General features: G+C 36.0%; 1 long non-coding RNA gene, 1 other non-coding gene and 1 pseudogene across 3 annotated transcripts; all 3 read left to right on the forward strand.

Annotated features, from left to right (window-relative positions):
* Positions 1 to 17,762: 17,762 nt before the first annotated feature.
* Positions 17,763 to 17,870, forward strand: LOC145110153 (small nucleolar RNA R71). Its single transcript, XR_013709533.1, has one exon. It is a non-coding gene; the product is annotated as a small nucleolar RNA R71 (small nucleolar RNA).
* Positions 17,871 to 24,209: 6,339 nt separating this feature from the next.
* On the forward strand, positions 24,210 to 26,235 carry LOC145104470 (uncharacterized; annotated as a pseudogene). Its single transcript, XR_013707096.1, has 10 exons — positions 24,210 to 24,271; positions 24,375 to 24,484; positions 24,581 to 24,699; positions 24,774 to 24,871; positions 24,956 to 25,043; positions 25,145 to 25,282; positions 25,373 to 25,454; positions 25,534 to 25,685; positions 26,045 to 26,114; positions 26,222 to 26,235. The product of XR_013707096.1 is annotated as an uncharacterized LOC145104470 (transcript).
* A 174-nt stretch (positions 26,236 to 26,409) lies between these two features.
* LOC145168466 (uncharacterized) lies at positions 26,410 to 27,358 on the forward strand. The gene is made up of 4 exons (XR_013741890.1): positions 26,410 to 26,590; positions 26,719 to 26,804; positions 26,962 to 27,020; positions 27,109 to 27,358. It is a non-coding gene; the product is annotated as an uncharacterized LOC145168466 (long non-coding RNA).
* The last annotated feature ends 44,731 nt before the right edge of the window (positions 27,359 to 72,089 follow it).

Genomic DNA, 72,089 nt, shown 5'->3' on the forward strand with positions numbered 1-72,089 from the left:
ATGTACCCAGAAATCAGCTAGACTTCTAGAAATCAGTGATTTATTCACTTTCTTTCCAAAGTTCAGATTTCTGATACGAGATTCTTTGATAAGACTTTATCAAAATCATATACCTTTCCTTAGATAGCTCACATGTGTGTCTAAACAATTATGAAGATGGATGTCGTAATCATAATGTTTAGACCTTTTGCCCCTTCTCACAATTCGAATTATGAAGAGGGATGTCGTAATCATAATCGAATTTGAGAATGCAAATCCCACAATTGCTATCTCTTTAAAATCTACTTAGTGAAAGCGTTTCCTCGCCATCATTTTCATGAGTCGGAGAGAAACCTTATAACACTCAGATTTTATAGTGTATATGTTCCTATCCATATAAATTTGTCAAAGCCATAATCACAAGACAAGGTTAGTGACAAATCCAAGCTCATATGGACTGAACTTGTTCAATCTTAATTTCTTGCTACCCAACAGCACAAGGGCCTACCAATGCTTTCATGTTGTTATGCAAACACTTGAGAACTCATTGAACTCACAAGCATAGTCAACTTTAATTGGAATGGGCATAGAAATAAGAAAATGTCAACACGATAGGTTACAAACCTCAAGTCGTGTGCTAGTGATTATCGATAGGTTTACTCTTGATTAGTTCTTGAACCTTTTCAAGATCTTTAAGACTCCCACTGACCGCTTGACATAACCATTTCTTGACAGACAAATATTCAAGAGTTAGTGCGGATTCTTATCAAGACAAACACTTCACACAATTGGTCTTAGTTGGTCTTTGTTTTATCCAAAACATCACAACTTACCAATTTCAAACGTACAAGAGTAAGAAAACATTTTACTCTACATTTGACAAGTGTTATAAACCTTCTAAAGATTATGTCACTCAAGGTTACAATCTTGGAGTATGACTCTAAGACTTGTTTTTGGAACGAAGTATGATTTATCTTTTAATTTAACCATTTCAACAATTCACGATTCCGCTTCTTAGTCAAAAAATACACTAAGATGTCCTTAGAGGATCATTTGTGATATGGTTTTCCATAATCTTTAAGATGATCATAAAACATGATACAGAAGTACTCTCCCATCTTTTTAGATTGGAGAAATTTTTATCTTTCTGCCTAATTTGATTCTACTCATTCGTCCTGTCATACATTGAAACTTTTCCAATGTTTCAGAATTACACTTAAACTTGTAAGCATAACCATATTTACAAAACTTTAGTAAATCATGACGAATATCCTTATCGTTCTTTGTGGTGGACCTAATCAACGCACAACCAAGTGTACCCGATCTCTTAGTCCTTCACTTGACTCACATATACATGTGAACAAGGAATTAATCTTAATTTCCCAAAGATGAAAATTCTCATTCATCATACAATAGAAGTTGCATGATTCCAAGTTTCTATCCAACTGAAACTTGGGTGATAAGAATCTTTCCTTATTTGGTAAATTATGACACTACCACAAATGATAGAATCAAATCCATTTTCCAATATTGCTATCAATGGAATCATATAAACAACAATTTTTCACAAATGCCATTGTAAGGATACTTAAAATAAATAAAAAAACTTTTCTTTATAAAATTTGCGGAAAAACTTATCCTTACAATGTAAATACATATGAAAACTATGTTGTTATCCATTCCTAAGCAATCTATCATAACTCTTAGCAGCAGCTCAAAATTCTGATCTTCAGATCATGCGATCGAAATCCATCTCTTCATGATCGGAATTAGCTTATTCGTCCTCTAAGCTTCCTTTCTTTTCTTCGATTCTACAAAACATCAAAATGCGACCAAGTCACATCATGTAATAAGAATCTCCAAATAGGAACTTAATTGAGTTAGATAGTGGACTTTACCTGTAGCATAGTCAAATTTATTGACTTTTACCATCCTAGTGAACTTTCAGGTAAATAGGGCAGCTTCACAACCAATGCCCCTTCTTTTGGCAATAAAAACATATGGACTCTTTAGTAATGGTACACGAGACTATCTCAGACTTAGCATTTCTCTTTACCATTTGTTCAACCGGGTTGACTATGGCCGATCCCTTTCCATTGGGAAGAGAAGACTTTTCTGGACTTCCAATGTTTCCATTGTCAATGTCCATGTAAGTTTGGGAAGTAGATCTTCCAATCAAATTTGTTTTACCAGTGCTCCAAATCATTGCTGATTCAGCAGCAACAAGCAAATAGGTAAGATCGATAAGGGTCATGTCGTGGTCTGTCACATAGTAGTCCTATAAAGAACCCGCTATATGACTTAGGAAGTGATTGAAGAGCCCAGTCAACAGCCGACTTCCTTGAGACTTCGACACCCAACTCTCCCAACTTGTCAATATGTGACTTTATCTCCAAGATGTGAGCACATATAGACATTGCTTGCCAATAGGGATTGAGTGACCTTGAACTTTTCAAGAACTTGTGCGTTAGGGAGAATAATTGGAGGAGGTGGAGGAAGTGAAGTATGATTTCCAGTCCCATTAATGCACAACAAAGGGATTAATCTTTCACCTTGATCGCCATTTGGGATATCATCTTCATTAGGAAAGCTTTATTCAAAAGGATAAGGAAAACCATAGTTGTCATAACTACACATCTATGAGGGAGAAATTCAAGTTTAGTTGATTTAAGTCCTTAATATAACACTGAATATGAAATTTTAAGGCTAGGACCCAACACAATATTTTATAACTTGGAAGAGGGATGCCGTAATCCAAGCTACAAAATATTTGAAGGTAGGTAAATGACGATTTCCCAATTTCCACCATGAAAAACGAAATTTAACATTAGGTTTTAAATGAATTGAAACTCCTAGATCTTTTGAGATTCATTGAACTATTCAATGGCATGTTTAAATCTTGATTATGCCCTTCAAGTTTGTGACTGGGATGCCGAGGATCACAAACAAGGAGTGAATAACCATGCAAATTAACTTGGTACACTTAATGTTACAACCACCTAATCAATGTGCCGGTTGACCACACACGCTCCATTGATCTATGATTAACATCAAGCTACCCTTTGCCACACATTGTCAGTCCCAGATTAGTGTGCCGGTTAACCACACACGCTCCACTAACGAGTTAACAAGGTGCAAAGTGAAATTTCATGGGTTAGCACCAAATTCACATTTTCCTAAAGTAACTAAGATTGGGAATTTATCATTATACTTTTAATGAAGGGAGAATTAATGTCCTGTCCTACCCGTTCGACTAACAACCCTCCACCAGTCAAGGAAGCGGTGGGTGAGAGTGGACACCCATTAAACTGTCATTTTATAGGCAGTAACCTTATACCCCCCTTATAGACTGACTTCGTGAATGAGGCCTACTAACGGTAAGACTGACTTACTCTTATACATATATATAAATATTAAACCTATAATATTATAATAGTATTAGGATTAAATTTTAAACTTTTAAAATTCTAAGGGTTGGAATTAAAGTATACATGGGGGGTAACTTTACAAATTCCAAAACTTGAGGGCATGTTTTGAACAATTAAAAAACTTTTGGTTTCCATAACTTATGAGTTTAATATAGTTTTTTATGGAAGACTTTTCAAGTTCCATAACTTGAGGACAAGTTATGGAAGACATAAAACTATTTTATGATGACATTTAGAAATAAGACCTTTCATTTTTCATAACCTATGAACTTTAATGAATCTTTTAAAATGAAAAACTCTTCATTTTCCATAACTTGAGGACAAGTTATGAAGCTCATAAAAACCATTAAGATCAATTATTCCAATTAACACAATAATCAAATAATTTTTTTATTATCTAGATCAAACTCATGAGTAAAGATAATTTACATCAACAATTTTCAAGAAATTAGCTAATCACATAAACTAATACAAATCTTGAAACTTTGACAATTATCCTTTATTTTGATGAGGATAATCATTACCATAACATCAAAATCAAATTTTATGAACAAAAACATTTTGTGGTAATGATCCTAATCCAAAACAGGCCAAAAAAACTCGAAAATCTGCATCCAGGACAACCAACTCGTCGAGTGCATGAGCTGACCCGTCGAGTTGGTCAACTTTGTGAGTGGACTCGGCGAGTCACTCATCCAACTCGGCGAGTCCAAGGCAAAAACCATGCAACTCCTCGAGTTAAGCACTGGACTCGGCGAGTTCAGCTGTCAGAGTGCAGAAAATTCGATTTTTTTCACTTTGAAAACCAATAAAACATCAAGTATAATAGAAAACAACTCACGGCTCTGATATCACTATTGGGTTTTCTATGCTATAACATCCTATGGTGCGCATACAACCCTAAATGCCTTGGATCTATGTTTTCTCTAATTTTAAATGTAATAGTGTTTCCAAAGCATTAAGCCTATAACTAGCATGCAAATAACATATGTATAATAAAACAAGTTTTAGACATACCTCTTGATGTTGTTGATGTTGCTAGAAAGACTTTGGCCTTTAAGAATTTAGTGCCCCAAGTGTAGCACCTCAAATGGAATCACAACTCACCTAGGACAAAGGTGACTCTTGAGAGAGAATTTCCATGTACCAAAATCGTCCATCTTTCTCTAAGAAAGGAAGCAGATGAAATTGATCATGAAATAACATATTTATATGTAGGATTCTAAAAGTTATGGGTATAACCCAAATCCATACCCATGGGTATATGATCCATGGTTCATGTGGCCCAACTCTTTATGTATCCATACATAAACTTAGTCGAATATAGATCATAAGCCCAACTCATATAAATATAACCAATTACCATAATTAGTCCCCATGGATTTAATTAGTCTCTTTTTTATCACTAAATTAATTCCAAACTAATTCTTGATCAATACTAATTAAATCATATGATTTCATATTAATATATTAGAACTTATAATATATTAATAAATCATATATAACTTCTTCTCAAAAGTCCATCCTAACAAATTGTCCTGATGTTATGCAACCCAAATGGACCATGCTACTCTCGGGTCGAGTACATACCAATAATAGTTATGGGCTTAGACATCTAATCCAACAAAAATGACCATTCTACCCCTGGTCTAGTATGATCCAAAACTAAGGCCCAATCCCAAAACAAAAGCCCGACACTATAATGTCCATAAGTCCTTTAATGGCCCAATTTCCAAATTGGGCCCAAACCCAATAGTCCACAAATAAATATCAACCCCAAAACCTGATGGCCCAACAGGCCCAAAACCCCAAGTCCAAAACCATAAAATCCATAAAGGCCCATGAATGGCCCAATTTTCCAAATTGGGCCCACGCTCCTTATTGGGCCTTAACCTAAGATCCAATCCTTCAATTAGCCCAGAACACAACCACTCTGATGGTCCATTAGGGCCCAAGAATCTAGGCCCAAACAGATGGCCCTAACCCGAAGCCCAAAGTTCAAAATCTAACCTGGCTGAGTACGCAGGGCGTACTCAGCAGTACGTTGCGCGTACTCGCTAAATGGCTTGTACGCCCAGCGTACTACCCTCTAGTCTCACTTCTGCCATTAATCACTTAATGCTTTATGTCATAAATCCAAACCACAAATCTGAGTCCCATATAATGTCTAAACCCATAAAGCCATTGACTTGGTGACTCTTCATGCCCCCAACAAGACTAAATAGCATTCTACTTTTATGGAAATGGCTCAAACTCCAACATAGATGGTCTTAAACTCTGAAGGTGCCAACTTTATGGACCTTGAACCTCAGAAACACTAAGAGGGGCAACTCAAAGCTCCTGGAATGAAATCAAGGCCACTAGATCTTATACTTGGGACCAAAATGAACAAAAACTCACAAATGGTAGATCTAAGAGATGAATGACCAAGTTCAAAGATTTATACCTTCATCAAGCTGAGAATGAGTCCCAAAGGCCAGATCCATAAGCTCCTCCTTGATTCCCATCTTTGCAACAAGCTCCATCTTCTTGAAAATGGGCCAAACATCCCAAAAATGGACTCCATAAGCTCAAAATGCCACCATGGATGATATATGACGATTTCTAGGGTTTATAGGGGTGGAGGCTGAAGATATTAGGGTTAGGTTATGAGATAAGGGGCTTAAATAGGGTCCAAGACCCTAAAATAGGGTTCTGATCTGACTGGAGTACGCCCAGCGTATATATGGTACGCCCAGCGTACTCCTAGGAACCTTCGCGACCATCCTCGTCAGTACTGTGACAACCCGAAACTTCTACATAGTAAATCTAGTCAGTTAATCTAAGTTAAACTCATTTCTGTTAACTTCTAGCACGGTTTAAGGGTCCATTTAAGTGTTCTAAGCTTGGGTTCAGTCAGGGTTGAGGTTAGGAATGAGTCAGCAAGTCGTATAGCGTCGAAACCGGACCATACACCCCTCTTGGAGGAGTGTGCGGCCGCACACATGGGTGTACGACCGTACACACCCCTCATGATCACACACCCACCCTATATAAAGGGTAGACCCCTTTCCTTTCATTCCTTTAACATCCTGGCAGCACACAACACCTTTTCTCTCAAGACTCTTCAACCGCAAACCCTCCCAAGGCTTCAAAAACATGAGTAATCCATCCCTTAGCTTGTTGTACTTGAAGAACCACTTCATCTAAGCCTTGATTCATCAAGTTTCATCATGTTCTTCATCCCTCGAAGGAGTGCGGCCGCACACCTTCATAAGGTTGGCCGCACGCTCTTAAAACACCCTCCAAAGTGAGAGTTTGACTCCCATACTCGAGATAGACATGACCCTGGCCTTATTGCACCTTGAAATTTTACATTTTGGACATCTTCATGTGGGGTGTACGGCCGCACACACCCTTGTGCGGTAGCACACTCCTTGTGTGCGGCAGCACACTCCCGTGTGCGACCACACACTCATCCTAGGGCCGCAAACCCATTTCTAAAACCCTAAACTTGTACAACAACTTAGTATGAAACTAGAACACTTCATGGATGCAAGTATGGACCTTGAAAACACCTCAAAAGTACCTTCCATCATGAGTGTACGGCCGCACACCCATGGCCGTACACACCTTTAAGGTGGCCATACACCTCCCTCATGCAATCCTTTAAGGTCCTAGCACTTAGTGTGAGTTGTCCCAAGTCCTTAGAGTGGTTCTCCATCACTTTTAGTAAGGAAATACCTTCATTTGACTCCTTTATGTGTCAATACATGTTAATTAGGATCAGATTGTGTTCAAGGCTTCACTTAAACATCCCGCTTTCCGTATCGATCTTTCATTCGAATCGCCCGAGGTGAGTTCATACCCCTACGTTTTTCTGAGTTTTCATGTTTTCAGGGGGGAATACAAGCAAAAGTACAAGGAAACTTGTACTCAGAATATATTATTTTGTTTAAGATAATTATACCTTCAGTATGCTTTTAATACGGAAAAATAGTTTTAATAAACGATTTAGAAATCAACTCGTAGAAACAGTTTTCAAAACTAGAACAATGAACTTGTGAATCATGTAGTAAAATGTATTATTTTATAAAGGATTCATGCAAATCATAAACAGGATTTTCAATATTATTACTTGTATATTTGTTAGGCTAAGTTTGAGACACGTCCTTGGTAACACTCCCACAGAATCAGAGTGTACGAATAGCACTTGTGACCAGAGTCTCTTGTAGGGAGAGCGTGACTGTTGTGTATAGATCTATACGGGACTGACAATCCCGCACCTCACTGCTAGCTACAGTCGGACCGGCAGGTCTGCGGGTGACAAAGTCATTAAGGATATCGGCCGTTGCGGGCCTTATCCAGTCAGTTATGGTCATGAAACTCAAAACCTAGGTAACAGGAATTTACTTTTGTAATAATGAATCAAATGAACTAACCTCAAAGTAATAATCGATAGATTACTGGAGGGTATTAATAATACCTTCAGGACTTAGTTCACCACGGTTTTCTTTATTTAGTTTTATTTATGTAATAAGGCTAATATACCTCTCTGGGTGCAACCAGGGTTTTTAAAAGAAAACTGCTTTTCAAGTATGGTAGATACTTGCATACCTCGGTTTAGAACAGAGAATCAATCATCAACCTTTAGGGAAAATATAGGATTTTCCCGGGATAACCCAGCTATTCAAAACAGGATTTGTTCAACATGAAATCAATGGATATTCATATTCCTTCCGCGACTCCATGGATTGTACATATCTTGTATGAATCTGGAAGTCATGGAAGGAATGAGTTTTCAAACACGCTTTTCATAAGAAAATATAGGATTTTCTTGAGAAACACTTTCAACAGATATAAAAGGACCAGTACAGATAACTTTGTAAGTACTTAGTGAATACTTCAGGATTATGTACACGAGGATCCGACAACCAGTGGAATGTGTGGCCTCCGCCTCTTTTCCTGTTCCTTGTTTGGTTGTGGGCTTGGGGCAGAACCACACAATCAACTGTTTGTTCGATCTGGATTGTATATAATTTGTATACACTAAGTACTCACAGTAAGAACTTGTAAGAATCATTTTTACTTAACTACATCAGAAAATATAGGATTTTCTAGAGAAAGATAACGCATTTTCAAAAGGACAAAGAACAGTTTTTCCAAAACTAAATGCTTATGAACTCACCAGCTTTATGCTGATATTCTTTCAAAACTGCTTGTATTCTCAGGGATTTAGTAGACAGGTACTTCCAGGCTTTTGGAGAAGTTGGCGCGTTAGAGTCATGTCTTTCGATTTTACTTTTGTTATGAACAAAACTATGTACTAAGACGATGTAAACCTTTTTCATATATGTATTCAATGTTGGGTTGTGTTTACTATGCTTGCTATGATACAACTGTTGTGATACTACGCATGACGTGGACCACCCCCGAACGTTTCCGCCGTTTCGGTTTGGGGGTGTGACAAGTACGCCCAACATACTCCAAGGTACGCCTCGCGTACTGCCTTCTTCAGTAGTACGCCCCGCGTACGCTTTGTGTACGCCCCGCGTACTCGGCTAAGCCTGAAAAGCACGAAACTTCCGAAGGCCATAACTCCTTCGATATAAACCCGATTCCGACGATCCTTATATCCACGGAAAGGTGACGAGAAGCCCTACACTTATATCAACTAATACCTTCCTTAAGACCTTCCGAACAAAAGTCCATTTTCCACAAAAGCCCAAACTGCCACTTTACCGAAATACCCCTAGGCCTCAAAACACGAACCGAACACCCATATCACTTCTAATACATCACCCGCACCCGAATGGGCCTAGATCTTACCCTCTCAAAAGCCATAATCCTTATAATGATCGACCTTTGGGCCACAGCCTCAGACTAGGAGTCAATTCGGAACAAAGCGTTACAACTCTCCCCCACTTAAATTAGATTTCGTCCTCGAAATCATTCCTTGCCGTTCCTTACGCCAAATAACTTGAGCATTATGGACATAGCCCCGAGCATACCATAGCCTTTTCAAGGCAACCGAAACCAAACCTCGTAGGGTTCTAGAACCTGAAGATGAACGAATTCCTTGCAACCTGATCACATCTGCTCCATCTGAAATCTGGAGTCTTGAGATGGTTTGTCTCCCTAACAGACTGCCCACATCAAATCATCATCGAACTTATTTCCGATTAGGTCATCAAAGTGTTTTTTATAATTCATATCCGGTTAAAGAAAAAGAGAAATTGACACTGTAGCACAATCAAGTTTGGTGTTTTTTCTGATTAGGTCATCAAAGTGTTTTTTATTTTTATTTATTTTTATTTGTTTTATTATTATTATTATTATTTTTTCTGATGCAAAATATGTCATCAAACTTAACAATTCGTTGTCAATTACACCACTTTAAGAAGTATGAAGCGGTCAGTCGGTATTTGGCTGACTTGGCCTCCACATGGCTTTTCATTTAGTTATATTTTCATTAATTTTAAATTTATTGTTATCATTTATTAAATGAAGTCATCAACATCATATGACCACCATGTACATGCTTCGACCACCTCTTACCTCCAACACCATTCATCTTCTTCTAAAACCACCACCCAACACTTGACAAAATTAAGAGAAATTTGGTTTATATCTTAACCAAATTAGCAAGAATAGTATGCAATAAAGAAATTGCAGAAAAAATTCCAATCCAAAATATGTTTATTTCCTTTTAGAACTCCATTTCCATTTTCTTATTTTCACTTGTAGTTAAGTATCTGTTCATAATTAAAAAGAAGAAAACCCAAACTGGAAACAAAAACGAAAGTCTATAATATGTTTCTTCTTTTTCTTCTTTTCATTTCACGTTTGATCTTGCACCCTTAGCCAAAAAATGAAGTTCAAAAACAAAACCTAAATTGTCTCTATGATGTATTGATGTGCACAAAAGTACACACTAATTTTAATATTTATAACCTAACAAACTTAGACCAACTATGCACCTATAGGCAGTGTACCTAGTCAGATTATAGTATAGCTTCGGTAAGTCGGGTATCGATCACAGGGAACGGTGTTACTAATTAATCTACTTGCTATCAAATTAACCTAATTATTAACAAGTTTAAAAAGGGTTTTATCTTATTTTACAAAATCAGACGAACTTAGCTCAAATTCAATCAATAAGTAAAAGCACTCTTGTTTAGTTCGAATCCACTTCGTTCTTATGGCCAGCTAATAATTATGGATTATCCAGTTGGTTTTAATTATATTAGTAATTTAAGTCTAACTTTACCAATAATTAATTAATTCATGTAAAACTATGTATGGTCACACATAATTAAACACAGAACCAATTATGAATATGAATATGCTATGTAAGATTTATTATGTAAACGCAATTATAGTCACAATCTACGTTCTCTAGCACAGCTAAGTTTATTTACTTTAATTACTAACTAAGATTGGTCAATCAATGTTCACTAAATCATTAGGTAAACAAGTTCATGCAGTTAATGGTCACTAAGCTACACAGAACATGGAATCAAGCAACTAACGAAACAACCATAAGCATGCTAGGTAATTATAAACCAAACACAAGCAATTTACCAACTAAATAAATCCATATAAAATTAAGCTATTCATAAGTTAGAAGCTTCATCTAGCTAAACAAGAGTAGCTAGATTCAGCTGCTCATAATAGCAACTAACACAATAACGCAAATCAAAGTATAAGGAAACATGTTCATAAGTATCAAATAAGTGAACTAAATTATAGACCTTCACTCTTTTGGTGTTGAAAACCTTTTTCCAAGACCTTTCTTCGGCTAAAAATCGTCTCCTGGAACCTCTTTCTTCCGCCAAAAGTCCCCCCAAATCGTAAGGGAGAATGCTTTATATATATTATGGAAAGTCGCATTCCACGTCGTGGCAGGAAGCTCCACGTCGTGGATAAGGAGTTATCCGTATCAGGCAAGGCCTCCTTCTTCACGTAAACTTATCTTCTAGAATCTTCGTGCCACGTCGTGGTATACTTGGCCACGTCGTGGTTTCAGTTGAATCCGTGAATTTCTTCATCTTTTGTACTCCAAGTCTTCAATGTTCCATATATTGTCACTTCTGGTCCCTTTCTTCGAAAATGCTTTATTTTTGCTGCAAATAACATTTTATCCTTATAAGTACCATAATTCTGTGCAAATAACCAAAATACTAAATAAAATATAGACCAATATTGCCTAAAACTATGTATAAATATGGCAATATCAAAATACCCCACACTTAGGCTTTGCTTGCCCTCAAGCAAATCTACTTATTTAAACTAGCATCACATAGAACAATCCAATTCAAGCTCAGCCATTATGCCAAGACCTCAACGCATGCATTTGTGTCTAAATTTTTTCCTAAATAACCCCCCATACTTTAAATACTCACAATCTTCATAAACACTCGCCCACTTCTTTCAAACAATGCTCATTTCATGCAACCCTCCGAATCCATCCTCAGAAAGCTTTCTAACCTCAAGATATTTTTGTAAAGCTACCCAAGCATACATAAACTAGAGAATTACAACTTTTTAGAAGATACCACAACTTGGAGCTCCTGAATTCTTCTTTACTTTGATAATTGATCTTCAATTTCTTTGAATTCACCATCTTTGTGTAATTTTGATATCTTCAACTTTTGAAACTTCAGAATTTTGGATCTTTGATCTCCTTACTTTGATACTTTTATGCTCCAAAAATTCTTCAATTTTTCACTTTTTTGGTAATTTCTCTCTCTTTTTTTTTTTCTTTTTACATGTACTCACTTTTTTTTTTTAAATATCACTCAAAAACCTACATGCTTAAGTAGGGACGCTTTACTTCAACCCTTATTGGTTAAGACATATCTTTCCTGGATACATTTCAAGTTTAGGCTGCTAAACATATTGCATCCCTCAAACTAAGCAGGGTTATGTTTTTGTTCCATGATTTCACTAAAATAAGGGAGACCACAAATGCACTATAACGTGTATTGGCTCAACTAAACATTTGAGCCTTTATCAGATCATCCCAATGCAACACTAACAACTTAAGTTCAAATTATTATTATTACTAGATTCAATTATTAAAATTTTTAAATTTTCCAAATTCTGTAGATAATATAAATTTACCAAATTTTCTAGCAATTTACTTTTTCTACCCCCTACCCCACACTTATTACATACAATGCCCTCATTGTATGCATAAAATAAATTAAAATTAAGAAAAAAGGAGAAAAAGGAACAGACTCCCCTGGGATAGTGGCGTGATCATCTCCAAAGGTGTGGTTGAAATATGCATCTTGAATATTGGACCTCTTCAAAAATAAGAACTTGGACTCGAACTTGCGAAACCAGCCATCAATCAAAACTTCAATCTTCAAAAAGAGTGGTGCAAGCCTCCAAATCGTGTAGACAATGTGGGAAAGCATACGCCACATTGTATATTAGAGAAAACAGCCCATCGAATCGTCACAAAAGTGTCATAAGGAATGGTAGTAATTCCATGTAATGAAGAAGAGCGGAACGAAATCTACGTGGTGGAATTTCAAAACTCACGACGTGAATCAGTATAGGCTCACGACGTGAAGTCGTTGGGTCGCGCATTCTGCATTTCCTTGTAACTTTGCTCACGACGTGAGCAATATAGGCTCACGACGTGAAGTCTGGGTGCACCAGAATTGAAACTGCCTTCTTATATATACTCCACTCAACGTCTCAACGAATTAAGACCCTTCTAAATTCAGTGTATTTTGACGACTCTTCTAACTATAACCTCTCTCTCGACTCACCCCACACTTATTTCCAATTGTGGGTTTCGACTTTCAATTTCTAGACTTGAACGACACTCGCCTAAACGAACACGACTCTTGACTCGACCTTACTCCTTCCCCAAGACTCCTTAGCAAGCTGAAAGTTAACAACCAAAGAAGAGCAAAGTAACATAATATCTTAAAGTCTTACAATCCAAACAAAATAAAAACAAACCAAATAAGTCTAAAACAAACAAAATAAAACTAAACGATCAATCATCTTCATCCTCCTCGTTTGCTCCACTAGTGCCCGCCCCATCTCCTCCTTGTCCATGATACTCACTCATCCTAGGGCAAATTGGGTAGTGATACCCCAGGTGAGGAGGCTGCTCCACATTGAAGTGCTGAACCATATTCTCCATAGTCCCTCCAATCCAGTTTACGCTCAAGGAAAGCTGGTCAAAATACCCTGTCATATTATCCCCAATATGTGATCCTACCATGGGTGCGGGTGTATGCACCGGCTGCCCTCTCTCTCCTCTTCCTCTAACATTCCTTCTCCTCGGCCTTGGTTGTGGTACGGGTTGATCACCCTGCTGCTCACCACCATCCTCATCATCCGACCGCACAATACCCCAGTGGGTTCCATAATTTTGGACCACCCGCATGGTCTCCAAATAACCCATACTAAACTCGTGTCCATCTATACAAGTCATGGAACGAATGATATCAGGAACAAGCAACCCATATGATCGGGCCAAACGGGTAATGAACTGCCCTCCACAAATAGGGCTCCCGGGGCGAGAACTGGCAGCAGAGCCAGCCATGAAGCGTGCTAAAAAATAGGGAATGTTGCAACACACTCCCGGCTGCAAGATGCACCATAAAAGAAGAGATTCTGCTGTGTTACTTTGTCCCCATGCCTTCTGTGATTAATGGAGAAAGTGATCAGTCGGTGGATAGGAGAGCGAATGCTGCTCTCGGGAGACACTCCGGAATTGAATATCCCGGAGGCCATATTATGCCAAAAATCATAACCAGTAACACCATCAGCATACCCTCGAGCTGCCTCCCTTATAAACATGTCACACTCGGGAGTCATTGCCTCTTCGGGATTATAAATCCCAACCCTCCACGAAAACTCCACAAGGCTACATTCCCGACACTCCCCCAAGACGAAATACCAGTGCTTGCGGATAACATGGATCTTGGACATTCTCGTGGAATGTCACCGTGGAGAAAAACTCCACACACAACTCCTTATAGACCCGCTCTTGGACACGGAAAAGATTTTGCCACCCCGCGCAAGTAAAAGAAAAACCATCTCCAATAAAAATTTTAGTAAGAAACGGGTACATCCTATCCATAAGCCCGACCTCCCTCAAACGTGCCCATTCAATAGTGGGTGCAACAACAATCTCCCGGTTGTACAACCATCCTACCCGGTTGTTCCAACGCGTATATATATCCCGTGACATATTTGTTGGAAAGACGTAAAACGGGTGGAGACTAGAAACCCCGGTTGGAACTTCTCTTCTGGGACCCATTCCTGTAAAAACAAGCAGCAAACACAGGCAAAAGAAATAACCCAACAGATTAGTAGTAAAAGAAACATGAAACTGTCCAGTCCAGAATTCACGTCGTGAATTCCTAGGAATTCACGTCGTGAGTTCGTCATCGCAAATTGAATCTGTCCATTTTCTATAGAAATCGGGCCAATACAATGCTTGGGGTTTATTCCTATGCTAATTTCAACCACAAATCATCAACATTCCAAGGCTATTACGGGATTTTTAGGGAACATTTTCGACATTTCAACTAATTACAAACCCTAACCCTAAGTTTCAACTATTAGAGAAGAATTAGACATGAGAATAAAGAAGTATTACCTTAGATTGAAAGATTACGTAAGCAAAAATGAAAATGGATTGTATGTCGGCCGAAATCGGGGCAAAAATGGGGGACCAGTCTTTGTGTTCGCTTCGTGGGAATAAAGAATGAGTTGGTCAAAGGGATTCTGTATTCTTTAATCTGTGGTCCCGTGATTGCTACTGGTCACGTCGTGAATCCTTAAGGATTCACGTCGTGAGTCCTGTCTGGGCTTAATTTTAGGCCATTCATTCTTAATCAGAAATGGATTAGTCTTGGGCCATTTAGTTTAACAGAAAATGGGCTGATATGTATCAACGATCTATTGTCCGGTTCATTCAGAACTCACGTCGTGAATCATAATGATTCACGTCGTGAATACTGTATGACAATATATATATATATATATATATATATATATATATATATATATATATATATATATATATATATATATATATATATATATTATCCAGGCTTGTCTATTAACTAAATTCTGAATTATTACCACTTTATTTTTAGGGATCCTACACTCAGTGTTTAATTATGAATAAAGTGAGTTGGATGATATGATCTATGTTTCTAGGACTAAAATGCAAAAACTAAAAAGAAAAGGAAAAAAAAACGCAAACCAAACTCGGGTTGCCTCCCGAGAAGCGCTTCTTTTTGAGGAGTCTTGAGCTGGACTGCGTGCCTCCTACGTTGATTCGTCAGAAGAATCCACCACCAGGATCTTTTGCTCCTTAAGACGCCTCTTGTAAGCTTGCACTCGACGAATATACGCCTTTTTAGAATTTTCCTTTTTAACCTTGACTTCGTCTCCATCGAGCTTGCGTTTGATCCCTTGAATCTTCAATTTTCCATCATTTTTAAGCTCCATAGTATCCTTCTCTTCTTTCACCACTGGACTTGTGACTTTTGAAGTAACCTCCTCTTCATCACTCGACATCTCATCATCTTCCTTGCTTACCCAAGAAGTTGGATTCGTGTAGGCAATGACTTCAACTAAAAATGGAACAGATGCTCTCGGTTTTGTTCTTTTAACTTGTTGAATTGTTTTGATTTATTCTTCTATAAGCTTCTCTAATTCTTCAAGTTCATTCTCTTCATCTATGTTGAAAACCTCTTCTTGAGCATGACTCCCTTGGAAACCATCTTCTATTCCAAAAATTTCCTTCTCATCCCCAACTCTCAAGGTGAGCTTGGACTCGCGTATATCAACCAGAGCTCCCGCAGTGTTAAGTAACGGGCGACCAAGAATAATTGGTACATTGGGATCTTCTTTCATATCCAAAACCACAAAGTCTATTGGAAAAACGAATTTCCCAATTTTCACGAGAATATCTTCCACAATGCCCCGAGGCTGTGTCACTGAACGGTTCGCCATGTGAATAGTCATCTTTGTAGCCTTTAACTTCTGAATATTCAATTTTTGATAAAACGAATAAGGCATCAAATTTATGCTAGCCCCAGAATCGGCTAAAGCATAAACCTTCATATTATTCCCAAACTCACATGGGAGAGTGAGTGTCCGGGATCCCCCATCTTCTTAGGTATCTCTCCCAGCACAGCTTTTGAGCTTTGCTCACTTAGAATCACCTTAGAATTCTCCTTTAATTGCTGACGAGTGTCTAACAAGTCTTGTAAGAACTTAGCATATTATGGAACTTTTGCAAGCGAATCAATAAAAGGAGTATTAATAGGAATACCCTTCAATTGCTTGATAAACTCCAGAAGTTCTCTCTCCAGTGGACTGAGATTAGCTCTGGACAGGAATGGCAAAGGTGGTTTATAAGCTGGAACAGATACTGATTTTTTCTGTTCCGACCGGGCCCACGACGTGAGTATAGCGGGCTCACGACGTGAACTGGGTATTCCAGCAGATTCTTCATTTTCGAGCTTCGGCTTCTTTGGCTTTGGATCGGGCTGCTGTGGCTCCACTTCTAAGGCTTCTAGGAACTCAGAAATCGCCTCTTCTTCAGTATCTATGGCCATTACGTGAGATTGAGTCTTCTTTTCAGGATTTTTCGGGAATATCTTCTCATTAACCAAAGTGGCAAGTTGACCAAGTTGTACTTCAAGGTTATTGATGGAGGCTTGCTGATTTTTTATTAATGCCTGCTGATCTATCATCATTGTGTGATGATTCTTCATTATAACTCTTTGTTCTTCCATTGTAGTGTCAGTAGCATCATGTCTTTTTTCTGAAGCTTCCATAAATTTCATCAACATGGTCTCTAATTCTGATTTCTTCTCAACTAGTGGTTGCTCTCTTTGGTAGAAACCCCGACCAGTTTGCCTAAATTTCTCTTCTTTTTGCTTCTTGTATTCATCGTAAGGCAGCCACTCCTTCTTTGGTTTCCTCCAGTCTTCATCGTACTTGTCCCCACTTGAGTAGCAAACTTGAGCTTTCTTGTTTCCATATTCATCCAAAGTGCAATCTTTTGTCAAATGTGGGCCACTACATCTCTCGCAACCAACTCGAATTGCATGAATTGATTGGTCCATTTGGGTCAATCTCCTATCCATAATGCTAAGCATTGTCATCACAGTAGCCATCTCTTCAGTTTGTGCACCTCCACTGCCTTTTATTCCATCGCGTCCTGGGTTGTGATACTCACGAGAGTGCTTTGAAAATTCTTCAACCAGCTCCTTGGCCTGAATTGGGTTCTTCTTTGTTAGTGGTCCTTGTGAATCAAGGAGTTGTCTAGTCATGACATTCACCCCATCATAGAATATTGACATTTCTTGCTGAATGTTTAGGTCATGTTGAGGACAATTCCTTAACAACCCCTTGTAGCGCTCCCATGCCTCGTATAATGACTCCCCCGGGTTTTTGCTAAAAGTTGGCAATCGCTTTCTTGAGTTTAGAGATTTTGGAGGGTGGGCAAAACTGATCTAGAAATTTCTCACGTAATTAGGCCCATGTGGTGATTGTACCAGATGGAAGAGCCTTCAACCAGTCTTTTGCAGCTCCTTTGAAAGTGACTGGTAAAATCCTTAACAAAGCTGTCTCCCTCGGGATATTAGGAGTATTAAAATAATTCGCAATATCATTGACCTCGTCTAAATGCTTGAAAGCATCCTCATGATCCTTCCCATAGAATGGGATATCCTTGAGTGCGGTAAGGATATGCCCCTTTAATTCGAATGTGGCATTGGCAGGAATCGTATGATGTAGTAAACTCGGCCCCACATCATCTCGAATGCGCTTCTTGTAATCCCCCATGGCCATCTCATCAATGTTCGCCATTTCGTTCACCGGCTCGTTCTCAGGTTCACTCGTATAAAGTCCAAATTCTGTTTCTGATTCGTACTCGATCTCGTGTGGGTTGGGAATTTGATCGAAGACTTCAAACTTGCTCTTTGAGGCTGAACTCGATTCTCCCGTTTTCTTTCCTGACTTCCTTGAAAAGGCTGATTTCAGTTCTTGTAAAGGCGACTTCTTATTATCCTTTTTGTGCAGCGTAGACTCCAGATCTTCCAGTGGTGGCACCAAAGGTGTGTTGGATCCTCTGGTCATCAACTCCTGCAAAACAAACAAAATAAAAAACGTAAAACTGAACTAAAAGAGAAAAACAAATTAAAAACAAAGAAAAATAGGATCACAGAATTCACGTCGTGAATACTGTAATACTCACGTCGTGAGTTCTGTAATGCCAGAAAAAAAAAACTGAAACTGGAAAATAACTCTTTGCAGGTTTTACCCCACAAAAAGGATCGATTAATCTAAAGCAAATAAATAAACCATAAACTAAGCCGTTCCCCGGCAACGGCGCCAAAAACTTGATGGCACAAAAGTACCCACTAATTTTAATATTTATAACCTAACAAACTTAGACCAACTATGCACCTATAGGCAGTGTACCTAGTCAGATTATAGTATAGCTTCGGTAAGTCGGGTATCGATCACAGGGAACGGTGTTACTAATTAATCTACTTGCTATCAAATTAACCTAAATATTAACAAGTTTAAAAAGGGTTTTATCTTATTTTACAAGATCAGACGAACTTAGCTCAAATTCAATCAATAAGTAAAAGCACTCTTGTTTAGTTCGAATCCACTTCGTTCTTATGGCCAGCTAATAATTATGGATTATCCAGTTGGTTTTAATTATATTAGTAATTTAAGTCTAACTTTACCAATAATTAATTAATTCATGTAAAACTATGTATGGTCACACATAATTAAACACAGAACCAATTATGAATATGAATATGCTATGTAAGATTTATTATGTAAACGCAATTATAGTCACAATCTACGTTCTCTAGCACAGCTAAGTTTATTTACTTTAATTACTAACTAAGATTGGTCAATCCTAGCTCTAACAATTTAATGTTCACTAAATCATTAGGTAAACAAGTTCATGCAGTTAATGGTCACTAAGCTACACAGAACATGGAATCAAGCAACTAACGAAACAACCATAAGCATGCTAGGTAATTATAAACCAAACACAAGCAATTTACCAACTAAATAAATCCATATAAAATTAAGCTATTCATAAGTTAGAAGCTTCATCTAGCTAAACAAGAGTAGCTAGATTCAGCTGCTCATAATAGCAACTAACACAATAACACAAATCAAAGTATAAGGAAACATGTTCATAAGTATCAAATAAGTGAACTAAATTATAGACCTTCACTCTTTTGGTGTTAAAAACCTTTTTCCAAGACCTTTCTTCGGCTAAAAATCGACTCCTGGAACCTCTTTCTTCCGCCAAAAGTCCCCCCAAATCGTAAGGGAGAATGCTTTATATATATTATGGAAAGTCGCATTCCACGTCGTGGCAGGAAGCTCCACGTCGTGGATAAGGAGTTATCCGTATCGGGCAAGGCCTCCTTCTTCACGTAAACTTATCTTCTAGAATCTTCGTGCCACGTCGTGGTTTCAGTTGAATCCGTGAATTTCTTCATCTTTTGTACTCCAAGTCTTCAATGTTCCATATATTGTCACTTCTGGTCCCTTTCTTCGAAAATGCTTTATTTTTGCTGCAAATAACATTTTATCCTTATAAGTACCATAATTCTGTGCAAATAACCAAAATACTAAATAAAATATAGAACAATATTGCCTAAAACTATGTATAAATATGGCAATATCATGTATAAAGGGATGCCATAAACACACCGCAAAGTTATTTAGGTAGGCAATACTATTTTCTAGTTTCAAACACCATGACTCCTAGATCTTTGATATACATTGACTGTTAATAGCATGTTTAATCTCAGATTGTACTCATTTCATTTTTATGATAGGGATGTCGTGGATCATAGAATAAATGGTGAATCAACCATGCAAAAACCGTGTGATGCTCATATCAAATTACGCTTGAGATTCGCAAGTTTCACATCATTTTCAACTATAATCCTCAAATTGATGTGTCGGCTAACCTTACACACTCCATCAACAGATTATAAAGGTAATGTAGGGATGAAAGTGGGTCCAAACCCGGACCGGATGGACCCAGACCCGGAACCGGTTAACGGGATTTTGTAGAACCGGAAACCGGACTGGTATATAGGAACCGGTTCCGGTTCGGTTCTAGGTACGGTACCGGGTAAAGTGGGTCTAGAACTGGAAAATCCGGAAACATCAAAGTGGGTAGGTTGGAACCGGATAAAGTGGGTTTAGAACCGGAAAACCCAAAAAAACCGGAAGTTTTTGGTAATTACTTACTACTTAGTGGGTTGAACTTTGAAAATTCTTATATTGATATCCCGACTTTGGGGGACTGTAACTCATTGAATATGAAACCAAAATTGACAAAATTATAGTCTAAAATCATGAACAAACTCTAAACTACACTCTGGAAAAAACCGTATGTCAATCCGACTTTAAACGAATGAGATATGCATGTGTTAACATTTTCACAGAATACAAAGTACAAAAACAAATAGCTGAAAAGTTGAAAATTTTCAGTTTTGATATCTCGACTTCGGGGGACTGTAAATCATTGAATATTAAACCAAAAATAACAAAATTATAGTCTAAACTCATGTATAAACTATAAACTACAAGTTGGAAAAAACCACATGTCAATCCGATTTCAAACGAATTAGATATGCATGCTTTAAAACTTTCACTGAATACAAAAAAACTGAAAAACTAAAATCTTTTAGCTTTGATATCTCGATTTTGGGGGACTGTAAGTCAATGAATATAAAACTAAAAATGGCAAATTTATAGTCTAAAATCATGTACGAACTCTAAACTACACGTTGGAAAAAACTGCATGTCAATCGGAGTTGAAACGAATGAGATATGCATCTTTTAAACGTTTCACAAAAATCGGTTCCGGCCCTAAAAGTGGTTTCGGTTCCTAACACCGGTTCCAGTTTTTAGACCCAGTTTACCTGGACCCGATGGACCCAAACCCAGATTACCCAGAACCCGGATAAAGCTAATTTTTAAACCCGGAACCGGAACCGGTTCTATATATTCCGGTTCTAACGGTTCCGGTTCTGGTTCGGTTTTCCGGTTCTAAATCTCACCCCTAGGGTAATGTGCATTTTTCATGGGTAGCACACATCTCACATTTAATTATATAAAACAATATTTTCTTTTAATACTTTAGTTAATATTTTTTTAACTTTAAACACTTATCCTATCAAACTCTTTCGGTTACTTCACTCTCAAAATGCAAAGAGGCAGTGATGGTGGTAAACTATTGAGCTTTTAAAAATCGACATCATTAGAAATCAGAAAGACCTCCTTAAACCTGTCTTATAGCATAAGAGCGGTAACCTTAGTCCTTGTTTGACTGATAATGTTTTAACTAAACATGTGAGGGTACATGTTGTAATTATGTCATACATGTAGTAATCATATTATATAATAAATTTAAATCTTTTAAATTTATGGGTTATTAAATCCTCAAATTTAATTCTCTAATTAAATAACATTTAAAAAATAAAACTAAATATTCAAATTTAAATATAAGTTAAATAATATTTAAAATTTTAAATTAAATATTCAAATTAAAATTTTTTTAAATCTTATTTAAATTAATGGATTTATCAGTTTAGATTTATCATAAATATTCAAATTTAATTATCTATTTAAATAATATTTAATATTCGAATTTAAATATTTAGTTTAAGTAATAATATTTAGATATTACTTTAAATTAATAGTTTATCCACATCCGAAGAATCCAGCTGAAATCCGGCAGGGTGCTCCGCATCTTACAAAAATTTTATTTTATTTTTCGGACTTAATTAATAGTGCTTATAATTAAATCATATTGACTCCGATATCACTGATGAGTTTTATGACATTCTATACACACTAGGTAGTGCACACTACAAGAAAAGTGCTTATTAGTTACCATTTTTTTAGCGACGACGTAAAATTTGGTCACTAAATGCACAGTTGAGTGACCATATATTAAGTCGTCACTGAATTTTTGCTACAAATTTAGTGACGAGTACAATTATAGTCGTCACTCACCGGTCACTAAATTATAAAATTGAATTAAAATATTTTTTTAATATTATAACAAATATTAGTGTCTAAAAGTAATGGTCACTCATTTACAAACTCATTTACAAACGTAATGATTAATGGTCACTGCATTGTAACATTAATGACCAAATATTGTGGTCACTAGAAAACAAAAAATATTATATTTTATTTAAAATAATTACGTTTTGAGAGTTAAATTTGGTTGAATATTATTTTATTAGAAATGTAGCAATTTTTAACCGTTGGGTCTTTTTTATCAATAAATTCAAAGATGAGGGTGTTTTATATAACTTTTCGAAAGTTAACTTTGCGTTTCCCCTAAATCCAGAATCTACGCTAGCGTTTGATTCTTTTACTAGGACTAGGATTACGTGTAGACATTTGATCGTCGATTTGAACCAATCTTCCAACTTCATCGCAAATTTCCCTCTCGGTCGGGCCCGAATCAAGTCGGCATCGTAAAACGAACTGCAATTGGCTTCATCATTTTCAGTATTTCTCTCAGTCGGTCACGAAGAACCACTATTGGCGATCTTACTCTCGCAATCGTTGTCCATCGATAAGTTTTGGTGCCCTCCACCATCGGCAAGTCGATCGCTGCCTGAATCCATTGTGAGGAAGACCTCTGTCGGCCTCCACCGTCAAGCCGACGACCGCGATTTCAGGTAAGCTCTGTTTCCGTTTCTGATTTTATTGTAATACAATACTACTTTGTGTTATATTGATTTCCAAGCAATTATCACTGAATAAATCTATGTATGTATAATACTATTCTAAATGTGTTTGAGTTCAAGTCTAACTGCCTAAATATGTGTGTCTGATTTCAATTGTTGTTGGATGGATTCACTTTACTGGAAATTAGGCTCATGTGTTTCAAGAGGTCGGTCAATCTACCCTAAACTCTTTGATTTGCTAGCATAAGTTTATTCAGGTTCTTTCTCTCTCTACTCGCACAAAGTTTAGCATTTTATATGGTTATTTAAACAAATCATGTGTTTACTTGAACATCCAAAATGAAAAATTATTTATATTTAACAACAGATAAAACTGAGGTGTATCTGTTCATCTGTTGTTATTTAAACAAATCGTATGTCAAAGAAAGATACTCTCAAAGCACGTGAACAGTCTGCAAAGTTAGTTTGTTTTCATTCCCTATTTTTTTAATAACATTGATATTTTGCTATAACTTGTTGGAGTTAATGTATTTTTTTTTGTATAGAACTACAACAAAAGTAAGTGAAATGTTGGGGAATGTGAATACAAACAGTGCCCTTTCAGCATTTGAGAAGATGGATGAAAAAAGTTCTCTTTCTTTCTATGTTCTATCTTAAAACAAAACAAAAGACGTGAATGCCTTTCTAACTTTTTTTTTGATGTCCTGTTAGTTATGACCATGGAGTCTCAAGCAGAAGCCCTTAATCAGCTAACAACTGATGATCTTGAAGGAAAATGCAAGAAATTATAAAAAAGAAATGGGAGATGACTTTGTTTCTGTTGAACATCTTGTTTTGGCATTCCCTTTGGATAAGAGGTTTGGAAAGCAATTGTTCAGCAACTTGCAGTTAAGTGAGAAGTCATTAAAGGATGTTGTGCAAGTTGTTCGTGGAAGTCAGAAAGTAACTGATCAAAGTAAAAACATTTACCTTCTTAGTTTCACTTTCACTGGTTAATTCTTATTTCCTTCCTCAAACTTGTTATTTTGTAATGTCTGTTGTTTTTATACTGATCAAAGTCAAAATGCAGAATGATGAGGTTATATGGCAAGTTCTCAGGCATAAACACTGCAGTTATATGGCCAAGTAAGTCTTGGGCAATTTTGTCATTAATGTGTTGAAACGTTACCTAAACGTTAAAACTGTTTCATCCCACTTTTTATTTTATTTTTATTATTTATTTTATCAGAATTACTGCTGGAATTTTTTGCCGAAATGAGTACAATTTAACTGGAATTTGTAACTGAAGCTCATGTCCACTAGCCAATAGTCGTTATGCAACCATCCGTGATCATGATGGTATTTTTCTAAACCCTAAACCCTAGGGGTAAAATTGTCATTTTTGTAGTAAAATTATCAAGTTATATACTTTATGCATAACTTTCTATTTTGCAGGAGTCTTTTACTTGTATATGAAAACCATAGAGAGAGCTCATATGCCAAACAAGCTATGGGAAAGAGTGAAACTGCCTCGCAATTACGAAAAAGCCCTTGAAATCATCGATAAAAATCTGGTACAAAACTTTATTTATATCCTTTTGAGTTTCTTTAAATGAAATTAAAAATTAAAATCGAGTTAAATCAACAGATGTATTGGCCAAAGTTTCTTGTACACAAGGCAAAACAACGGTTGACTAAAATGACACAAATGCGTATACGCATGAGGAAGCTTGCCCTTAAAACAAGGCTTTTTTTTTTCTTTTTAAAAAAAGTATCTTATTTGTTCTATTTCCATAATTATAATTAACCAAAATATATAAACTTTTATAGGGAAAAGATAATGACAACTCCAAGAAAGAAAAAGAAGAGAGAAGCTAGAAGAGAGGAAAAGGCTGAAAAGGCAGCAGTATTGGACAAGGTTTAATTTTTTATTTTTAAAAACTTATAAAATATTTCAGCTTTATTTTTTTTTAATAAAATGTTTTCATAATTTTAATAATTAATATTTCTATTGTCCAGAATATCGAAAAGGAATTGTTGGAGCGTTTAAAAAATGGAACTTATGGTAGTGAGATAGTTAATGCTCATGCTGAAGCATTTAATAAGTTTATTGAACAATTTGAGGGACCAGAAATGGATGTTAATGAAGAGTATGAGGTTTGTTAGTAGAATTTATTTTTCCCAAACTACCCTTTTGTTTTTTTCTTTTATTATTTTGTATAAATGTAAATATTTTCTGGAAAACAGGTGGAAACGGAATTTATTGAAGGCGAGTATGAAGAGGAAGATGATATGGAGGATTACAATGGTCTTCCAACCGGTTCCGATGGTAAGTCGAGGGCGATTTTGTAATTTTCTTGACTTATTTTATTAATTATTAATTATTAATTAAACTATAAATGGATTAGTGGATGATGAAGATGAAGATGATGATGATGATGATGATGATGATGATGCTGAGGTGGCAGTAGATAGAAAGAGAGGAAGGAAAGATTCCAAATATGCTTTGAAGAAACAGGAGAGAGATGCTAAGAAGAAGAAGGGAAGAGTACTTGTTGAGGTAAAACTGTTGAACAACAAATTACAATGTTTATTTTTTCACCTGAAAAATATGGGAATGATTTGACCCTGAAGGGAAATATGAGGCACCTGAAAAATATGTGAATGATTTGACCCTGAAAGAAAATTGTTATTATGTAATGGTTCGACCGGTTTTCACCGGTTCACATGAACACCGGTTTTTTGGCCTTTAAGAACCGTATCAGGGACCGGTTCCCAGTCGAACCGGCCGGTCCGGTCCGGTTTTCAAAACATGGGTCATATGTGAATGTGATGTAAGAAGCTCATATCTGATTTAAGCTCTTATACATTTACATTTCTGCAATCAACTGTCATATTAATTGACGATTTGTTCAACAGGTTGCTGCAAAAGTTGCAAAAGGGGAACTAAACTCTGCATTTGCCATTGTTAGACCTCCAGGACACCATAGTAAGAGTGATCAATATTCAATGCAATGATACATACAGTTTGTCAAATCAACCATTGACTACTATCTTAGGAATTATCTAAATTAATTCTTCTTATGTATATTGCAGGAATTAGGTATTAACAAGATACTAATTGTTGATTGGGATGTTTATCATGGAAATGGTACTCAAAAGACTTTCTATAAAGACTCCCAAGTGTTGTTCTTCTCTATACACAGGTAAATGATTAGTTTCCAATATTAATAATAATCTCTTATTAAAATTTTTTTGGTTTAAAACTATAAATAATGCAGGGATGAGTATGGGACTTTTTATCCCTGTGGTGATGATGGATCATATGACATGAAGGGTGATGGAGAAGGTGAAGGATACAATATAAATGTTCCATGGGAGAATGGAATATGTGGTGATGCAGATTATATTGCAGCATGGGACCATATACTGATCCCTGTTGCAAGAGAATTTAAACGTGTTCAAGTAAGATTTTTTATCTTGTAGTATGGTTCGAACATTCCATTTTTTATAAATATCATTGTTGACTGATTTTTTTTTTTTTTTTTTGTAATTATTAATGGTCTTGATTTGGCTCTTTTTGTAAATTTCAGTCAAATATTGGTGCCAAAAAACATGCAATTGTGATGGACACATGCAACAGATATCTCTAGAAGAGAACCAATGGTTCGCATTACAGGTATCAGCATCAAAAACACTAAATTTTTAGCTTTTTTATATTGATTAATCAATTGTGAGTTTTATTTGTCTTTTAAGTTCTATATTAAGTCAAAACTTTCTTGATAAGGAATGAAGTATGTAATGGGGTTAGTTCTAATTATGAATATGAAATTCAGTATGGAGTAACAGATAGTGGCTTTTCTGGAGTAAGAGCTCTAACCAAGCTTTGACTGCTGTACGTTTGTAAGTTTCTTTGATTGATGGATTTTTGTCAAGTAAAAAAAGTAAATCGTGTTAACTGAAATCACATACATGTATTGCAGATTAAGATAACATCTTTGTTTGGGCATCATTTGAAAGAGTAATAGATTAATGTATTGCAATACTATTTCACCTACGTTGCTGAGAGGATCAAGAGAATGTAAAGGCATTTATTGTAAAAAAAACTGGGAAGAGTTGAATCTTTTCTTTATTTGGTTTTTTTGTGTAATTTGCTGAAAAGTTGTATGTCTGCATGATAATTTAAGACTGTACCAAATGGAAAATAATTTTCCCCAAGCTTTTAGTTTTTAGCTATTGTGGGTTTGTTTAAATTTGAGAATAATTTTTGTTTATCAATGAATAATAGTATATTTTACCATTGACTAGTTACTTAAGTGGGTCAAATGCAAAAAACAACAACAAAAATCAGTGACGACTTTTTATGGTCACTAATTGGATAAACCATTGACGACTTTGTATAGTCACTAACTGAATAACACTGGTCACTAATTGGATAAACCAATGACGACTATGTATGGTCACTAATTGATTAGCATAGTGACAACTTTTTATGGTCACTAGTGGGACAAAATAGTGACGACTTCCGTTGATTAGTGACAACATTTAGTGACGAAACGGGTCGTCATTGATTTAGTGACAAAGATGTTTTAGTCACTATTTAGTGACTACTTATATGTTTTGGTCACTAAATCGGTTTTGTGACGGACCTATAGTGACGAAAAGTGACGACCCTTTCTATTGTTAGTGACCATTTCATTTTGGTCACTAATTAGCATTTTTTTTGTAGTGTGCAACGAAACTATAAAATGAACATTATGTGTACGTGCACCCAAATGATCTAGGTTTTTACTATTATAGCAACCTACTTTAAAGCTTGTAAACTTACTAACCTCTTGATCTTGATCTTCTTGGTTCCTTGCTCGAAATCTAGTAACAACCACATTGGTTTGGATGATCAACACCCAAACCAGGAATCCTTCTAATGGAATCACATCCAAGACACCAACTAGCAAATAGGAACTTTAGGAGAGAGGAGGCTTTTTGCGAAAATCACAATAACCCTGAATGGTTATTATTTTTGTCAAAAAGGAGAGAGAGGGAGGCTTGGACTAAATCTTTAGGAGGTAAGGAGTGTCAAGGTTTGATCCCAATCATTCTATTTATAGTCTTCAGTTTAATTTAAATTTTCAAGGATATCCTTATCCTTAATTCAATTCAGCCTTATCCTTATTCCATAAGGATAAAATCGTCCATACCCTACTAGTGAGTTAGTTAATATTTAACCCATTTAATTAATCCAATATAATTTTCAATTAATTATTAATTCATAATAAATTAACAACTTATTTTCTCATAATTTATTATTGCTTAATTAGGTTATGAGGGCAACCCCAAAGGACCATGACATTATTATAAATTAGTTAATGAACTTAGACACTCAATCCCAAAGGTTTAAAGGTTGCTTAGGGTTTGTTACTTATGAAGGTTGGTTGAAGATGAAGATGAACAAAAGTACAAATTAGAAGAAATTGATGAAGATAAGGTGACATGAAAAGAAGAAGAAATTGGTGTAGAAGAGGAGTGTGAATGAATTATCTCTAGGGTTAATTAAATTTATTTTATTTTATTTTTTGAATTTCAAAAAAAAAACATTTGTAATTATCTAGGTGGAAACTGGAAAGTGACGTGGTCTCTATGTCTCCACGTCATGGTGCAAACTAAGCGGTGTTGAAAACCGGTAGGTTTTTTTTGATCGAACACTTATTTAACAGGTAAGATTCAACTTTAATGATCTATTGTGAAGAAAAAAAAAACACGATGACCAAATCAAAAAAATCACAGAACTTAATTGTGTTAAAGTGTCAATTTTCCAAAAAAAAAAGCACGTGGAAAAACAACAAAAGAAAATGACAAAATAAAATAGGTAAAGGGAGGGGCCTTTGGAATTACTTTGATGTTTAAGTTTGTTTATTTAGTAGTTTTTTTTACAGAGATCAAAGAGACAATACAGAAAAGAAAGGAAAATTAGCTATACGGATGATTAGGATATAGGAGTTGTCACGTGTTGATATTTGGTTTTTATTGTTTATGAATGGTTTTGTTTAACATTAGCATTTTGGGTGTACGTTTGGCTCTAAAATTTTTACTATCATCATTTGGTCATAACAGGTTTTAATTGGTCCCGATTTACCAAGCCGAAACATGTACAATACCATATACTTCAGTTCTCTTCAGTCTTAAAAATGGACCTCGAAAAATTTTGTTGCCTTTCAGTTCGGTCCTGATTCGGTATCTGTCCGGAATAAACCCCTAATTGACTAATTCCACGTGATAATAAAGGGAGATAGCGTGAAAGGCAAGGGCAAAGATCTAGGTGGTAGATAACGCAAATTTATCGGAGAGATTTCAGATACATGTTTTGCATATGCTTCTTTTGAAGAATAACACATTTTTAACGCACTAATGGTGCATTATATTGTTGTTTTTATATAGAGTCACATCCGAAATAAACTATATATAGATATCAAAGTCAATTTTAGTTGGTTTTTATATGTTTTCTATTAAGTTACGAAAACTTTTAATAAATTGATAATAATATATCATTTTTATACTTTTTATTTTTTTATGAATATTAGGTGTTACAGATGACACCCTTCACGATATATTTACGTACTATTGCTAATGTTCTTGAGGGTTACTTTCGTTATTTGATTTATTAATCAATATTTTTATTATATTATGTATTAAATAGAATGCCAGTTTCCTTCATGTTTTAAGTTGATATTACATTTTTTGTTGTGTGTCGTTTACTGTTATTATAATATCAACTTTGAATTTATCTCATAAATTTTATAAATTTATCTTTAAAAAAAATATGCTAAATATTTACCAAATAATCAATTATTTTTATGGATTTATATGCCAAACTGAACATTATAATTTTACAAAATAATTGAGGATCTATTCATATATCTTTTCATCAATAATCTTTAAATCCTTATATGAGTAAATTTTAATAATTTAGATAACATCTAATTCATGCACACTGATATATATTAATCATTCAAACCTTTTAACTATAAACTACTTATTTATTTATATTATCAATATCATCCAGGTTAATGAATTTAAAGTCATTCATTCACATAGTTGGCGGAAATAAGAATAAGAAATATATAAAATATGAGGTTTAGTTCAACAACACCCCATAATTCTAATGGTTCTGACGTGACATTTTATTCCTACCAATTGTTAAACTTATCTCCTGTGCATGGGGTGGTCGAGGGTGTCTGAAGTGGACGTCAGTACGGGGTCCATGTTGAGGAATGGTTCAAATTCATATTTGATTAAGTCGACTCTTTAGCAATATAATTTCATACTCCAAAGACAAAAGCCCCGAGTGTTTTTGTTTCAATTTCAAGTTCAAGTCATAATTAAAAATTACAAAAATTACAACAATATACGATTTAAAAATTAGGTTGAAAATTAAAAATTGCATTTGGACTAATAATTAATGAGCTAATGTAGACTTGCGGCAAGCAAGAGCTCACGTTTTGTACAAATTCTAAATTCAATTTGCGGCAACCGCAAAGCTCAAGCGACATTTTTTGTTTATTGGTTTTCTGACTCTGCTAGACTTCACATCTCGTTTTGATTGCACTACCGCTTTTGTTTTGATTGTCAAATGTAAATAACCAAGTATTTCAATATTCCTAATTTATTTTTTATGACAGCTTGTTTTTATATTCTAATTAATGTTGCTGATTAACGAACGAACACGCTTCTGAATGACTGAATTTCTTACTTCACATACACAATTTAATTTGTGTTTGAGTGATTTAACTAATTTCCTAATAGCTAGTTCTCTTTAGTTTCTGTAATTTAGATTATATTTTGTTGTGTCTTCTTAGTTGATCAGAACACTGTTTATAACATCATATTGTCGTTAATATTATATCGTATATAATCTTTGGTAATTATGCTCATACGCATCTATATGGTAGTGAAAAACGTAAAAAAAAATGAGATGAAGAATTAAGAAAGTCCAAAAGATGAGACTCTTGATAAGCTTATCCATAAAAATATCAAGTTTTATCTCAAAATCAAAACATTGACAATGATAGCTAGAGATGAACATAAGCGGGTACACACCTATTTTAGCTCGAACCAGAACCACTCCCGGAATCAGCAGTTATGAAATTATTGGTATTGGAACCGTAACCGCTTAAACTGGTTCCTAGAAATTTGGAACCGCTCCCTGAACTGTCAAGACCGGTTCTGGGTACCCGGTTTCTTGAATATAATTTTTTTTTTTATTTTATACATATTGAAATTAACTTTTATAAGCAATAGGAGTTTAAGACATAAAACTAAAACAATGAAAAAAAACTTGATTTCAAAACAACAAAACAGCAACAAGTGGAATTTAACAAGTAAATATGACAATTTGACAAGGTACAAACTACAAATCATTTCAATTGCCAACAATAACAAAAGTCAGCAATAAATTACAAAACAACAAAACATAAGCATCCTCATAACAACAAAACAACAACAACAACAACATCACAAAACAACAACAAGAACAATCTGCAATAGCAAAAACAACAACCAACAATAGCAAAACCATCAACAACTTCCCTTGTAAGAGACTTCCATATTGCGATTGATTTATGTAATGAAATTAAGCATAAAAAGTCAAATTAGAATAATAAATATTATACAAGAAACATAAAATAAGTTAATAAATAATTATGTAACTTACTTTCCTCGTATTTTTCCACATCTTTCGATAATTGTTCAAGGTTAGTACAAACATTTGATGCCATCAACCAATCTTGAGCACATATCAAAGCTTCCACCGTCTTCGGAAGCAAATTTCTACGAAAGTCATCCACCACACGATCGGATGTACTAAAAGTGGACTCACTAGCAACCGTAGAAACCAGAATGGCTAGAATGTCATTTGCCATTGATGCCAACACCTTATATGTTGTGCATTTGTCACTCCACCACTTCAAAATTTCAAATGTTTCATTAATCATTTTTTCAGGTGGAGCATCAAGATATTCCTCCAATTCAGATTTTTCCATAGCATCTTCAACATCATTTTCGGGTGGAATAGTGTTTGCATTGCGCCTTTACAACCTTGCCCGTCTTTGGATCTCTAACGTTTGTGTAGTTGCGCCAAGCATCTGATGTCCTTTTGTCTCCAACTACCGACATTTTCTTTTGCTCAACGACCTCACTTTCATCGTCCATGTTGTAACGCTTGGTCCAAGTATTATTCATTTCTCAATATTTTAAGGATTTGGGCTGGAACTCGACGAGTTGGGGAGCTCCAACTCGTCGTGTAGGAATCTTTTTGGCCGCGAAGTTTAAGGATCCAACTCGCCAAGTTAGGGAGCCCCAACTTGACGAGTTGATAGCCAAAGATGAAACCCTAATTTTAGGGTGTTGCACCCTATATAAAGGACTTAAACCCTTTTGGCTGGCCTCCATACCAGCCTTCCTTGTCCAGAGAAACCCTAGATTCGTATTCCATCTTGCATCTTGAGTGTGGTGAGCTTAAAAGAGTGGTTTTTGGTGATTCTTGAAAGGAGATTGAAGGTGGGAAGCATCTAGCTTGAAGGAGGGGCTTTAGATCTAGAAACTCTTCTTCAAGGGCATCATATTTGAGGTATAAAGTCGATACCTTGTCATGTATTCATCTAGATCTCCTTATTTGAAGTTTAAGCATGATTTTGGGGTTTTGGTTGAGTTGTCCAAGAAGATGTGGATTCCAGGGGTTGTTAAGCTAGATCTAACCCCTTCATGATATTTCTTGGCTTAAAGTTGCAAACTTTATTCGTCCCCTTGTCCCATTCATGCATTATGTCCATTATGAAGTCATAAATGAGCCTTTGAGGGTATTTCTAGCATGCATGGATGTAAAGTTGGAAACTTTACGTGTGCCTATCTTGAGACATCAGATCTGTGTTTTGGAACATTGGAATGAGAGTGTAACATCCTATTTTAAGCCGATTCATATTCGGGACCGTGACTCGAATATATGTTACCAGGAGGCTTCAGACCTTAGGGAAGAAAGCTTTAGACTCATTTAAGTGTGGTTAATATATCTTAGATGATTGGAGAGTTCGGTTGGTGTTTTTGGAGACCAAGGGTATATCGGTAAAGTGCCAGTTCGGGCCTTTTATGGAATTAGATTTTTGTTTGGAAATTTTTTGAGGCATGGATAACTTGATAGAAAGGTAGAGCTCTTCGAGACCTTTCCGTGGATATAAAGAACGCCAAAATCGAAGTTAGAACGAAGAAGTTATGACCGTTTGAAGTTTGGTCGGTTTTGGGTTATGCTGAGTACGCTGGGCGTACATAGGGGAGTACGTTGGGCGTACTGAAGCACCCTTGAGTACGTTGGGCGTACCAGAAGTACGTTGGGCATACGCAATCAGTGCCCAAACCCTATTTTCATGGTTTGAGCCCTATTTAAGCCCCTTAACTCCCCCAAACCCACTCCATTATCAGCATCCACCTCTTTAACACCCCTTCCATGAAGCCCTAACCCTAGTTGAGCCTTGTGTGATAAAATAAGGTGTTTTTGAGTGCTTTGGATTATGCATGGTGCACCTTGGAGAAGATGGAACTTATTGGAGAAGTGTTGATTGCATTGGAGCTTGTAGATCTGGACTTTGTTCACCTTGATCTTGTTGGATTAGTGTCTAAGTCCATAACTATATTTGGTATGTACTTGACCCGGTTGGCATGGTCCATTTGGGTTGCATGGCATCATGCATTTGGATAGACTAAAATGATAGAAATAACACTTAAGGTTTGTTAATATATTATAAGTTCTAATATATTAATAAGATTATTTAATTTGTATTGATCAAGAATTAATTTGGAATTAATTAAGTGATCAAAAGGAGACTAATTAAATATATGGGTTGATTGTGTAAATCATCCATACTTGTATAGTGGGCTAATGCTCCATGGATTATCAAGTTGGGCTAAAACCCATATGATGCTCCATGGATGCTCCATGGTGTTTTTGTACCCATGGATCATGGAAATGAAAGGCCATGACAATTAGGGTTTACATGGTGTAACCCTAATTGTGACAAACTATATAAGCATCTTATTCTTCCCAAAATCGGTGACCAAGAGAAGACTATGTGGGTATGGTGAGGGCTAGCCGATTTGATGAAGTGTATCATTTCTCTCAAGTTATTCCAAGTGTATTTTGATGTTGTGTGAACCATTTGAGGTGTCACACTTGGGGCACTCAGCTCTTAAGCATCAAGGAATCAAACTACATAAAAAGGTATGTCTTCTAACTTGTTTTTATTACCCAAGTATCAAAGATTGTATGCTAGATAGGGTAATACCTTGGAATATTCATATTTGCATGTATAATAGAGAAAACATAGATCCAAGGTATTTAGGGTTGCATGTACACTTAGGAGTGTTAGAATGCTCAAATCCCAACAGTGGTATCAGAGCCTAGACTTGTTTTCAATTATACTTGATGCAAAGTACTGAAAAATGCTGAAAAATTCGATTTTCGGGCTGTCTGGGCACTGGACCCGCCGAGTCCATCAGGAAACTCATCCTACTCGTTGAGTAGGTTCATACACTCGACGAGTAGGACCCCCTGACAACATATTTTCGACTTTTAAGGCTGGAATTGGACTAGAATCATTACCCTAAGCTGTTTTTGAACCTATAAACCTGTTTTTGATGTGGTAATGTTCATTCTAATCCAATTTCAAAGATAATTGTCAATAGATTCATGTTTTGTATTAGTTTAATGGTTAGTCTAATTACATGAAAAAGTTTGATTGAATTATCTTGTTCTTATGAGTTGCTTAGATTAATAGAAAAGTTATGTGAAATTGTTGTTTTCAATCCAAATTAACCTAAGAGTTGGTTCTAAAATGTGTTTTTGTAACTTGTCCTCAAGTTATATGAAAAGTCACTTTTAAGATTCATAAAACTCATAAATATTTCCATAGGTTATGAATAAAGAAAAGTCATATTCTTTTAATAGTTTAAAGTCTTCCATAACTTGTCCTCAAGTTATGGTACTTGAAGAGTTTTTTGAATTAAAACTACTTTAAACACATAAGTTATGGAATTGAGTAGTTTTGAATAGTTTCAAAACTTGTCCTCAAGTTTTGGAATTTGTAAAGTTTTCTCTTATGACTACTTTAATTCCAAGTTAAGCCCTTAGAATCTTAAAAGTTAAAATTCAACCCTTATACTTTATAGTATTATAAGTTAATAATATATATATATATATATATATATATATATATATATATATATATATATATATATATAAATATATATGTATAAGAGCAAGTCAGTCTTACCGTTAGTAGGCCTCATTCACGAAGCCGGTCTATAAGGGGGGTATAAGGTTACTGCCTATAAAATGGCAGTTTAATGGGTGTCCACTCTCACCCACCGCTTCCTTGACTGGTGGAGGGTCGTTAGCCGAACGGGTAGGACAAGGACTAGAATTCTCCCTTCATTAAAAGTATTAATGATAAATACTAAGTAACAAAACTTTTATAAAATCCCAATCTTAGTTACTTACGAAAATGTGAATTTTGTGCTAACCCATGAAATTACACTTTGCACTTTGCTTAAGTCGTTAGTGAAGCGCGTGTGGGTAACCGGCACACTAACCTGGATTTAACAAGGTAGGCAAAGGGTAACTTAATGTTTATCATAGTATCGATGGAGCGCGTGTGGTTAACCGGCACATCGATTGAGGGGAAAATATTAAGGGTACCAAGTATATTTGCATGGTTATTCACACCTTGTTTTGTGATCCTCGGCATCCCAGTCACAAAATTTGAGAGGGCACAATCGAGACTGAAACATGCCTTTGAACAGTTCAATGAATCTCAAAAGATCTAGGAGTTTCAAATCCAAGTAAAACCTAATTAAATTATTTCGTTTTCATGGTGGAAATTGGTGAATCGTCATTCGCCTACCTTCAAATATTTTATAGCTTGGATTACGGAATCCCTCTTCCAAGTTATAAAAGTATTGTGTTGGGTCCTAGCCTTAATATTTCATATTGGGTGTTATATTAAGGACTTTAGATCAACTATCTTGAATATCTCCCAAAAGATGTCTGGTTCAGACATCTATGATCTTCCCAAATCTCTTGGAACTTCACTTCCTCCACATCCTCCAATTATTCTCCCTAACCCACAAGTTCAAGGTCACTCAAGCCCTATTGGAAAGCAAGGTCTATGTGTGATCGCATCTTGGAGATGAAGTCACATATTGACAAGCCGGGAGAGTTGGGTGTCAAAGTCTTAAGAAAGTTGGATGTTCAATCACCTTCTAAGTCACATAGTGAGTTCCTTTGGGACTACTATGAAACAGACTATGACATGACCCTTAAATGATCTTATCTATTTGCTTGGTGCTGCTGAATCAGCAATGATTTGGAGGACTAGTAAAGCAAGTTTGATTAAGAAGATCAACTTCCCAAACCCTAAATGGACATTGACAATGGTAACATTGGATATCCAGAAAAAGCTTTCTCTTCCCAATGGAAAGGGATCAGCCATAGTCGACTCGGTTGACCAAATGGTAAAGAGAAAGACTAAGTCTGTGATAGTCTCGTGTTCCATTTCCATAGAGTCCATATGTTTATATTGCCAAAGGAAGGGGCATTGGTTACAAAACTGCCTATTTACCTGAAGGATCATAGGGTTGATCAAGTCAAGATGTTTGATTCTACTTCAGGTGAAGTCCACTATCTAACTCTGTTAAGTTTCTATTATGAGATTTTCATTACATGATGTGACTGGGTCACATGTTGTTGTTTTAAGAATCAAAGAAAAGTGAAGAAACTGAAAGGAAGTATATGCTGATTCTGATCGCGAAGATGGATTTCGATCGCATGGTTCGGTGATCAGAATTTTTGAGCTGTTGCTTAGGAGTTATGATATATTTCTTAGGAATAGATAACAACAAGTTTTTCATATGCATTTTCACTGTAAGGATAAGTTTTTTCCGCAAAGTTTTAAAATAGAATAAAAAGGTTTTAATTTTATATTTATTTTAAATATCCTTACAGTGGCATTTGTGAAAAATGGTTGTTTATATGATTCCATTGATAGCAATATTGGAAAAATGGATTTGTTTCTTTCATTTGTGGTAATGTCTAAATTTACCAAATAAGGAAAGATTCTCATCACCCAAGGTTTTAGTTGGATAGAAACTTGGAAATCATGCAAGTTGTATAGTATGATGAATGAGAATTTTCATCTTTGGAAAATTAAGATTAATTCCTTGTTCACATGTATATGTGAGTCAAGTGAAGGACTAAGGGATTGAGTACACATTCTTGTGCACTGGTCAAGTCCACCACAAAAGATCGATGAGACTATTCGTCATGATTTACTAGAGTTTAGTAAATATGGTTATACTTACAAGTTGAAGTATAATTCTGAAACATTGGTGTAACTTGAGTGATATATCTTAAAGAAAGGTTTATAACACTTGTCAAATGTAAGAGTAAAAGTCTTCTACTCTTGTACATTTGAAATTGGTAAGTTGTGATGTTTTGGATAAAACAAAGACCAACTAAGGCCAATTGTGTGAAGTGTTTGTCTTGATAAGAATCCGCACTATCTCTTGAATATTTGTTTGTCAAGGAATGGGTCTTGGCAAGAGAGTCTTATATGTCAAGAGGACAGTGGGAGTCTAAAAGATCTTGAAAGAGTCTAATCAAGAATAAAACCTGGAGTTTATCACTAGCACACGACTTGAGGTTTATAACCTATCGTGTTGACATATTCCTATTTCTGTGCCCATTCTAGTTAAATTTGGCTTTTCATATGAGTTCTAAGAGTTCTCAATTGGTTGCATAACAACTTGGAAGCAATGGCAGGCCCTTGTGCTGCCAGGTGGCAAGAAGTTAAGACTGCACAAGTTCATTCCATATGAGTTTGGATTTGTCACTAACCTTGTCTTGTGATTATGGTTTTGACAAATTCACATGGATAGGAACACATACACCATAAAATCTAAGTGTCATAAGGTTTTCTCTGATTCATGAAAATGATGGTGAGGAAACACTTTCACTAAGTAGATTTTAAGTAGATAGCAAGTGTGATATTTGCATTCTCAAAGTCGTTAGTGGAGCGTGTGTGGTTAACCAGCACACTAACATGGACTTGTGAGGAATGGCAAAGGTCTGAACAATTGAGACTATGATTACGGCATCCCTTTTCATAGTTCTGAAATTGTTTAGACACACATGTGTGCTATCTAAGGAAAGGTGTATGATCCTGATAAAGTTTTATCAAAGCATCTCGTATCAGAAATTTGAACTTTGGTAAGAAAGTCAATACAATATTGATTGCTAGAAGTCCAGCTGATTTCTGAGTACATGTCAAAGCTAGTGGGAGCATAAGTGTTATGCTAATAATCATCATGTTAGTGGGAGCATGATAATTATTATTAGTATTGCAAGATAGCAATGTTAATTATAGAAAACAAAAGGTTTCAATTGGGAAATGTTGTTTTGCTATAATTAGGGGAGAGGAAATTGTACTTCATTTCAAATCTAAAAGCTTAGATCATGAGATTTTAATCAAACTTAGTCAAGGAAATATATATGAATTTTATGTTGGAATGGCTCAACATAAGGAAATTCTATATATGGGTCCATTATTTGTGTTCTAAAATTCGAGTATGATTACGGCATCCCTTTTCATATTCTGAATTATGAGAACTTGGCAAATAGAAATATTGTAGCAAAAAGACTGGTCCAGTATCATGTCTTTATGTGAGACATCATGAATCGTATCCCATATGCTTCGGATATAGGATCGATTGCATGTGCTATAATATTCATCCGTTCTAAATTTTCCAAATGCTCATGACATTAAGAAGGGAAAATTCTAGAATTGGAAATGACTAAAATGATTAAGCAATTGTCGAGGACAATCTAAGGTTTACCAAAGATTGGTTGCTCAGAGACAGTTGGAAGTATAGTGTTAATTTTGGAAGGACCATATTGACATATTCTGAAAAGAGGCAACTCTTGTTCAGAAGTGATAGTCAAAATGGGAATATGGAAATGTTTCCACAGGTGGAAATTAGTCAATTTGTGTAAGATTAGAAAAACTTAATGCAAGAAGGATATTTCCATTGGAATATTCTGTAATGTCTGTTGACAAGTCTTTGTGACTTTGTGTATAATCATTACAAGAGGATCAATTCATATAAGTTTATAATCTAACAGATTTTGGTAAATGGCAGGATTTGGAATTCTTGCATTTGCGGTAAGGAATTGGGATTATGAAATGAGAATCATTGGAATTATGTTCAATCGATCTATTTCACAGAGCAAAGATCATAGACAAACATAGTGTGCATACTTGGTGTATGGCATGACTAGTGTTTAGAAAACATAGTGTACATGCTTGGAGCATGGGACAACTATTGTTTTAATTCAAGTATAAAGTTGATAAATTGTAACAGTATGCAATGAATAATGTGTAATCAATATGGTGATAAATAAAAGGTGTTTTATTTATATTCATAAGTTCTGAGACCATATTGGATTCGATTATAATTGTGTTTCACTTTGCATGTTTTGACTTCCAGAATAACTAGGTCGTTCTTCTGAATGACTAAGTTATTCAAACCATCCACAGTCGGTCATATGTTGGAAGTAGATATGAATCAAGATTGTCATGAGTTGGCTTGTAGATGTCTAAGATGTTGGACATAGCAAAGTATTGCTACAACACTCATGAGTATTCATAAGTTCTGAGTATTGGATTCAACCCGCGCTCATTTGAATCACTTCATGGATTTTATCACGAGTGATCATGAGACGATAATATCTTATATTCTTCAAACCTAGAGATATGAGTTGTTACTATGAGTTGGTTATACATTGATTGCGCGAAAACGCATTGGTAACTCGATGTTATAAAACGTGCCTTTGTGTATGATTCAACAAGTAGTAGAACAAGCCATATGAGTCGAAGTTTATCCATTCCTTTTACCTTCGGGATAAAAGCGATATCTGTGGGCCCCTCGATGATTTACTGATGACACATGTGAGTGCTTGGCCAAGCCATGACTGATTTGATCTGTTCAATCAGTCAGTCATCATGAATCGGAAATCAGGAAACAACAAATGGACATAGAGAATGATTTATAATCCATGTCTCAGTCTATATGATATCTAGAATGGAGGAATATATGATCCCTTATCTAATGGACAAGTCATTGACGAGATCAGATTTCAGTTACAACGTCAGAGTTCGACAACGGCTTAAAGAGCTACGATTGCCAGTCGGTTTTTGAAGTCATACTCAATAATAGTTTTAGACTTATCCAAGTGGGAGACTGTTGGATTAGTGTCTAAGTCCATAACTATATTTGGTATGTACTTGACCGGGTTGGCATGGTCCATTTGGGTTGCATGGCATCATGCATTTGGATAGACTAAAATGAGAGAAATAACACTTAAGGTTTGTTAATATACTATAAGTTCTAATATATTAATTAGATTATTTAATTAGTATTGATCACGAATTAATTTGGAATTAATTAAGTGATCAAAAGGAGACTAATTAAATATATGGATTGATTGTGTAAATCATCCATACTTGTATAGTGGGCTAATGCTCCATGGATTATCAAGTTGGGCTAAAACCCATAGGATGCTCCATGGTGTTTTTGTACCCATGGATCATGGAAATGAAAGGCCATGACAATTAGGGTTTACATGGTGTAACCCTAATTGTGACAAACTATATAAGCATCTTATTCTTCCCAAAATCGGTGACCAAGAGAAGACTATGTGGGTATGGTGAGGGCTAGCCGATTTGATGAAGTGTATCATTTCTATCAAGTTATTCCAAGTATATTTTGATGTTGTGTGAACCATTTGAGGTGTCACACTTAGGGCGCTCGGCTCTTAAGCATCAAGGAATTAAACTACATAAAAAGGTATGTCTTCTAACTTGTTTTTATTACCCAAGTATCAAAGATTATATGCTAGATAGGGTAATACCTTGGAATATTCATATTTGCATGTATAATAGAGAAAAAATAGATCCAAGGTATTTAGGGTTGCATGTACACTTAGGAGTGTTAGAATGCTCAAATCCCAACAGATCTATCTCCTAGAGGTATAAAGTTTGAATCTTGATGATGCATTTGTTAGATCTAACTAGGTTTGGGTGTTATGAGCTTTTGGGTCATTTTAGTGCATAAAGTTTAGATCTTGGAAGTTTGTGACCTTTTTATGGATGAAGTTGGAAACATTATCCATCTAAACATCATTTTGATTCTGATCTGAAAGTTGGAGACTTGTACTTAATGGATTAAGTTGAAAAAGATGATCTTTTGGGTCCCTTTGAGACTTAAAGACTAGATCTTGTTTATTGGGACCATTCTAGTGGATAAAGTTGGAAACTTTATCCATTATAAAGCTATTATGAACTATAAAAATGTGATCTTGGCCCTTCTTTCCCTTCCATGCAAGAGTTGTGATGTCTTATTGGGTTAAGAACTTAGGGTTTTGGACATTAAGCACTTTATAACCATGCAAAGTCATAAAGTTGGAAACTTTATGACTTTGAACATCATTTTAGGCTTGGATCTGAGTTTTGGATGTCAGAAATTAATGGAATAAGCACTTAATGAAGTTTGGGACTTGTTGTTGGATTAATGTCTAAGTCCATAACTATATTTGGTATGTACTTGACCCGACCCGGCATGGTCCATTTGGGTTGCACTTCACCGACACAATTTATATGGATAGTCTTTTGAGAATAGTATATTTATGATTTATATTAATATATTATAAGTTCTAATATATTAATATGGAATCATATTATTTAATTAGTATTGATCAAGAATTAATTTAGAATTAATTAAGTGATCAAAAAGAACTAATTAAATATGGACTCTTATATATATGGAATGGGCCAAGTTCATTTAGGTTGGGCTAAGCTTTTATGGATGGTCCATGGAGCTTTTAACCCATGGATCCTATGTAAATGAAAGTATAGTGCTAATTTTGGAAGGACCATATTGACATATTCTGAAAAGAGGCATCTCTTATTCAGAAGTGATAGTCAAAATGAGAATATGGAGTTGTCTCCATAGGTGGAAGTTATCTGTGTAAGATTAGAAAACTTAATGCAAGAAGCATGTCCAAAGCAATGTACTTTGAATATGAGACTTAGTTTCCATGGAGTTGATCTCCATTGGAATACCTTATAATGACTGTTGACAAGTCTTTATGACTTTGTACATATTCATTACAGGAGGGTCAGTGCATATAAGTTTAAAATCTAAATAGATTTTGATAAATGATAGGAATTTGAAATGCTCACATTTTTCGATAAGGATTTGGGAGTGTGAAATTAGACATTGAAATTATGTTCAATTGGTTTATTTCACAAAGTAAGGATCATAGACAAACATAGAGTGCATACTTGGTGTATGGCAAAGCTATTGTTTAAGAAAAACATAGTGTACATGCTTGGAGCATGGGACAACTAGTGTTTTTAATTCAAGTATAAAGTTGATAAAACCGAAACAATGAATAATGAGTAATCAGTATGGTGATAAATAAAAGAGTTTATTTATATTCATAGGGTTTGATACCATATTTGATTCATTTATTCTTGTGTTTCACTTTGCATGTTTTGACTTCCAGAATAACTAAGTCGCTCTTCCTGAATGATTAAGTTATTCAAACCATCCACAGTCGGTCATATGTTGGAAGTAGATATGAATCAAGACTGTCATGGGTTGGTTTGTAGAGGTCCAAGTTGGTGGACAAAGTGGTGCTACAACACTCATGAGTGCTCATAAGTTCTGAGTATTGGATTCAACCCGCGCTCATTTGAATCACTTCATGGATTTTATCACGAGTGATCATGAGACGATAATATCTTATATTCTTCAAACCTAGAGATATGAGTTGTTACTATGAGTTGGTTATACCTTGATTGCACGAAAACACATTCGGTAACTCGATGTTATATAACGTGCATTTGTGTATGATTCAACAAGTAGTAGAACAAGCCATATGAGTCGAAGTTTATCCATTCCTTTTACCTTCGGGATAAAAGCGATATATGTGGGCCCCTCAATGATTTAGCGATGACACATGAGAGTGCTTGGCCAAGCCAGGAATGATTTGATTTGTTCAATCAGTCAGTCATCATAAATCGAAAATCAGGAAACAACAAATGGACAGAGAGAATGATTATAATCCATGTCTCAGTCCATATGATATCTAGAATGGAGGAATATATGATCCCTTATCTAATGGATAAGTCATTGACAAGGTCAGAGTTCAACAGCGGCTTTAAGAGCTACGATTGCCAGTTAGGTTTTGAAGTCATACTCAATAATAGTTTTAGACTTATCCAAGTGGGAGACTGTTGGATTAATGTCTAAGTCCATAACTATATTTGGTATGTACTTGACCCGACCCGACATGGTCCATTTGGGTTGCACTTCACCGACACAATTTATATGGATAGTCTTTTGAGAATAGTATATTTATGATTTATATTAATATATTATAAGTTCTAATATATTAATATGGAATCATATTATTTAATTAGTATTGATCAAGAATTAATTTAGAATTAATTAAGTGATCAAAAAGAACTAATTAAATATGGACTCTTATATATATGGAATGGGCCAAGTTCATTTAGGTTGGGCTAAGCTTTTATGGATGGTCCATGGAGCTTTTAACCCATGGATCCTATGTAAATGAAAGGTCATGGGCATTAGGGTTTACATGGATGTAACCCTAATCCTCCATAATATATAAAGGGGTCCTTGGCTCACAAAATTGGCACAAGTGTGTGAAAATAAGAGTGGGCCGATTTTAGTGTGCATACATATTCTCTCAAGTTCTTCCAAGGTGTTTTGGTGATTTGTGATTCCATTTGAGGCTTCCACACTATTGGGGCTAAGCTCTTAAAGCTTGAAGACATCAAGCTACATCAAAAGGTATGTCATCTAACTAGAACTTTGTAGTATAGGTGCTTCATAATATGCTAGTTAGGATGAAACCTTGGAATAGTTAATATTTGCATGTATAATAGAGAAAACATAGATCCAAGGTTTATAGGGTTACATGTACACCATAGGAGTGTTAGAATGCTCAAAACCCAACAGTGGTATCAGAGCCATGGGTTGTTTTCTGTTATATTGATGCAAATGTTTTATTTTCAAGTTGAAAAAAAAGGAAAAAAAACATGACGTTTGTCAAATTTTAAGATAATTACTTGTTTTGTGAAAAACGAATTATTTGTAAAATTTGAATCATTTGTTATATGAGTTGAATTAGGTCAAATTTAGTAAAAGATAAAATGATATGATTATTTTATTAGTTTTAAAAGTTTGATCCAAATGTTTTAAGGAGTTACATATTTTGTCATAAAATTTTGGAGCTAAAAAGTTTTTTTAAAGTTGTGATCTTAAGGGTTTTTGAAACTTCCATAAGTTATGGATATGAAAGCTTTTTTTTTTTTTTTAAAAAAAATTTGATTCAAAGTTTTTATGGAGTTACAAAATTTGGTGTTAATGTTTTAAAGAATTCCATAACTTGTTCTTAAGTTATGGAACATGGAAAGTTTCATCATAAAACACCATTAATTCCATAAGTTATGGAATCCAAAGGTTTTCAAGAATTACAAAACTTGCCCTCAAGTTTTGGAATTTGAGAAAAGTTTTTTATGAAAAAAAGAAATGAATTCTAAAACTCTTGGGTTCATAACTTAAACAATTAATTAAATGGTTTTAATTTTGAGTTTAATAATTGGAATTAGGATGTTTTGTTGAATAGTTCAAATTAACTCTTATGGACTTTATTAATAGTTAATTAAAGCGTTTAATTAAAAGAGTATTATTAAATCCATAAATATATGGTTTGAGTTTAATTAAATTAAAAGTCTAGTTTAATTAGTAGATTAAACCACCAAGTATTTTAAATGTCTAAAATACACCCTTATACTATTATAATATTAAAAGTTTAATATATTATATGTATAAGAGCAAGTCGTCTTACCATTAGTAGGCCTCATTCACGAAGCCGGTCTATAAGGGGGGTATAAGGTTACTGCCTATAAAATGGCAGTTTAATGGGTGTCCACTCTCACTCACCGCTTCCTTGACCGGTGGAGGGTCGTTAGCCAAACAGGTGGGACAAGGACTATAATTCTCCCTTCATTATAAGTATAATGATAAATACTAAGTAACTAAACACTTATAAATTCCCAATCTTAGTTACTTAGGAAAATATGAATAAGGTGCTAATCCATGAAATTACACTTTGCACTTTGTTTAAGCTGTTAGTGGAGCGTGGGTGGTTAACCGACACACTAACCTGGACTTAACAAGGTAGGCAAAGGGTAACTTAATGTTTATCATAGTATCGTTGGAGCGTGTGTGGTTAACCGGCACATCGATTGAGGGGTAAATATTAAGGGTACCAAGTATATTTGCATGGTTACTTCACACCTTATTTTGTGATCCTCGGCATCCCAGTCACAAAACCTGAAGGGCACACTCGAGATTGAAACATGCCATTGAAAAGTTCAATGAATCTCAAAAGAATCTAGGAGTTTCAAAACCAATTAAAACCTAATAATACATTTCGTTTATCTTGGTGGAAATTGGTGAATCGTCATTCACCTACCTTCAAATATTTTATAGCTTGGATTACGACATCCCTCTTCCAAGTTATAAAATAGTTTGTTGGGTCCTAGCCTTAATATATCATATTGGGTGTTATATTAAGGACTTAAATCAACTTTACGTGAATTTCTCCCATTGTTGATGTCTGGTTTAGACAACAATGATCTTCCCAAACCAAGCTTTCCTAATGAATATGACTTCCCGAGTTTGGCTCATGGAAGTCATACTTCTCTTCCTCCACCTCCTCCAATTATTCTCCCTAACCCACAAGTTCAAGGTCACTCAAGCCCTAATGGCAAGCAAGGTCTATGTGTGATCACATCTTAGAGATGAAGTCACATATTGACAAGCCGGGAGAGTTGGGTGTCAAAGTCTCGAGAAAGTTGGATGTTCAATCACTTTCTAAGTCACATAGTGAGTTCCTTTGGGACTACTATGAAACAGACTATGACATGAACCTTAATGATCATATCTATTTGCTTGGTGCTGCTGAATCAACAATGATTTGGAACGATAGTAAAGCAAATTTGATTAGAAGATCAACGTCCCAAAAACTTTATGGACAGTGACAATGGTGACATTGGAAATCCAGAAAAAGCATTCTCTTCCCAATGGAAAGGGATTGGCCATAGTCAACCCGGTTGACCAAATGGTAAAGAGAAAGGCCAAGTCTGAGATAGTCCCATTACCAAAGGGTCCATATGTTTATTTTGCCAAAGGAAGGGGCGTTGATTGCAAAGCTGCCAAATTTACCTAAGGATGTTAAAGTCAATAAGTTTGACTCTACATTAGGTAGAGCCTATTATCTAACTCTGTTAAGTTCTATTCTGAGATCCTCATTACATGATGTGACTGGGTCACATGTTGATGTTTTAAGAATCAAAGAATAGAGAGAAATCTTAAAGGAAGTATATGCTGATTCTGATCGCGAAGGTGGATTTCGATCGCATCAGAATTTTGAGCAGTTGCTTAAGAAGTTATGATATATTGCTAAGGAATAGATAACAACAATTTTCCATGTGGATTGTAAGGATAAGTTTTTTCGCAAAGTTTTAAAATAACAGAAAATTGTTTAATTTTATTTATTTGAAGTATCCTTACAATGGCATTTGTGGAAAATTGTTGCTTATATGATTCCACTGACAGCAATATTGGAAAATGGATTTGATTCTTTCATTTGTGGTAGTGTCTAAGTTTACCAAATCAGGAAAGTTCCTCATCACCCAAGTTTCAATTGGACCGAAACTTGGAATCATGCAAGTTGAATAGTATGATGAATGAGAACTTTCAAGCATTGGAAAATCAAGACTAATTACTTGTTCACATGGATGTGTGAGTCAAGTGAAGGACTAAAGGGATCGAGTACATATTCTTGTGCACTGGTCATGTCCACCACAAAGCTCGTTAAGACTATTTGATTTACTGAAGTTTAGTAAATATGGTTATACTTACAAGTTTAAGTATAATTCTGAAACATTGGAAAAGTCTCAATGTATGGCAGAACGAATGGGAAGAATCAAATTAGGCAGAAAGATAAAAGTTTCTCAAATCTGAAAAGATGGGAGAGTACTTTAGTATCATGTTTGTGATCATCTTAATGATTTAGAAATCATATCACAATTAGTCCTCTAAAGGTCATCTTAGTGCATTCTTATGACTAAGAAGAGGAGTCATGAATTGTTGAAATGGTTAGATCAGGAAGATGAGTCATACTTCGTTCCAAAACAATTCTTAGAGTCATACTCCAAGATTGTAACTTGAGTGACATATCTTAAAGAAAGGTTTAAAACACTTGTCAAATGTAAGAGTAAAAGTGTCCTACTCTTGTACATTTGAAATTGGTAAGTTGTGATGTTTTGGATAAAACAAAGACCAACTAAGGCCAATTGTGTGAAGTGTTTGTCTTGATAAAGAATCCGCACTATCTCTTGAATATTTGGCAAGATAGTCTTATATGTCAAGAGGATAGTGGGAGTCTTAAAGATCCTAAAAAGAATTTCAAGAACTAATCAAGAATAAAACCTGAGGTTCTTCACTAGCACACGACTTGAGGTTTATAACCTACCGTGTTGACATATTATGTGCCCATTCCAGTTAAAGTTGGCTTTGCATAGGAGTTCTGAAAGTTCTCAATTGGTTGCATAACAACTTGGAAGCAATGGTAGGCCCTGTACTGCCAGGTAGCAAGAAGTTAAGATTGCATAAGTTCAGTCCATATGAGTTTGGATTTGTCATTATCCTTGTCTTGTGACTATGGTTTTGACGATTCACATGGATAAGAACACATACACCATAAAATCTAAGGGTCATAAGGTTTCTCTCCGATTCATGAAAATGATGGTGAGGAAACACTTCCACCAAGTAGATTTGAAGCAGATGGCAAAAGGTCTAAACAATTGAGACTATGATTATGGCATCCCTTTTCATAGTTCTGAAATTGTTTAGACACACATGCATGCTATCTAAGGAAAGGTGTATGATTTTGATAAAGTTTTATCAAAGCATCTCGTATCAGAAATCTGAACTTTGGTAAGAAAGTCAATAAAGTATTGATTTCTAGAAGTCCAGCTGATTTCTGAGTACATGTCAAAGCTAGTGGGAGCATAAGTGTTATGCTAATAATCATCGTGTTAGTGGGAGCATGATAATTATTGTTAGTGTTGCAAGTTAGCAATGTTAATTATAGAAAACAAAAGTTTCAATTCGTGAGGCTGCAGGGATTGAAAAGGTTGTTTTGCTATAATTAAGGGAGAGGATATACTTCATTTCAGTTCTAAAGGCTTAGATTGAGACCTTAATCATCTTTAGTCAAGAATATATATATGAATTTCATTTTGGATTGGTTCAACTTAAGGAAATTCTATATATTGCGTTATCAAAATTTGATTATGATTACGGCATCCCTCTTCATAGTCAAATTTTGAAAACATGGCAAATAAAAATATTGTAGCAAAAGACTGGTCTAGAATCATGTCTTTATGTGAGACATCATGAATCATGTACCATTTGCTTTGGGTACAGGATCGATTGCATGTGCTATAATATTTGTCATTTCTAAATTTTTCCAAATGCCCAGAGGCATTAAGAAGGGAAAAGGTCTAGAATTGGATATGACTAAAATGATTAAGCAATTGTCGAGGACAATCTGAGGTTTACCAAAGATTGGTTGCTCAGGGACAGTTGAAAGTATAGTGCTAATTTTGGAAGGACCATATTGACATATTCTGAAAAGAGGCATCTCTTATTCAGAAGTGATAGTCAAAATGAGAATATGGAGTTGTCTCCATAGGTGGAAGTTATCTGTGTAAGATTAGAAAACTTAATGCAAGAAGCATGTCCAAAGCAATGTACTTTGAATATGAGACTTAGTTTCCATGGAGTTGATCTCCATTGGAATACCTTATAATGACTGTTGACAAGTCTTTATGACTTTGTACATATTCATTACAGGAGGGTCAGTGCATATAAGTTTAAAATCTAAATAGATTTTGATAAATGATAGGAATTTGAAATGCTCACATTTTTCGATAAGGATTTGGGAGTGTGAAATTAGACATTGAAATTATGTTCAATTGGTTTATTTCACAAAGTAAGGATCATAGACAAACATAGAGTGCATACTTGGTGTATGGCAAAGCTATTGTTTAAGAAAAACATAGTGTACATGCTTGGAGCATGGGACAACTAGTGTTTTTAATTCAAGTATAAAGTTGATAAAACCGAAACAATGAATAATGAGTAATCAGTATGGTGATAAATAAAAGAGTTTATTTATATTCATAGGGTTTGATACCATATTTGATTCATTTATTCTTGTGTTTCACTTTGCATGTTTTGACTTCCAGAATAACTAAGTCGCTCTTCCTGAATGATTAAGTTATTCAAACCATCCACAGTCGGTCATATGTTGGAAGTAGATATGAATCAAGACTGTCATGGGTTGGTTTGTAGAGGTCCAAGTTGGTGGACAAAGTGGTGCTACAACACTCATGAGTGCTCATAAGTTCTGAGTATTGGATTCAACCCGCGCTCATTTGAATCACTTCATGGATTTTATCACGAGTGATCATGAGACGATAATATCTTATATTCTTCAAACCTAGAGATATGAGTTGTTACTATGAGTTGGTTATACCTTGATTGCACGAAAACACATTCGGTAACTCGATGTTATATAACGTGCATTTGTGTATGATTCAACAAGTAGTAGAACAAGCCATATGAGTCGAAGTTTATCCATTCCTTTTACCTTCGGGATAAAAGCGATATATGTGGGCCCCTCAATGATTTAGCGATGACACATGAGAGTGCTTGGCCAAGCCAGGAATGATTTGATTTGTTCAATCAGTCAGTCATCATAAATCGAAAATCAGGAAACAACAAATGGACAGAGAGAATGATTATAATCCATGTCTCAGTCCATATGATATCTAGAATGGAGGAATATATGATCCCTTATCTAATGGATAAGTCATTGACAAGGTCAGAGTTCAACAGCGGCTTTAAGAGCTACGATTGCCAGTTAGGTTTTGAAGTCATACTCAATAATAGTTTTAGACTTATCCAAGTGGGAGACTGTTGGATTAATGTCTAAGTCCATAACTATATTTGGTATGTACTTGACCCGACCCGACATGGTCCATTTGGGTTGCACTTCACCGACACAATTTATATGGATAGTCTTTTGAGAATAGTATATTTATGATTTATATTAATATATTATAAGTTCTAATATATTAATATGGAATCATATTATTTAATTAGTATTGATCAAGAATTAATTTAGAATTAATTAAGTGATCAAAAAGAACTAATTAAATATGGACTCTTATATATATGGAATGGGCCAAGTTCATTTAGGTTGGGCTAAGCTTTTATGGATGGTCCATGGAGCTTTTAACCCATGGATCCTATGTAAATGAAAGGTCATGGGCATTAGGGTTTACATGGATGTAACCCTAATCCTCCATAATATATAAAGGGGTCCTTGGCTCACAAAATTGGCACAAGTGTGTGAAAATAAGAGTGGGCCGATTTTAGTGTGCATACATATTCTCTCAAGTTCTTCCAAGGTGTTTTGGTGATTTGTGATTCCATTTGAGGCTTCCACACTATTGGGGCTAAGCTCTTAAAGCTTGAAGACATCAAGCTACATCAAAAGGTATGTCATCTAACTAGAACTTTGTAGTATAGGTGCTTCATAATATGCTAGTTAGGATGAAACCTTGGAATAGTTAATATTTGCATGTATAATAGAGAAAACATAGATCCAAGGTTTATAGGGTTACATGTACACCATAGGAGTGTTAGAATGCTCAAAACCCAACAGTGGTATCAGAGCCATGGGTTGTTTTCTGTTATATTGATGCAAATGTTTTATTTTCAAGTTGAAAAAAAAGGAAAAAAAACATGACGTTTGTCAAATTTTAAGATAATTACTTGTTTTGTGAAAAACGAATTATTTGTAAAATTTGAATCATTTGTTATATGAGTTGAATTAGGTCAAATTTAGTAAAAGATAAAATGATATGATTATTTTATTAGTTTTAAAAGTTTGATCCAAATGTTTTAAGGAGTTACATATTTTGTCATAAAATTTTGGAGCTAAAAAGTTTTTTTAAAGTTGTGATCTTAAGGGTTTTTGAAACTTCCATAAGTTATGGATATGAAAGCTTTTTTTTTTTTAAAAAAAAAAATTTGATTCAAAGTTTTTATGGAGTTACAAAATTTGGTGTTAATGTTTTAAAGAATTCCATAACTTGTTCTTAAGTTATGGAACATGGAAAGTTTCATCATAAAACACCATTAATTCCATAAGTTATGGAATCCAAAGGTTTTCAAGAATTACAAAACTTGCCCTCAAGTTTTGGAATTTGAGAAAAGTTTTTTATGAAAAAAAGAAATGAATTCTAAAACTCTTGGGTTCATAACTTAAACAATTAATTAAATGGTTTTAATTTTGAGTTTAATAATTGGAATTAGGATGTTTTGTTGAATAGTTCAAATTAACTCTTATGGACTTTATTAATAGTTAATTAAAGCGTTTAATTAAAAGAGTATTATTAAATCCATAAATATATGGTTTGAGTTTAATTAAATTAAAAGTCTAGTTTAATTAGTAGATTAAACCACCAAGTATTTTAAATGTCTAAAATACACCCTTATACTATTATAATATTAAAAGTTTAATATATTATATGTATAAGAGCAAGTCGTCTTACCATTAGTAGGCCTCATTCACGAAGCCGGTCTATAAGGGGGGTATAAGGTTACTGCCTATAAAATGGCAGTTTAATGGGTGTCCACTCTCACTCACCGCTTCCTTGACCGGTGGAGGGTCGTTAGCCAAACAGGTGGGACAAGGACTATAATTCTCCCTTCATTATAAGTATAATGATAAATACTAAGTAACTAAACACTTATAAATTCCCAATCTTAGTTACTTAGGAAAATATGAATAAGGTGCTAATCCATGAAATTACACTTTGCACTTTGTTTAAGCTGTTAGTGGAGCGTGGGTGGTTAACCGACACACTAACCTGGACTTAACAAGGTAGGCAAAGGGTAACTTAATGTTTATCATAGTATCGTTGGAGCGTGTGTGGTTAACCGGCACATCGATTGAGGGGTAAATATTAAGGGTACCAAGTATATTTGCATGGTTACTTCACACCTTATTTTGTGATCCTCGGCATCCCAGTCACAAAACCTGAAGGGCACACTCGAGATTGAAACATGCCATTGAAAAGTTCAATGAATCTCAAAAGAATCTAGGAGTTTCAAAACCAATTAAAACCTAATAATACATTTCGTTTATCTTGGTGGAAATTGGTGAATCGTCATTCACCTACCTTCAAATATTTTATAGCTTGGATTACGACATCCCTCTTCCAAGTTATAAAATAGTTTGTTGGGTCCTAGCCTTAATATATCATATTGGGTGTTATATTAAGGACTTAAATCAACTTTACGTGAATTTCTCCCATTGTTGATGTCTGGTTTAGACAACAATGATCTTCCCAAACCAAGCTTTCCTAATGAATATGACTTCCCGAGTTTGGCTCATGGAAGTCATACTTCTCTTCCTCCACCTCCTCCAATTATTCTCCCTAACCCACAAGTTCAAGGTCACTCAAGCCCTAATGGCAAGCAAGGTCTATGTGTGATCACATCTTAGAGATGAAGTCACATATTGACAAGCCGGGAGAGTTGGGTGTCAAAGTCTCGAGAAAGTTGGATGTTCAATCACTTTCTAAGTCACATAGTGAGTTCCTTTGGGACTACTATGAAACAGACTATGACATGAACCTTAATGATCATATCTATTTGCTTGGTGCTGCTGAATCAACAATGATTTGGAACGATAGTAAAGCAAATTTGATTAGAAGATCAACGTCCCAAAAACTTTATGGACAGTGACAATGGTGACATTGGAAATCCAGAAAAAGCATTCTCTTCCCAATGGAAAGGGATTGGCCATAGTCAACCCGGTTGACCAAATGGTAAAGAGAAAGGCCAAGTCTGAGATAGTCCCATTACCAAAGGGTCCATATGTTTATTTTGCCAAAGGAAGGGGCGTTGATTGCAAAGCTGCCAAATTTACCTAAGGATGTTAAAGTCAATAAGTTTGACTCTACATTAGGTAGAGCCTATTATCTAACTCTGTTAAGTTCTATTCTGAGATCCTCATTACATGATGTGACTGGGTCACATGTTGATGTTTTAAGAATCAAAGAATAGAGAGAAATCTTAAAGGAAGTATATGCTGATTCTGATCGCGAAGGTGGATTTCGATCGCATCAGAATTTTGAGCAGTTGCTTAAGAAGTTATGATATATTGCTAAGGAATAGATAACAACAATTTTCCATGTGGATTGTAAGGATAAGTTTTTTCGCAAAGTTTTAAAATAACAGAAAATTGTTTAATTTTATTTATTTGAAGTATCCTTACAATGGCATTTGTGGAAAATTGTTGCTTATATGATTCCACTGACAGCAATATTGGAAAATGGATTTGATTCTTTCATTTGTGGTAGTGTCTAAGTTTACCAAATCAGGAAAGTTCCTCATCACCCAAGTTTCAATTGGACCGAAACTTGGAATCATGCAAGTTGAATAGTATGATGAATGAGAACTTTCAAGCATTGGAAAATCAAGACTAATTACTTGTTCACATGGATGTGTGAGTCAAGTGAAGGACTAAAGGGATCGAGTACATATTCTTGTGCACTGGTCATGTCCACCACAAAGCTCGTTAAGACTATTTGATTTACTGAAGTTTAGTAAATATGGTTATACTTACAAGTTTAAGTATAATTCTGAAACATTGGAAAAGTCTCAATGTATGGCAGAACGAATGGGAAGAATCAAATTAGGCAGAAAGATAAAAGTTTCTCAAATCTGAAAAGATGGGAGAGTACTTTAGTATCATGTTTGTGATCATCTTAATGATTTAGAAATCATATCACAATTAGTCCTCTAAAGGTCATCTTAGTGCATTCTTATGACTAAGAAGAGGAGTCATGAATTGTTGAAATGGTTAGATCAGGAAGATGAGTCATACTTCGTTCCAAAACAATTCTTAGAGTCATACTCCAAGATTGTAACTTGAGTGACATATCTTAAAGAAAGGTTTAAAACACTTGTCAAATGTAAGAGTAAAAGTGTCCTACTCTTGTACATTTGAAATTGGTAAGTTGTGATGTTTTGGATAAAACAAAGACCAACTAAGGCCAATTGTGTGAAGTGTTTGTCTTGATAAAGAATCCGCACTATCTCTTGAATATTTGGCAAGATAGTCTTATATGTCAAGAGGATAGTGGGAGTCTTAAAGATCCTAAAAAGAATTTCAAGAACTAATCAAGAATAAAACCTGAGGTTCTTCACTAGCACACGACTTGAGGTTTATAACCTACCGTGTTGACATATTATGTGCCCATTCCAGTTAAAGTTGGCTTTGCATAGGAGTTCTGAAAGTTCTCAATTGGTTGCATAACAACTTGGAAGCAATGGTAGGCCCTGTACTGCCAGGTAGCAAGAAGTTAAGATTGCATAAGTTCAGTCCATATGAGTTTGGATTTGTCATTATCCTTGTCTTGTGACTATGGTTTTGACGATTCACATGGATAAGAACACATACACCATAAAATCTAAGGGTCATAAGGTTTCTCTCCGATTCATGAAAATGATGGTGAGGAAACACTTCCACCAAGTAGATTTGAAGCAGATGGCAAAAGGTCTAAACAATTGAGACTATGATTATGGCATCCCTTTTCATAGTTCTGAAATTGTTTAGACACACATGCATGCTATCTAAGGAAAGGTGTATGATTTTGATAAAGTTTTATCAAAGCATCTCGTATCAGAAATCTGAACTTTGGTAAGAAAGTCAATAAAGTATTGATTTCTAGAAGTCCAGCTGATTTCTGAGTACATGTCAAAGCTAGTGGGAGCATAAGTGTTATGCTAATAATCATCGTGTTAGTGGGAGCATGATAATTATTGTTAGTGTTGCAAGTTAGCAATGTTAATTATAGAAAACAAAAGTTTCAATTCGTGAGGCTGCAGGGATTGAAAAGGTTGTTTTGCTATAATTAAGGGAGAGGATATACTTCATTTCAGTTCTAAAGGCTTAGATTGAGACCTTAATCATCTTTAGTCAAGAATATATATATGAATTTCATTTTGGATTGGTTCAACTTAAGGAAATTCTATATATTGCGTTATCAAAATTTGATTATGATTACGGCATCCCTCTTCATAGTCAAATTTTGAAAACATGGCAAATAAAAATATTGTAGCAAAAGACTGGTCTAGAATCATGTCTTTATGTGAGACATCATGAATCATGTACCATTTGCTTTGGGTACAGGATCGATTGCATGTGCTATAATATTTGTCATTTCTAAATTTTTCCAAATGCCCAGAGGCATTAAGAAGGGAAAAGGTCTAGAATTGGATATGACTAAAATGATTAAGCAATTGTCGAGGACAATCTGAGGTTTACCAAAGATTGGTTGCTCAGGGACAGTTGAAAGTATAGTGCTAATTTTGGAAGGACCATATTGACATATTCTGAAAAGAGGCATCTCTTATTCAGAAGTGATAGTCAAAATGAGAATATGGAGTTGTCTCCATAGGTGGAAGTTATCTGTGTAAGATTAGAAAACTTAATGCAAGAAGCATGTCCAAAGCAATGTACTTTGAATATGAGACTTAGTTTCCATGGAGTTGATCTCCATTGGAATACCTTATAATGACTGTTGACAAGTCTTTATGACTTTGTACATATTCATTACAGGAGGGTCAGTGCATATAAGTTTAAAATCTAAATAGATTTTGATAAATGATAGGAATTTGAAATGCTCACATTTTTCGATAAGGATTTGGGAGTGTGAAATTAGACATTGAAATTATGTTCAATTGGTTTATTTCACAAAGTAAGGATCATAGACAAACATAGAGTGCATACTTGGTGTATGGCAAAGCTATTGTTTAAGAAAAACATAGTGTACATGCTTGGAGCATGGGACAACTAGTGTTTTTAATTCAAGTATAAAGTTGATAAAACCGAAACAATGAATAATGAGTAATCAGTATGGTGATAAATAAAAGAGTTTATTTATATTCATAGGGTTTGATACCATATTTGATTCATTTATTCTTGTGTTTCACTTTGCATGTTTTGACTTCCAGAATAACTAAGTCGCTCTTCCTGAATGATTAAGTTATTCAAACCATCCACAGTCGGTCATATGTTGGAAGTAGATATGAATCAAGACTGTCATGGGTTGGTTTGTAGAGGTCCAAGTTGGTGGACAAAGTGGTGCTACAACACTCATGAGTGCTCATAAGTTCTGAGTATTGGATTCAACCCGCGCTCATTTGAATCACTTCATGGATTTTATCACGAGTGATCATGAGACGATAATATCTTATATTCTTCAAACCTAGAGATATGAGTTGTTACTATGAGTTGGTTATACCTTGATTGCACGAAAACACATTTGGTAACTCGATGTTATATAACGTGCATTTGTGTATGATTCAACAAGTAGTAGAACAAGCCATATGAGTCGAAGTTTATCCATTCCTTTTACCTTCGGGATAAAAGCGATATATGTGGGCCCCTCAATGATTTAGCGATGACACATGAGAGTGCTTGGCCAAGCCAGGAATGATTTGATTTGTTCAATCAGTCAGTCATCATAAATCGAAAATCAGGAAACAACAAATGGACAGAGAGAATGATTATAATCCATGTCTCAGTCCATATGATATCTAGAATGGAGGAATATATGATCCCTTATCTAATGGATAAGTCATTGACAAGGTCAGAGTTCAACAGCGGCTTTAAGAGCTACGATTGCCAGTTAGGTTTTGAAGTCATACTCAATAATAGTTTTAGACTTATCCAAGTGGGAGACTGTTGGATTAATGTCTAAGTCCATAACTATATTTGGTATGTACTTGACCCGACCCGACATGGTCCATTTGGGTTGCACTTCACCGGCACAATTTATATGTTTAGTCTTTTGAGAATAGTATATTTATGATTTATATTAATATATTATAAGTTCTAATATATTAATATGGAATCATATTATTTAATTAGTATTGATCAAAAATTAATTTAGAATTAATTAAGTGATCAAAAAGAACTAATTAAATATGGACTCTTATATATATGGAATGGGCCAAGTTCATTTAGGTTGGGCTAAGCTTTCATGGATGGTCCATGGAGCTTTTAACCCATGGATCCTATGTAAATGAAAGGTCATGGGTATTAGGGTTTACATGGATGTAACCCTAATCCTCCATAATATATAAAGGGGTCCTTGGCTCACAAAATTGGCACAAGTGTGTGAAAATAAGAGTGAGCCGATTTTAGTGTGCATACATATTCTCTCAAGTTCTTCCAAGGTGTTTTGGTGATTTGTGATTCCATTTGAGGCTTCCACACTATTGGGGCTAAGCTCTTAAAGCTTGAAGACATCAAGCTACATCAAAAGGTATGTCATCTAACTAGAACTTTGTAGTATAGGTGCTTCATAATATGCTAGTTAGGATGAAACATTGGAATAGTTAATATTTGCATGTATAATAGAGAAAACATAGATCCAAGGTTTATAGGGTTGCATGTACACCATAGGAGTGTTAGAATGCTCAAAACCCAACACTTGCGAGGGTACACCCCGCGTACCTCCGGAGTACGCCCCGCGTACGCACCCTGAGTTGACTTGGTCGAGTTAACTCGATTGGGTTGGCTCAGTTGGCCTAGTTGGTTTGACCAGTTGACTTTGACAACCAAGTATTGACCTTGAGGGTATTTTGGGTATTTTGGGATTTTGATTTCATTGGTCACTTGGAGGAACAGGTGTCGGTTGGAGCTGAGATTCGGAGTTGGGACCTCATCAGCTTCTGTTCATTTTTTGAAGTGAGTTTTCCTAACTGTACTAACAGGGTCGAAGGCACCAATGTCGGCCCTTTGGATTGTTATCCTGGTTTATATTATGATTGAGTATTGTAGTGATCTGTTAGATCGGTATCCTGGTAGATAGGATGTTGTTATGCTTAGTGATCTGTTAAATCTGCATGTTATATGTTCTGGATATATGTTCTCCAATAGCATGTATTGATGTAGTATGGTTGGGTTGAGACTGTACTGCTTTGTGCTACCAGTCAACAAACCTGGTAATGTTTGTATCGGTACATTATATGTATGCTTATCTGTTATGTATATGTCGACATGGCTTGTGTATGTGTGGTTGGGTTGAGGCGGGCCTACTTTCTGCTGAAGGCCAATAGACCCATGGCGGTCCGAATAGACTGAAGCCCATCAGGGCGTACCAGTCGGGCCGAAGGCCCGGAGAACGGTACAGACAGGCTGAAGGCCCAGCGAGGCGGACCAGACATGATGAAGGTTCTGAGAGTGGTCCAGACATGTTGAAGGCCCGGTGAGGCGGTCCAGACATGCTGAAGGCTCTGAGAGTGGTCCAGATAGGCTGAAGGCCCGGTGAGGCGGTCTAGTCATGCTAAAGGCTCTATATGCATGTTGTTATTTGTATATGTGATATTGTTTGCGTGTTGGTACTTTGGGGGAACTCACTAAGCTTTGTGCTTACGGTTTCAGTTTATTGTTTCAGGTGCTTCAGATGTTTTGGCAAGGCGAAGGCGTGACCATACACATCCTCGCGTTTTGGACTTATGGTTACTACGAAACTCTGATAATGTGAATGTCTTGAAAACTATGTGTAAATGACTCCGGTTTTCAATAAATGTTTTGGAAACAATGGTTTTGTAAACAATTCTATAGAAAAAAGGGTTGTTTCGACAAGTTTAAATTTTATCGAAATTTTATGGATGTTACAGAGATTTTAAGGGCTTAATGGGTCAAGACCCACTTAAAGGGACCTAGGGTTTGAGTTTGAAGCATTATGGATGGTCCTTGAGGGTAAAGTTGGAAACTTTACGCTTCTAGACATCATTTTGAAAGGGATCTGAGGTTTGGAGTCTTTGGATTCAAAGGAAACGACTTAAGGCATTAAGAAGTTGGTTTTCTGGCAAACTCGACGAGTTCATGAGTGAACTCGACGAGTTGGTGGGACTTTTTGCGATCCGGCCAGTCAACAAGGGAACTCGACGAGTTGATAGCCAAACTCGACGAGTTGAGTCTACCCGGAATGTTGACCTTGACTTCGACTTTGACTAATGTTTACTCTTAGGGCTTGAAGTATTCAGTTAAATCTAAGGAGCTGTTTGTGTTTAGGGATTGAGTAGAGCAGATACTCGGTGTGACATCCCCATTTTCACGGCCAGAAAAGACCGATTTTGTTTATGCTTTATAAAAATCAGAGTACCTCTTTTAATAAAAATGTTGCGGAATTTGTTCCCAGAAAAACATGATAAATACGTTATCAAAGCATTTCCGAAGAAATGTATTTTTATTCATTTTAAAACATTGGGATGTCATCGTCAATACAGAAACATAAGCATAAACAAAACTTACATTCATTATCACTAGTGATTTATATCTCCTTAATCTCTCAGTGTAATGTAACTTCATATCGACACCTGTGATTCAAATAAACTGAGTGGGTCAGGTTGGGAAACCTGGTGAGTACATAGGGTTTTCAACCCACAATAATATAATTATTATGTTTAAACATCAAACAATCAATCCAATTACCCATCCCCATTATCTTCTTTACTCTTAAGGATCTACCCTAAGAATCAGCTATTCCTCGTTCATTCATTCCTAAATATTATCCTAAGGAATAGGCACGAAATCCATTGTTGCTAATGACACATCTGTCAAGCACAACTACTAATATTATCACTTAGGCGCATCTGCCAGAATTGTGACATTCTTTATGGGGCGCATCTGCCGGTATAGTCCTTTAGGTGCATCTGCCGGGGTTATGAGGTTCTCTATTAGGCGCTTCTGCCGGTAGAGTCCTTTTGGCGCATCTGATGGGTTTTTGAGCATTCTAACACTCCTATGGTATACATGCAACCCTAGAAACCTTGGATCTATGTTTGACTAAGATACATGCAAATAATTATTTTTCCAAGGTTCTTATCCTAACTAGCATGGCATGGGGTACTTGAATCAAATAAAACTAGTAGAATTACTTACCTTGTAGTAGTAGTTGATTGCTTGGAGTTTGAGAGCCTAGCACCAATAATGTGGATGCCTCAAATGGAAGTCACAAATCACCACAAACTTGGAAACTTGAGAGAATAGTCACAAACTTCTTGAAATCGGCCCTCTTAGTTTACACACATCAACTAGTGTTATTTCAAGAACCAAAGCCTCCTTTATATAGTGTGGTGGATTAGGGTTACATCCATGTAAACCCTAATACCCATGTCTTTTCATTTCCATGAGATCCATGGGTTAAAGCTCCATGGAGTATCCATGGACTTTCCATGCAAGCCTAGCCATTCCAAATAAGCATTAGCCCACACTATATAAATACAAGAGCCCATATTTAATTAGTCATACTTTTGATCTCTAAATTAATTCTAAATTAATTATAGATCAACACTAATTAAATAATATGATTTTATATTAATATATTAGAACTTATAATATATTAATAAATCATAACTTATACTATTCTCAAAAGATTATCCGTAAATTGTTCGGGTGAAGTGCAACCCAAATGGACCATGCCGGGTCGGGTCAAGTACATACCAAATATAGTTATGGACTTAGACATTATCTCCAACAGTCTCTCACTTGGATAAGTCTAATAACTATAGTTGCAAGTATGACTTCAGGAACCGATCAGCAATCGTAGCTCTTAAAACTCTGTTGAACTATGAAGTGCCATTTTAGATAAGTGATCATATAATCCTCTGTTCTAGATATCAGCCGGACAAATACATGGAACATGGTCTTGCTTATTGTCCAGCATTTGTTTCCCGATTTCCGATTTGTTTGACATAGAACTTAACTGAAGACATCAATTTAGTTCTGACCGGGCCCGGTACATAGGTCAAAACAAAATCATCGAGGGGCCCAGATATCGCTTCTAATCCTAGAAGGAACAGATAAACTTCGACTCATATGTTTGCTCTACTACTTGTTGAATTACACACAAAAGCACGGTTTATAACATCGAGTTACCAATGCGTTTTCGTGCAATCAAGGCATAACCAACTCATAGGCAACAAATCATATCTCTAGGTTTGAAGACTTATATGATATTACCGTCTCACGATCACTCGAGATAAATTCCATGAAGTGATACAAGTGAGCGTGGGTTGAATCCAATACTCAGAACTTATGAGCACTCATGAGTGTTGTAGCCCCGCTTTGTCTAACATCTTAGACCTCTACAAGCCAACCCATGATAGTCTTGATTCATATCTACTTCCAACATATGACCGACTGTGGAGAGTTTGAATAATATGATATAAACCATAACATAATTATTCTGGAAGTCAAAACATGCAAAAAGAAATAATAGTAAACGATTGACAAGAGATAGCAACACTTTACTCACAAATAACAGCTTTTATTTATCATCAAATGTCAATTACATTTTACAAATTTCAAGATTATCTAACTACTAAAACTAATATCATCCTTCAGCCCTATGCTCCGAGCATGCTGGAGATGCTTAGCCCGAGTCAGTCCCTTCGTGAGGGGATCTGCTGGGTTCTCATCCGATGATACCCTCTTTGCCACGAGGATTCCTTCTTCTATTCGATGTCTAATGAAGTGATATTTTCTGTCAATGTGTCTGGATCTCCCATGATCTCTTGGTTCCTTGGCTAAGGCAACCGCACTATTGCTGTCACAGAAAATCTCCATTGGCTCCTTTATAGCTGGTACAACTCCAAGGTCTCCGATGAAGTTCTTTAGCCATATAGCCTCCTTTGCTGCCTCGCTTGCTGCTATATACTCTGATTCACAAGTGGAATCAGCCAACTGTCTCCTGCTTGGAACTTTTCCAAGTAATTGTCCCTCCGTTTAGAGTAAAGACCCAGCCCGACTGAGAGCGGAAATTATCCATGTCAGTCTGAAAGCTAGCATCACTGTACCCTACAACTCTCAAGTCCTCACTGCCACCGAGGATAAGGACCCAGTCCTTAGTCCTCCGTAGGTACTTGAGGATATTCTTTACCGCAGTCCAGTGTGCCTTGCCAGGGTTCCCCTGATACCTGCTAACCATGCTCAAAGCACAGGCTACATCAGGTTGAGTACACGTCATATCATACATGATCGATCCTACAGCTGAAGCATAAGGTATTCGACTCATTTCTGCTATCTCAGCCTCAGTACTAGGGCTTTGTGTCTTAATCAATCTGGCATTACTCTGGATGGGTAACTCTCCTTTCTTGGAGTTATGCATGTTGAACCTTTTCAACACTTTGTCCACATAGGTGCTTTGACTAAGTCCAATTAGTCTTTTACTCCTGTTTCTCAAAATCCTTATCCCTAGGATATAGGCAGCTTCTCCAAGGTCCTTCATAGCGAAACACTTCCCAAGCCAGGACTTTACTTCCTGCAGGGTTGGGATGTCATTTCCTATGAGTAGTATGTCATCCACATACAGTACCAAAAAGCTGACTATACTCCCACTAGCCTTGATATAGACACAAGATTCATCTTCACTCCTTGAAAAGCCAAATTCTTTGACTTTCTCATCAGAGCAAAGATTCCATCTGCGAGGTGCCTGTTTTAATCCATAAATGGATTTCTCGAGCTTACACACTCTACTGGGGTACTCTGTACTGACAAAACCCTCTGGCTGAACCATGTAAACATCTGCAGCCAACTTTCTATTAAGGAAAGCGGTTTTGACATCCATTTGCCATATTTCATAATCATGAAATGCAGCAATGGCTAACAGAACCCTAATAGACTTAATCTTGGCCACTGGTGAAAAGGTCTCATCATAATCAACTCCCGGAGTTTGAGAATAACCCTTTGCAACCAGTCGTGCCTTATAAGTGTGTACATTACCATCCATGTCGGTCTTCTTCTTGAAGATCCATTTGCACCCAACTATCTTACGATCAGGTACATTGTCAACCAAGTTCCAAACTTGATTGTCATACATGGACTGTATCTCGCTATCCATAGCCTCTTTCCATTTAGCAGCCTCAGGGCCTGCCATGGCTTTCGTGTAGCTATTAGGCTCATCCAGATTTACCAGTGTGTTATCACTGATAAGTGTCTCACCTTCTGTAGTAATATGAAAACCATAATAATGCTCAGGTGCATTCCTAACTCTGGTGGAACGCCTCAGAGGTATAGATTCTTTAGTCAGCTCAACAGGAGTTTTCTTCTCAGGTTGAGGGCTAGGGTTTGAGGTTCCTTCACCACTTGACTCTTGAATTTCCTCAAGGTCAATTTGCCTCCCACTGTCTCCTTGGCTCATGAATTCTCTCTCTCGAAAGAATCCTCTTCTTGCTACAAAGACCACATTATCACTGGGTCTGTAGAAGATGTAACCAAAGGATTTATGTGGGTAGCCGATGAAAATACTCCTTTCGCTTCGGGGTTCGAGCTTATCGTGAATCTCGCGTCTCACGAAAGCCTCCAACCCCAAATCTTGATGTGGTCTAGATTGGGAACTTTTCCAGTCCACACCTCGTGAGGTGTTTTGGCAACCTTCTTTTTAGGGACTAGATTAAGGATATGGGCGGCAGTATCTAAGGCATACCCCCAAAATGAGATTGGTAGCGAAGCTTGACTCATCATGGAACGAACCATGTCCAACAAGGTCCGATTGCGCCTCTCAGCTACACCATTCAACTGTGGTGTCCTAGGAGGTGTCAATTGTGAGACAATCCCACATTCCTTAAGATAGTCAATGAACTCAGTACTAAGATACTCACCACCACGATCGGATCGAAGCATCTTAATGTTCCTGCCCAACTGATTCTCCACTTCTTGCTTAAACTCTTTGAATTTCTCAAAGGTTTCTGACTTATGCTTGATTAGGTAGACATATCCATATCTACTAAAATCATCAGTAAAAGTCACATAGAACCGATTAGCATCTCTTGTGGCGGTTCTGAAGGGTCCACACACATCCGTGTGTATGAGGTCCAACAAACCTTCACCCCTAGCACAAGTGTCAGTAAAAGGTGACTTTGTCATTTTACCAAGCAAACAAGATTCACAACTATCATCTGACTTTAGGTCAAATGACTCCAAGACTCCATCCTTTTGGAGTTGGCCTATGCGTTTCTTGCTTACATGTCCAAGACGACAATGCCATAAGGATGCTTTATCTAAGCTAGTGGAAGAGTTAATACACAATACATTATTTCCTAGATTATCTACAACAGATACAGTTTCATACACGCCATCACAAGGTAATGCTTTAAAATAAAGAACATTATTAAAGAAAGCATCAATACTACCATTATTATTATCAAAATAAAAGGTAAAACCTTGTTTATACAATGCATGAAAGGAAATAACATTTCTTGCCATTTCTGGCGAATAATAACATTTATTCAAATCTAATGTAAACCCACTATTTAGCACTAACGAATAAACTCCTATCTTGGTGACAGGTGAAGCTTTCCTGTTTCCCATGATCAAGTTTATCTTTCCCTACTCCACATTCTCACTTCTTTTTAGTCCCTGCAAATCACAACATATGTGAATACCATAACCTGTATCAAGGACCCAATACTTAGAATGAGGTGAGTTATTAGACAATATAGTGTATATACCTGCATGGTTGGGTTTTACTTTCCCATCCTTCAAATCTTGCTGGTACTTTGGGCAGTTTTGCTTCCAGTGCGACTTTTCATGGCAATAGAAGCATTCAGCCTCATTAGGGTTAACAGAAGGAGTGACAAAACCTTTCTTGGTTTTGCTTGAAGAGGAGCCTTCAAGGGTCTTACCCTTGGTACCCTTAGAAGGGTTCTTTCTCTTCTTCCCTTTGCCATCCCCGATTGCCAAGACATTGGCCGCAGTTGGAGTAGGAGTAGGAGTAGTAACAACCGACTTACCCTTTAGACCACTTTCGGCGGTCTTCAAGAGTCCTTGAAGTTTGCTCAGGGTGACTTCTTTCTTGTTCATGTGATATGTCATGCGGAATTGATCATAACACGATGGCAAGGAGTGCAAAATGATGTATATTGCTAACTCCTCAGGGAAGTTCACATTCAGCTTCAGTAAACGGTCCACATACCTTTGCATTTTCTGCATGTGGCCCGTGATGGGTTCACCATCCTTCATTCGGGTTGTTATCATGGAGGAGATTATTTCATATCGCTCTTGACGAGCACTTTGATGGTAGCGGTCCATCAAGTCCTGGTGCATCTCAAAAGGATAATAGTCCTCATAGGACTTTTGGAGCTCGGCTGTCATGGTGGCCATCATGATGCATGCCACTTTTGTAGCATCTCTTTCATGTACCTCATATTCAGCAAGCTCTTCAGGAGTAGCAGTTGGCTCGGGTACCTTCAGCTCCTTGTCGAGAACATATTCTTTGTTCTCATACCGAGTGACCATCCTGATGTCTTCTGAAAAGAAGAGGGAATATATTAGATTAGATATAGAGATAGTCCTTAACAAAACACCCAAATGTAATATTAAGGCTAGGACCCAACACAATATTTTATAACTTAGAAGAGGGATGCCGTAATCTAAGCTATAAGATATTTGAAGGTAGGTGAATGACGATTCACCAATTTCCACCATGAAAAACGAAATATTTAATTAGGTTTTAATTGGTTTAGAAACTCCTAGATTCTTTGAGATTCATTGAACTTTCTTCAATGGCATGTTTCAATCTTGAGTGTGCCCTTCAAGTTTTGTGACTGGGATGCCGAGGATCACAAAACAAGGTGTGAAGTAACCATGCAAATTACTTGGTACCCTTAATGTATTACCCCTCAATCGATGTGCCGGTTAACCACACACGCTCCATCGATACTATGATAAACATTAAGTCACCCTTTACCTACCTTGTTAAGTTCAAGTTAGTGTGCCGGTTAACCACACACGCTCCACTAACGACTTAAACAAAATGTAAAGTGTAATTTCATGGATTAGCACCTTATTCACATTTTCCTAAAATAACTAATATTGAGAATTCAATAAAGTTTAGTTACTTTAGTATTATCATTATACTTTTAATGAGAATTTATAAGTCCTTGTCCTACCCGTTCGGCTAACGACCCTCCACCGATCAAGGAAGCGGTGGGTGAGAGTGGACACCCATTAAGTTGCCATTTTATAGGCAACAACCTTATATCCCCCTTATAGACCGGCTTCGTGAATGAGGCGTACTAACGGTAAGACGACTTGATCTTATACATATATAAATATTATTAAACTTATAATATTATAAAGTATAAGGGTTGAATTTTAACTTTTAAAATTCTAGGGGTTGGAACTAAAGTTTTTAATATGACTTTACATGTTCCAAAACTTGAGGGCAAGTTTTGTAAACTTTCAAAACTTTTCATTTCTCATAACTTATGAGTTAATGGTTATTAAAAATAAAGACTCTTCATTTTTTGTAACCTATGTGTTCTTTTAATGGTTATTTATAAATGTGACTTTTGGTTATCCATAACTTAAGAACTAGTTATGGACTCCATTAAAACACATAAAGATCAAGAATTAATCTAATCAATTATTAGCACATAATTTCTATGATCTTCTAAACTCATATGTTTATGAATGTTCATATCAAAAATTTCAAGAATCGTAAGTACATATACAAAATTTGAAATTTTGATACGAGCTTTTGAACAAAACTTCGATTTTCAAGTTTTTTTTTTTTTTTTTTTTTTTGCATCAAGTATCAAATAAACAAACATGGCTCTGATACCACTGATGGGTTTTTGAGCATTCTAACACTCCTATGGTGTACATGCAACCCTAGAAACCTTGGATCTATGTTTGACTAAGATACATGCAAATAATTATTTTTCCAAGGTTCTTATCCTAACTAGCATGGCATGGGGTACTTGAATCAAATAAAACTAATAGAATTACTTACCTTGTAGTAGTAGTTGATTGCTTGGAGTTTGAGAGCCTTGCACCAGAAATGTGGATGCGTCAAATGGAAGTCACAAATCACCACAAACTTGGAAACTTGAGAGAATAGTCACAAACTTCTTGAAATCGGCCCTCTTAGTTTACACACATCAACTAGTGTTATTTCAAGAACCAAAGCCTCCTTTATATAGTGTGGTGGATTAGGGTTACATCCATGTAAACCCTAATACCCATGTCTTTTCATTTCCATGAGATCCATGGGTTAAAGCTCCATGGAGTATCCATGGACTTTCCATGCAAGCCTAGCCCATTCCAAATAAGCATTAGCCCACACTATATAAATACAAGAGCCCATATTTAATTAGTCATACTTTTGATCTCTAAATTAATTCTAAATTAATTATAGATCAACACTAATTAAATAATATGATTTTATATTAATATATTAGAACTTATAATATATTAATAAATCATAACTTATACTATTCTCAAAAGATTATCCGTAAATTGTTCGGGTGAAGTGCAACCCAAATGGACCATGCCGGGTCGGGTCAAGTACATACCAAATATAGTTATGGACTTAGACACTATCTCCAACAGCATCTGCCAGGGTTATCTTGTTTATTGACAGTATCATTTTCGAGAGTCCACTCGCAATACATGTCAATGGGTTTTTAGAGTACACCGGTGAACACATCGTTCACAACACCTACATGTTGCGAGCCTGCTAGTGTTCTACTGGACTGTTTAGAATAGTCTGTGGTTGTCATCCATACTCTGCTAGATGACGGGGCCAGCATTTTGGTAAAAGGCTTCTCACATCGTCCACCTCTCACCCTCACCTCATGGTCTATTTCACCTCTCACCTCATCATCCGACTCATATTTCATCTACCCATGTTTACCCAACATATTTTGTAGATAAAAAATATATATACAGTTTAAATCGTTTAAAACATTTATAAAATTGTTCATCCAGCATAGATAGCAAGTATACAGATAAGATTCACACATAGCACGTAATTTATATTAAATACTTCATATCTATGTGTAAGATGAAAGTAACTATGCACTCACCTGATAAGGTGGTGACTCTGCACTTGGACAGCACTTCGTTACTCTTAAAACAATTTCCTTCGACAAAACCTAGTATCATTACCACTAGGGTTTAGTCTAATATTCATTACGACTAATTATTAGTCTTAGCATTATTATTATTATATAAGCGTTTAAACAATATTTTCCAATCACTATGTACAGACAGGGGCCAGACATGGAACACCGGAGGGCAGGATCATTTTGGCGTATAGCACTTCTGAATCCAGCAACCCTGTGCGGCCCTTTAAACCAGATTCCCCGTACCACGAGTGGTTAAAAAGACATTATAACGACACTTATATAACCCATAATAATAGCACAAATAATTATTATAAGATCCTAATAACATTACTATATTGAAACATAAGTTATACTAAAGATAGGGTAGGCGTAGCTCACTTACAACGAGTTTTTCTCAAAACCAGGCTCCGACCAAGCAGAGTTTCTGAGCCGAAGGCTCTTCTTTTCGGAGCCGTCGGGCTCTCCGGGGCTTCCGCCTCGTGCTAGGGGGTTCCCTAGGCTTTTTGGGGGGTTTAGGGGGTTAGAGAGATGCTCTAGAGAGAGAGGAAGAAGTTGGAAGGTGTGAGGAATGAGCTTCACCCGACACCTCTATTTATAGGCTGACTGGGGCGTCACCACGTCGTGGTGTTGCGTAGGCTCCAAGGTTTCGCCTGGTGCTGACACGTGGCATCGCACACAGGGTGGAAATCAACCGATTTTCAAAAATTCATAACTTTCGCATACGAGCTCCGTTTTCGACGTTCGTTTTTCCACGCGTAGGTAAAACCAAGATCTACAACTTTCATTTAGACTCAGTTGGCTAGTTCTCGACTGATCTTAAATTTAACAATAGGAGGAGATTAGACTGTTAAATGACCGCGAAGAATTCGTAACTCCTTCATACAGACTCCGTTTTCGTCTGTCTTCTTATCGTTGAGTTCCTATTAATGAGATCTTCAACTCTCATTTTGGTAGCGTAGGCTAAAAACCGCTCGATCTAAAATTCGAGTTTCGGGTCGTGCACTGCTGTGCCAAATCTTAGAAAATTCATAACTTCCTCATACGAAGTCAGATTTGGGCGTTCTTTTTATGGACGCTCTCGGTTTAACATATTCTACTACTTTCATTTAGATTACTAAGGCTAAAAGTCGCTCTATCGTAAATTCACTATTTACGTCTCCCGGTGCCGTGCCGGTTTTGCCGAAAAACTTCGACGAGTCATAACTTCTTCGTTATAACTCGGATTTCGGCGTTCTTTACATGTACGGAACCCTTGTAACATATACTACCACTTGAAAAAGATTAATCCTTCTAAATAATCTTCCATTAAAAACTCATTTTTGATGCTTATTGTCTCTAAATTGACTAGCCCGGATCTGCGGGCGTTACAATTATCTCCCCCTTAGGATGATTACGACCCGGAATCATCAACAAAGTAGGGTAGTATAATGACTCCATATGTTATCTCTTCATCCTAGGTAATAATCGTAACTTCTTCAATCCTTCGAATGAGTATCTAACTCTTGGACTCCTTGTCTGCAGGCGGTGCTCGATGTTGCACTTGCTCCCTGTCTCACGTTAGACTCCAAATTATGACCTTCAAGTCACAATCTCGATCCTTACTGGATACAAACTTAAGATAAGTTCTTTTATTACTACAATGGACCGATGTGTCATATTCTAATGACCTATCATCGTATGTTGCAACGCTTAGACTCGGGTCTCTTTGAGTCAAATTCCAGAACAGACTATACCTTCCTTCATGTTCTAATGGGATATAATCACATCTTAAAAGGTAGCATTTCTAGCTACAAGTAACTATCGCGATACCTCTACTAATCGCTTTGATTATCTTTTATTTCAATCTTTCGGCTTAAGTCAGATGCTACATCGAACTTGGTTCTCTGAACCACGTAACATACTCATCGTAGTCGGACTCAATTTGTTATGACCACTAGGGTCGGAATAACAATCATCTTCTTAGTCATTACCGAAACAATGGTAATTACATACATGAACAAAACGGAATCAACTACTAGCTTCTTGGTAACCTTGTGACTTTCCCTGATCCAAGTGCGAGTCCTGTACTTTCGGTAGTATAGGCCTCTACTACCATTCACACCTACTCATACTCGTCCCAAGTATTGTCTCGCAGTTCTCCAAGTTGTTATCACAAAAACAATTTTTTTAACACATACAAATGTGTCCAAACAATCATATAATAATTTTTTTCCTAGACTCTATTAGGACTTCTTCCATGCGTATCTTCAATCATCAATTCTGCTTCAACTCGGTTGGTGATGGAAATGTCAAACGATGGGATAAATTCATGGATTATACCAAAAATTCTTTTTGTCTGCTAATCGAAAGTGTACTTCTCCCGTACTAGACATATTATTTATTAGACGTATTCTAAAGGCAAGATATCACTCTTACGATATCTTCCGATAGGTATCATTCACTATCGTAAGCCTTTTCATTTCCTCCATTTTCTCAGTCTGCTATGAGTCCTTATCATGACATTGTATCCACTAAAGCAGGCGTTCAGTGTATCGAGACGAGAATATAGATAAAGGAGATTTAGACGCGTAATCCTCCTTATTACTCTGAAAAGTTACATGCCAGTTCTAATACTGTATTTAAACGTTGAGAAATCTGAACACATAAAGTTTTCAGATCCGGTCAGCAACAGACCATAGATCCGATCTAATAATAACATCATAAAGCATCATAAATCAGTTAGCACATAAAAGCATTTTAGGCATCTTCCCTAAATAAGTTAGTGCTTGTGTCTATTAATGTGTATTATTTAAATATACTAGACACACTCCGCACGATCATCGCTTAGCATTCTAAGTTTAAGTCTAGAAATAAATCCTTATTCCTAGTTCGCTTAAACTAATGCTCTGATACCAACTGTGACATCCCCATTTTTTTCACGGCCAGAAAAGACCGATTTTGTTTATGCTTTATAAAAATCAGAGTACCTCTTTTAATAAAAATGTTGCGGAATTTGTTCCCAGAAAAACATGATAAATACGTTATCAAAGCATTTCCGAAGAAATGTATTTTTATTCATTTTAAAACATTCGGATGTCATCGTCAATACAGAAACATAAGCATAAACAGAACTTACATTCATTATCACTAGTGATTTATATCTCCTTAATCTCTCAGTGTAATGTAACTTCATATCGACACCTGTGATTCAAATAAACTGAGTGGGTCAGGTTGGGAAACCTGGTGAGTACATAGGGTTTTCAACCTACAATAATATAATTATTATGTTTAAACATCAAACAATCAACCCAATTACCCATCCCCATTATCTTCTTTACTCTTAAGGATCTACCCTAAGAATCAGCTATTCCTCGTTCATTCATTCCTAAATATTATCCTAAGGAATAGGCACGAAATCCATCGTTGCTAATGACACATCTGTCAAGCACAACTGCTAATATTATCACTTAGGCGCATCTGCCAGAATTGTGACATTCTTTATGGGGCGCATCTGCCGGTATAGTCCTTATTACTCTGAAAAGTTACATGCCAGTTCTAATACTGTATTTAAACGTTGAGAAATCTGAACACATAAAGTTTTCAGATCCGGTCAGCAACAGACCATAGATCCGATCTAATAATAACATCATAAAGCATCATAAATCAGTTAGCACATAAAAGCATTTTAGGCATCTTCCCTAAATAAGTT

This window comes from Lactuca virosa, chromosome 4 (genome assembly GCF_052849685.1).
Source record: "Lactuca virosa cultivar CGN04683 chromosome 4, Lactuca_virosa_CGN04683_v6, whole genome shotgun sequence".
NCBI classification, from domain to species: domain Eukaryota; kingdom Viridiplantae; phylum Streptophyta; class Magnoliopsida; order Asterales; family Asteraceae; genus Lactuca; species Lactuca virosa.